Here is a 51,627-nt window from a genome sequence, read left to right on the forward strand (position 1 = left end):
ATCCGCAACGAAAACAGCTTATGCGGCATTCGCCGTGCGCGCCGCACCCACAGCGCGTGGCTTTGGCCGCCGCGTGCGTGGGTTTGCGTGTGCGGTTGACAGTCGTAAGGAAATACATGGAAATCCGGAGAGCCAAGGAAAAAGCTAACAAAACAATAGAATTTAAATGATTTTAATGCGACCATTGAATTTTATTGGAGCCGACGGATGTCGAGGCATTTTGGGCGCCTGGTTATGAGCTACACGGGTGTCATATGAATACCAACCACGCCCGCCCCTGCGCCCTCTCCGCACCATTCGCAGTGACAATAATAATAATTGTCAATTGCAGCAGCTGTCGCACAAGCGGCGCACACGGGCTTCCATTTTTTCATATTCAATTTCAAATGAAATTTTCATGTCACACCACAGCAAACATTCAGACCCCCCCGTGCCGCGCCATTCTGGTGTGAATTTCACGTTAGCTCTTGCCAACTTAATTCGGGGCGAAATCCTCGCATACTTTTCACAGGGTACGCAGCTGCTGTAGTTTTAGCCAGCTCTTGTTGCTGGGGCTTGGATTTTTCTCTGCGGTTGTGTTATTAGCCGGAGCCGAAGATATGTGCGGTGGCTGCTGGAGCCGAGCTGAGCTATTTTGGTATTAGGCTGAGCTCCTTTGCGTCTGAGCTGCTTACATGGTATTTGCATATTAGCCTGTCCATCGCATATTTTGATTAGAAATTGCTTCAGGTTTCCACACGCCACACTCCTCACGCCGCATCCTTCCACATCCTCAAGGTTGTGCCGGGCTTGGCACTCGGCCTTGTTTCGGAATTTCGGCATATGAAATTCATGGATTAATATTTTGGTAGTGCAGGGTAGTCATGGCTGGCATTTAATATTCACTTTCGGCCAACCGGCAGAATGGGAGCACGAAGGTAACGTTTAGTTCATAATAGGGGCTCGCTTAGGTGTTCTGCACGTTTCCACCGGAGATTTCCGATGTTGAACAACTTTAATCAGCATCGAATTCCTGCAATCCTACGTCGTATCAAGTTCGGACTCATTATCGCAACAAAATTAGGTCCACGTATAGTTTTGTGCGCATAATGACAGCCCTGGTATCAGTTTCCCCAGCTTGTTTTCCGTTGTTTCCAATCAATTTTGGTCCCATTTGGGTTCAGCTTTAATTTCATTTTGTGTTTTCGGGCGGATGCCCACGGGGGCAGGCGCCTAACTGCGTCACTTTGAGTGCTGTCAGACAGCAAAGTTCGCATAATGCAAATGCTAATGACATGTGTTCGCAGCCGGGCTCGAGCCGCTGCCCCCAGATCCCCCAAATACACCCCATAGAACCCACAAACAACGGCCATAATAGGCACATAACAACATTATCATTAGCAGGCGCAGGCAGCACATTAAATTGCAATTGTTGTTTAGCCGGGCAGCGGAGGGTGGCACTCTGGACGGGGATGGCATCTGCAATCGGAGTATGTAAGTGCATGTGTCTAATTGATTTCGTTACGTTGGCGACAAGGGCGTCCTTTCGCCAGGACCCGGCACACGCGTCGTATGCGTGATGTTGGTGTTGATGCGGGAGCAAGTGCCGTGTCTACCAGAACGCATTTTAAAGCCGTCTTAAAACATTAGCAGCATGTGTCCCGGCTACCTGGCTTGCTTACCTGATTCACTTTATGTGTTTGCTCACAAATTTCATTTTGATGAAGCCAATGTGTTCGGTCCCCCAGTGAGCTCCAGTGCGGGTGCTCCAATGTGTGTGCCCAGCAGCCGAGAGTTGTTGGCCTTAAACTAGCTCAAAAGCCCGAGCTGAGTGGCTGCTTCGCCTCCACCGCAGTCCCTCCTCACCATGCTGCCTCGTCATTAGCATATGTAGTTGAGGGTCTGGCCCAAACAAGACAGGCAAAAAAGTGTGCAGCACACCACACCCCGCAGCAGGACAACACCATCCTCCTCCTGGCTTGGTTTGAGTTGAGCTGACAGCCGAGCTGTCAAAGCGGATTTTAGAGCACTCGCTGCCAGGTAAACAACAAGAGCCGGGCGGAGTCGCCAGCCCAACGAAACGGGGATGCCCTTAGAATTAGCCTACTGATAAAGTAGCATTTGCCAAGATAGTTATTGGAGGTCTCAGAACATGCAAGTTGATTTATGAATGTTCGAAGCGCAGTTAACTAATTATAATCTGGCTAAAAAATTAAAATAAAATGAAAAAATGTATCTATAAGCTAGATAAATTATTTAATCTGGGTTGTGGAAAACTCTATTACTTAACATGCTGAAATAGTTATATTATTTATGTGAATATTGTTAAACAATTGAAATTAATAGCAGCTACTCTATGTAGCTCTTTGGTAGAATATATTATGGGATTACATGAGAGCGATACATAATGATTCAAACAACCGCAAAACATTAATAAAAGTATTTGAATGTTCTAATAAAATATTCAACCATATTGAGTGGACTTTCTTATATCATAAAGGCTTGGTGATATATAGTTGAAAAACAGAAAGGTATATTTGTAAATATATTCCTGAAGTGGCTATTACTTTCGTCAAATAATTATGTATTTACAGTCATTTCTAACGAAGCTTAATTCTTCGAACCTATGTATGTATTTCACCAAAGAATTAATAAAAACGTAACAAATAGTTAATTAAGAAACTCAAAAAATTATTATGAAAAAAAGACACACATAATATTATTTAAGGCAAGATACTTGCCCAATTCCTTATACCCCTCGAACGTTTTGCAGAGCAAACACCTGTCATGGGTTGAGTGTTGGCCAAAAGGGTTTAACTACGTATCTCACTTGTTTCTGTTTTGTCGTTGTTGCTGCTGTCGGTTTTGTTGTTGCTATTGCTGTGGCGGTTTGCCCTTGGCCAAAAATGCATTGTGTTGGCGTATTCACGTTTGTGCTGCCGCTCTGCGGCTACAATTTTGACAAGCGCCGGCTCGACGAGGCAGGCGAAGGACATCGAGGGACCGAAATGCCTTGTAAACATAGGCGTGCGTATACTTAATTTCACCCAAATGTAGGGCACTAAATTTAGGTGATAAATGCTGCTAGAGCTTGATGAAAGCCGTGACTCTGGAGGTGTTTGCTTAGGACAACCTTAACAGGTGGGGGAAATCATTTTTTCTTGGGTTGTTTCGGGGTTTTTAATTACAAAGGAAGAAAGTCCATTTTCGACATCTTTTCTGCTGGGTTTCCGTCGTCATCTACAAGCAGATGGATATCTGAGTACTGAATCTTATCCAGTTCGGCGTACACGTTCTTGCTGATGCTTAGTTCTGGGTACTTTAAAAGGGTTTTAGGTCTGACTAATAGTGCTGTGCCCTATTAATACTAACCATTTTAGCGACTTTCCAGCATTCCAAGGCCGTTTTGTTTCGGTTCAGTCTTAGGTTAATGGTGGCCAAATATCCCCAGACATCGGGAACAAAGATGTCGATCTCGGTGCAGCGAGACAGAAAGGGAATTGCTTCTTCCAATCGATTTTGCTGTGGGTACCCGTGTGTAGCAGTATTATATCGCACCATATCTTTCATAACTTACGTGGTATAGTGCCAGGCCCTTTCCATAGTTTGCTACAAAGTTCTTGCGTCTTTGACTACAAGGCAAACAGATGTCATAGGCCTTTTCGGCCAACTCGAATTGTCTCCTTTCGAAGGCCAATTGGCCGAGACGCAGGAAGCTAAGCTTGAACAACGATCTGTCACTGGGATCGGTCCCTAAAAACAGTTCCTCGAAATATTTCAGAGCTTCGTCACGGCGTCCTCGGGAATATTCCACATTGCCATTGATGTGCAGTTGGTAACAGCGCTATATTAAAGCTTTTTAGAAACTAATATTCCTCAACCGACTAAAATCGAATCTTACTTTCAACTTTCCTGGCGCACTGTTGTCCGTAGGCATCTTAATAATCCTAAACTTGCTATCAATCTGTCGCTGAAGTATCTTCAGAGTGGTCTTTATAAGATAGACTTCAGCTTCAGAAAAACACTGCTCTATGACGGAAAAAACCATTTCAGCAAAGGCGTAGGCTCCCAAACGAGCGAACAGCTTAAACACTGGATAGAACTGCGTTTTCATCGGGGTGCACGAGCTCCTTAACTCGAAGTCGACTGGCAGGTACAGCTCATAGAGGGAGGTGGGGGTAAAGGCCAGAGTCTTCGAAGAGATTTCAAGCAGATTCTGGAATTTCCAACGCGTAAACTCCATTCCTGGCAAGTAGTCTGCTTCCCTGTAGTAGCAGTACAACAGAATCCATACCTCCGATTCCAACCTGTTCTTATAGGCGAATTGTCGCAAGCTCTCGATCATATTCGTTTTAGCCGTGCCCTGAACTTCTTCGTCTGGGGATCTTAGATCCATCATGTAGTTAATGTAGAGCTGCAAAAGCAATCTGCGCTATTAAAAAAAACGGAGTTCAATTAACTTATCGTTTCTAACCCAGTAACATAACTTTTGAATATTATTATAACCGATTCCACGCGAACTCACGTGAAGTAATGTCCACTCCAATCGCTGGTGCGGGGCTTCGTGAAATACCTAGCAGCCTGTTGGAACTGCAGGGCTTCGACGCTATTGAGCAAGGTAACAAAGTCGAATAAAATGCGGTTCGGGGTGCTGTGGTCGATTTCCTCGAACAAATGAATGGCCAATTCCCTCTGTCCAGATTGGCTGGCCAGACGCACTTCATTCATCAGCCGGGTAAGGCCGTGCTCCCCATAATCCTGCGTGGCACAGTCGAAACTCTTTTTCCAGTTGCAGGCAGTTATTATGCCTTCAACTCGATCCATCAACTCTTTATACATGTGGGTTAGCATTTCCTAATCTCAAAATATATTATTTAAGATATCAACATATTTTTATGAAAACACCCACTCTGAACTCAATGTTCGTTTTCGTTGGCATGCGTACGTTGAAATCGCAGCCGCAAATTTTCAACACCAGATTACAGAGGTTAGCCAGGTGACAGCAGAAAAAGTCCTTCTTATCTCCGATGTCCTGCACACCCCTTTTTACTATGAAGGCGACTGTGTCTGAGATGAGATCATCGAAGGCCCGGTACAGCTCCATACACACATCGACATCGTCCTCGTCCTCCTTGATGAATTCCATATCGAAGCATCGTCGCAGCTTCGCCCTTTTGAGGAGGCTCTCATTGTACTTGTCCAGGGCTTCGTTGCGCTCGCAAATTGGCTGGAAGAAGCAAATTTTGAAGGTGCAGAACATGGGGCCCATTTCCAGGGTAGCTCTCGGTATGCTCTGTTTTACTTCGGGTTCGAAAACAGGCCTTAAGCGGATTGCAAAGCGGCAGTAGTTAACTGAGGAGCATATTAAATTAAATGCTGGAAGTTTGGTAATAAAGCGAATTGCTTACCGCCTGGATAGCCAAAGATGCTCGGATTCAGGACACCCTCGTACAGGGCATTACTGGGTGTCTCCTGGTACAGTTGCAGCAGCAACTCGTAGTCATTGTGAACCACGGCCCGCTCAAGGATCTTTCGCATGTCATCGTTGAGCACGAATCGGTGCAGTGAGTTGTTGATCAAGGCCAAGTCCGTCACAGGATCGATCTTGTGTACCTGAAAGTCGACGTCCTGCTCCCAGAGCAACAGGCGAAACAACTTGGGCAGCTTTATCCTCGAGTTGGTCTCCATTTGGTTGAAGCTAAGGTGCATATTGGGGTGCAGGTCCCTCTTGATATCCTCCCACACGATGCTAGTGTTCTGGTCGCTAATGATCTGCGATATAAATCCCGAGTAGGTGCACAAAGGAATCACCCTGAAGGAGAGGCCGTCTGCCTCCGGCTCTTTCGCACGAAAGGAGACACTTAGGCCCAGGTCGGCAGCTAGGGAGTGCAGTTCCTCTGGAACGTTGTAAAGGGACTCCAGGGTCAGAAAGGCCAAATTGGTGAAGTTGAAGTTTTTCAGGATGGGCAGTATGGAGTACATGTGCCAAACGCTGCAAGTGGTGATTTTATCATGAGCCTTTGCCTGAGAAAAGGTTTGGTACTCCGGGTACAGGAAGATGGTTATGTCGCTGATGAAGCGCCGGCGCTGGAAGAGCTGTAAGAGATCACAATGTCCGCGGGACAACAGTTCCAGTCGCTCCTCCGAAAAGTTACCATCCTCGCCCTCCTCCCCCGCTTCATCGCCGTCGGGATCAGACTTTCTAGGAACATTTTCGCCATTTTCCGAGATCCCTGTATTCGATTGGCTGACTTCCTGCGAAGTCGATGTGCCAACTTTCTTCGATTTCTTTCTTCCTCCCCGGCGACGTCTGGGAATCCTTTGGTAGAGGGAAATCAACAGCGGCTGATCGCTGAACGTGTTCATGTCCTCGATATCGTCCTGCATGACACCCAATGCGAATACCGGCTTCTTTAAATTGAACTCGTGCTGGTATATGATGGTCTGCGTGGTGTAGCGCTCCTGCATCTTCTGCAGCGTGTTCTTCGGATGGTAAAGGTGCAGCTCCAGGGGATGTTCCGTCTTCGGCAGCTTGGTCAACTCCTTCAGCTGGATGTAGAGAAAGACCCGTTGCTGCAGGGTCCTGTTCTCTGGGGGCTTATTCACCTTTTGCACCTCGGACGTCTTGCTTCCGTTGATCTCAATTCCTCCGGTTGACCGCCTCCGCCGGGCATGCCGTGCAGTTCGACGGACGGTATTCCGACCGACAACGCTGCGGCCCTCCATTGTGATTTAAAATATACGTAGGTGTACTAGAAAAAGAGGGGAAAATCTTTAGATGGAGCAAGGGTTGACACTTGAAACAAGGATTTCTTTTTTATTTGGCATATAAATTACTCTGTGTTGTAAAATTGATAAATTGAAACCGGGAAAGTGTGTGTGAAGAATTGCCATCATGCAGCTTGCGGTTTGAGTTTCCAGCAAAATTATCACAGTAAGCAGAAAAATTGATTTCTTTGAAACGAACATTGGAAAGAACTCGAGGAAGCGGTATGAAACAAAGTACTTTATAAAGAAAAAATGGGGTTCTATATCTATTATTTTATTCAATTCAACGTTAAAGTTAAGTTATATAAGAAGACCAAGAATATACCATGAAGATAAGTGTTAACTATATATATATAGACCCTACATCACTGTACCGATTTTCTTTTTAATTGAAAGCTGTAAAACCCTTGAAATTTCTAGATTGTTTTAAATAGTCACGATAAAACTTTTTAAAAGCTTACACTGTAAACTTAATTGATTTGTTAAAATATCGAAAATCACCCTTTGACAAATTAAGAAACATTTAAAATTTCAAAAGTTCTGAAACATGTTTTCCATTAGGCACGGTTCATCAAAATCCTGAAGCTGCCTACACTGGCAGAATGAAAACATTTTAGGAAGTGCATTTTAAACTAGGCTGCTGTATTAAGTGCCGAGGCTTAACCCGCGGATTCGGATGATACAAATTCCCGACGTCCCAAGCTTATTTCGAAATAATGAAATACATCTTAGCTGCACAAAGAGCGTCTGAGATACCTCCTTGAGACTTGAAATGCGTATCCGATTCGCAGACGCGTGGATGTCTGCCTTACTGGAGTTGAGGAGGTTACTTACTCGCCCTCCACGACTCTCAACTGCGTATCTTTTATTCAAAACGAAAAAATGTTTTATGTATTCCGATGCCGACGCCGCGGGATTCTAAACAATAAACACTTCAACAAGTTGGTTGCTCCGCTTTCGTGCACCCTCGCAAATTCCGAACGGTCTGGTCCAAAAATCGTATGCCATTTGGTCTGGAATTGGCTTGCTGTGTGGGTTTTATGAGTCCCAGACACATAAGTTTTATTAGACACGGTGGGGTCGTAAACCATATTTCGGCAGGAGTGTTAAGAGGCAGCTCGAATACTGTATGACAGGTTGAGAATTAAATTCGCCAAGTGTTCGTGGCATCTGCAGATCTAATTTAATCAGACATTGCCAGTGGATTAGGGAATTCTTGAATTTATTCAAAGATAAAAGCATTTCTCTACTGCCAGTTTAACAAATGGCGAAACAATTAAACACAAAACTGTTAGCTGGCAATTAATTAAAGTGGCGGAGACAAAGCCGGGCGTAAATTGATTTAAGTCCGCGAACTAAAAAGAAAACAGGTCAATTTATTTGATTTAATTTTTAGTCTCCCTGCATCTAGGACTTTAAGTTCATAGTTGTCGGGTTTTGTGGCTGTTTTTTGTTTAGTTCTTATTATTTTTAGAGCGACGGTCAAAGTCAGTGGAAATGCATTTTTTAAATTAAACTTTTTCGCAAACTTTTCGCATAAATGTGCGCACACGTAAAGGCAGGCACAAGAACAATAAGAATGAAATGAAATAAAATAAGAGAACAGAAATTACACTTGACCTGTAACTGGCAGGGGAAAAAATACTATATTGCAATTTTATACAAGCCAGGGGCTTTTTCATGGCGTGGATTGCAATGCGTAAACTTATGCCATATACTGCATTTATAACGGGCTCGACGGGCTCCGAATATTATTATTACTTAAATGTGGGTCAGTCGAAATTTGCATAGCGCACTTTTTCGGGCCAGCAGAGTCCTTTTTGCCCCAAGATCGTGTGTGCCAACTCTTTGGCTTTGGCTTCGGCCTCGACTTCGGCAGCATGGCTTCCTGCACTTCTGCAGTTCTTCGTCGTCAAAGGAGGCGAACTTAAAATGCAGCGCTCACAACTTTAATATAACTTAATCCCTTTTGCGGCGCCTGTGTGTGTATCTTACGAATTATGGCGTTAATACCACTGTGTGCTCATGAGTCCGCCGTCCCAGTGTGTGTATGCATGTTTGAGCTCGTGTTACTTTAGCAAGTTGACTTTGGGGATCATCATTAGAGAGGAGTGTGTGTGAGTGTGTGTGAGTGGTTGCCAACATGCAGCTTGCGGCTTGAGTTTCTCCGGCAAAATCCCGATGACGTCAGAGCTTAGCTGCGAAGGCATGGCGCACAGCAAGTTATTTATGGAAATAATGTTAATTATCGCAGTAGGCAGGAAAGTTGATCCCTTTGCAACGAACATTGGAAAGAATTCGGGGAAATCCGAGACATCAAGCATTTATTAGGGCTTTCTAAAGCGGTATAAAAGAGTACTTTATTATAGAAAAATGATGCCCTATATCGAATCTTCTATCCTCTGTTTCCGTCAGTCATTGACTTTAACGAGTATTTCGAATATATTTTTTACTGCACATTTTCTTGAACGGTTTTCTTATGCCACACCAATTTATTTTGTTTCGCACGGCTTGGAAAACCAAAGCAACTTGCGGTATCAAAATTTATTTTAATAATTACGCAAGCCGACAGCTAAGATGTACCTTTCCGTGCCTTGCAAGAAAATAAATTTGAATAAAATTTTGTTCAGAAACGTCTACATAAAAGAGAATACATTTATAAATATTCCGATTCGAGTGCAGATATTTGTCTAACTTTTCCCCTTAAAGCGACTTTGACTTGATTTCCATGCTCACTTGAATGGCCTTTAAATAGTTTTGACTGGCCTTCGATGTTAGGGTATCATCACAAGGGCTGTTAAGACCCTTTAAAAATCAGAAGCAACCCGTTTGCCCACACATGCTCCTCCAGTCCTGAAATCCTGCAGCCGTGCTATACGCCACTACCACGAGCAACCTGAGTGAGTGTCACCAGCAGCACCGCATCGGGAGCCAAATGGGTGGTGCGGGAATCGACTTTCAGTGGCTCACGTATGCTGGAACGATTACAAAATGCTGAAAACGGAATTTGCAAAATGTCACGTCTGACGTTCGTTGGCAACTAAGACGGAAATTTACCACTAAATGACGACCAACCCCCGAAACGAGGTGGCTCCTGCCACTAAAAGACAACCTCAGTGCTCGACGAAGTGAAAAAAGAAACCCAGACGAGCAGCTGCAAATGATGAGCAAGTTATCCCAAAAGAGGAGGTCCCCAAAGGCTTGCGCAGCACCATAAATTGATTAGAGACAATCCCGAAGAGGAGCGCTTACAAATTTACATTTAATTTCATCAACTTTCTCAACACAGCCTCATATGCAAATCGCCCTCAATCGGTGTGGCTCCAGCCGAAGGAATACGGTTTATTGGCATCCGCTGGCTGCATCATGGCATAGCCGTTCCAGCCTCCGGAATCGCCACCCGCATTCGGTTGCAAATTGTAGTTGCCGTAATGGCCATAAGGACTGCCCATGGAAGCCTGGATTAGTTGCCGCTGAAGAATCTGCCCCTGCAGCTGCTGCATATTGGCGATGCTGTTGTACTGCTGCTGCTGAGTTGTGACATGCCCAAAGTTCTGCTGGTTCGGTTTGGTCATGTACGAGGGCGCAGGACATCGCCACCCTGCACGGGCGACACTTTGCTGACAGGCGGGCCGTGGAGCAATGGGTTTGTGGCCCCGTATCTGTGGAGCCTGCGGCGGTACCTGCTGCATTTGCATTTGCATCCGCTGATGCACTGCAGCCTGATGAGCGCCCACGGGCGCCTGCATGGGCACACCGTCGACCAGCACCGGGTACACATTTCCGCCGAAGACGAGGCCGCTTCCGTAGACCACCATCCCATTCGGTGGGACTTGCGGGGGACCGCCTTGCACTGGCTGAACGCCACCCGATTTTTGCAGACTAGTCATATTGACAATGTTACTCTGTTTTTTTTTTTCTAAAATTTCGACACTCGAATTTCAACTACCGGTCACCGAAAAGCCGATCGAAAGACTGTCTAGAGGGAGGAAAGGATCTTGACAGCTTATTCTCCGCCTCTCCCTCACAAACCTTGGAACTGCTAATTAATTTGCCACTTGCAACTTCTGAGCAACAGCTTGAAGCCTGCCTTCCATCACGAATGAAAAGGGCCAAAGGATTTTACACCTTATCAGCACGTACTCTCTGAATTGATACACAGAGATGGGCCCAAGGGAAGACAGGCATTTTTAATTAAGGCCTGAGTGGATCCTGGAGGAGGTAGTCCAGACTGTCAGATAAAAAAAAACAAAGGCAGACAAGAGATTACTCTAAGAGATATAGGCATGTAAGGTAACCAATGGTGTTCATGTGGGCACTCCAATTATGCCTTCCATAATTAGAGAGTGAACTTTTTCAACTGAGTAAGGAGGTAAGGAATTTCCTTGGGTATGCATTGCAGCTCGTGTCAGTTTGTTACAGATGTTTAAAATCAAAAGCCATTCGAAAATCACACAAAACCCCAATTTGGATTACCAACATAAAGACTAAAAAGTCTTTACCTTCCAAAATTAAACCCCAAAATAGTGAGTGATCGTGAGATTTACAATAAAAGATTTGATAATTAGGTATATGTCCCATAGGCAACATGTTTCCCGATGACTTCGACGTTGAGCCCTTTAACCCGTTCAATGTCGGACCGCCCAATAGTGGAGCCCGCTCCGACTTCAAAATCCCCACCTGCGTTACGTATCCGCCTCCGGTGTTTGTGGCCAAGCCCGAGTATGCACAGGAGGAATTGCTTGCCCGGGAGAGTAAGCCCCGGATGGGCTCCACAAAGCTCGGCGAGGTGGCCATTTCCAAAGCCATCAAAGAGGAGATGGCCGTGGCCAAGAAGCAGGCCGCAGCCATCCATGAAAAAGACTGCATTGATGCGGGCGGTGTCTCCAGGACGAAGCTCACCAAGGACTCCCGGTCAAAGGAAGCGGTGGCAAAGGAATCGCTTCGCACTTTAATGCCAGTGAGGTCGAGCCGTCAGGCGAGCGGTGAGGGCAGGGCCAATTTTCAGGTTTCCACTTCGGACTCCAGTGTGGCTTCCAAGGTGAGCAGCGTGCCCAAGCAAAGTCAGGCCAGAATCGAGGCTAAGGCCTCGAAAACCTCCCGAACAAGATCTGCGGTCTCAAACAAGAGCTCATCGAATACTACACTCACTCCGAAGTCCATTTTGAATTCACCGAACCCCTCAGAGACCGTAAAAGTTTCCTTCAGCGCAGGCAAATCAAAGGTATCGAATAAGTCCTCGGAAACGGGTACTCAGCGATCCGTAAAATCGAAAGAGGAGTCGGCCTCGGAAGCCTCTGTAAAACCACAAAAGACAGATTCGGCCTCCCAACAATCCACTAGGGCGGAAAGCCAAGATTCCCAGAAGACCAATTCACAAGACCAACTCGCCTCTGATCTCATCTCCAAGAATGCCAAGACAGCGGCTTCAGAGGCTAAAGTTATATCGAGAACCAACGTATCAAGTGTGCTTCCTGAGTCTAAGGATGGGCCCAGCTATATTCAGTCGGAAAGCGCCTTATCCTACAGGCAGTCCTTGAACCAGCAGGCCGCCGAGCTGGCGGATCGCCTAAATGCCGGAAATGAGAACTGCAGGCGCTACAACTCAGTGGCTCGAAATCACTCGATCACAGTGCCCCAAAAACTTTCTCAAGGGGATCGCATGACTTTCTGGTTCAGCGATGCTGTGCTTTCCTAGAAAGTTATTTATTTAGCGGGGAAATCCACAGACAAGGTTGGCCACCATTGCTTGCTGTCGAGCAGGACAAAAATAAAAACTTAAATTGGCAGTTTTTACTTTCCATTTACAGTTGGCTAACGAGATAGGCAGAGACAACTAACCTGATTTGTGGTGAAACATTTTTTACCGACCAGTGTCATTAATTCAAATGCGCTAAAAATTTGCGGTCAATTGTTCGTTTTAAATGCATTGCTGGCCATAAAATATGCAAAAAAGTGACCTTATTTTTACAAAATAAATGCGCTTTTAAATAAAGTATTGGAATAGCACGCCAAACTGACCAGTCTTAATCAAATAGTATTAACATTTCTGATCATTAAAATATAAAAAACCTGCATTTGAACAATAACTGGTACTTGGAGCTGTTAATAAGTCCCCACTATTAAAATGTCAAAAAAATAAAACAAAATGAATTTATCTTTGTAAATAAAATACCTTAATGGCACTGGGAAAATAGTTTAAGTTTAAAGCCGCCCAAACAAGGACGCCAACCTCTAGCCCACTGTTTGCTGAAAATTAAATTAATGGGGACACTTTGGTGGAGCGTTTTGTTTGGGGTATTGTGGTTAATTTTACTTTATTTATTACAGCGCAGAATGCTAATTGCAGCTGCCAGAGGGGCGGACAACAATGTTAGTTTGTTGCTGGTGGCTGCCTAATCAGCGTCAGCATTTGGCCAGGGGCCGAATCGGAATTGTGGCCCGGAAAACCAAGCCAGGCCCTCTAAAAGGAGCGGTGGCTGGGGTGCGGGTGGGGCGTAACAATTATAATAAATGCCTGTGGCTTACATTTAATTGCATGTCAATTTGTAAGCCGCTGGCCCGACGAGCACACTCGTCCGTAAGTAGGCCACAATAAATGAGGCGAAGGCGAGGCGAGTGCGCGAAATATTTATATGGAAATGCGGGGATTTTTATGCTCGTACTTGTACAATAAAGGAAACAACTGCAATAATGGCCACGGCGCATAAAGTACCAGAAATAACGGCAACAAACAACTTTGCTAGAGTGCAAAAACCAAAACGACAGCCACTACAGCAAAGGGCTTCGAAATGAAACAAAACGCTGAGAGAAAAATATATTTAATACGAAAAGTTTTGCAATAACGGAAATGAAATGGAAATGGACGCGCGCCAATAGACATAAATGCGAGTGAACGTAAGTATATGTGGGTATTCCATTTGTATCTGTGCCTCCATCTGTATCTGTATCTGTGGACCAACAGGATACAAATAGGACACGGCAGCCGGAGCGGCGGCTAAAACAACTGCAAAAACCACAGTCTCAGTGCTGGCCGTGTAAAACAAAAGCGGCATCGCACAATGCAAAAACAAACAGCGAGAACCAACACGGATCTCGAAAGTAAAACTAACAACAATATCCGCAAAAAGCAATTGCACAAAGGCAAAAGTGGCAACGCCATCAGATGCAGCCCACATTGCGCCTATAAAGAGCATAAAATATTAAAAAGGTGGAAATATGCAGGCGGCGGTTCTTTAGAAATATTTCCAAAGTAATTTGCGCGCAGTACGAATTAGTTTGAGAGTTGCGAGCAAAAAGCTTGCATTACTGTCCTCACAAATATTTTCTGATTTGTTTGTGTGAAGCAAACGTATTTCTTGCAAAGTGGTGAAGGATTGTTATAGATTTCATCGCATTGTTTTTCAGCATTCCCTGAGCCTTACCAGTCGGTGTAAGTTTATGAGCATCCTTCTTTTGCAATCCTATGTGTTCGTGTAGATGGGTAAACAATGACACGCCAATTAATTGCTGTTCTCGAAAGGAGTAAGTCAACACACGCTCTCTTGTTAAACACTCCCAAAATGTCGCAGTGCAGATATTAGCAAAAGTACTGCACACACTATTCAACTAAAGGTGCGCTTTAAGAACCGACATGTCTTTTTGTGCTCGGCCCACACTGCGTATGCGTAATAAAATTGAATTGCCGCATCCTTTGGCCCAAGGTCGCCCGAGGCATGGGTTCAATGCAGTAAATAATACTGCCCCGTCCTGGAGTGTGGGTGGGGAGTGAGGTAGGGCGAATGTTTCCCATAAATATAGACATCGATTCGAGACAGCTTGAGACACTAACTGCTGCCTCGGGCTGATTTACTTTTGCCCTAATTATTCACTCAAATTTGATGTGAAGCAAATTTCCCATCGACAGGAGAACGGACCCTGATATTATGTGCCTCAAAGCCCGTAATGAAATTTTCATTTCATGTTTATTTGACAGTTTGCCTGCAGCTTGAAATTAGTTGGCTGCACTTAATAAGCAGTGTGAAGGGCCCCGGATTGAATTTGATTTGGCCAAGTTATTGGTAGGCTACATATGATTTGACTGTGTCCAATTCAACCCACGGCAAGAACTGATTAGGTACTTACAATTATAGAGAGCTAAAAGGCAAGGGTCCCACACGATTTGTGAAATCTGCTGCAGCCCGAAAACTATTTTGTATGGCTCTCGATGTGCACACGTGCACAAATTCGACGTTTACTTATTAAATTTAACATTAAAGCTCCACACGTGTTTTATCGCCTCTATCCGCACATTCAATTAAGCCTAAATGCAGTTGATTAACAAATTCAATTTGCACGCCGCGACGGCGCCTGCGGTCGAGCGTGCATTTTTCGCCGAGGCAGCAAGACTTGCGTAATTATCAGTGAGGCATTAAAACATTTACATTATTATCTGCAGCACTGCGTTAAAATTTAATTTATAATTTGCATAATGACAAATGAAGAGCGCTCTTGGCGACTACAGCGACTACAAATCAGACGGCCAAATGGCAAAAGTGAATTCCGAGAGCGGAGTCAAGTCAGCGGGAAATGATTCATGGTCTCATTGCGGAGCGCCGGCTCTGATTTCGTAGTGAAAGTCAACCGAGTCATTTGTCGTCATAACTTTTGTCATTAAAAGCGGGGCGGCCGCCGAGGAGACTGGGCGGGCCGGCTACGTGCCGGGTGGACAAAGGCGGTTCCTTCAGTCCCAGGCCCAATCCCAGTCCCAGTCGCTCAGTCCTTCGACCCTCCGTCTCCTGTCTGTGTATACATTTTTCATAACATGCTAAACTCATATGGCGGTGCGAGTGTGTGGTTGTCTCAGGACAGCCAAGTCACGTTCCTTAATATGTCTGTGTATGCGGCCGCCTGGATAAGTGTCCCGTTGTTGTGTGGGTGCGAGTCTAACACATTTTTAATTTATTTTCATCCTTCGTCCCTGCACTGTGGTGTGGATTTGGCCACAGCCTCAAGCAGCGGGTTAAGAGCCTTCTTGAACCCTCGAGGGCCGGTCAGGAACAGGCTCAGTCGTAGTCTTAGTACAAAACTGAGTCCTTGAGAACTGTCCCCCCAGAATGGGAACAATGTGTCCATTGGCTTTGTTTTAATGCCTTAGGAGGTGAATTTCAGTCCACTCAAACAAAAAGCTTCAGAAATAAATCTAGCAAAGTGTTTAAAATAAACAGAGAATCCGATTTTTTGAAGAAGTACCCGTAACATCTGACCACTTTTCTGTATTTTTTGCTTTGCGGATAAGAAATTTACAACGCAGTGAAGGAGACGTTTCCGACCCTAAAAAGAATACAGTGGCAGACTAAAGTCTACATGCGACTCCGTTTTTTGCATTATACCCATTCCTACTGATTTTACAAAGTAAACAACAATCTACATTTAATTAATATTTAACTTAAACTTTTTATGTTGCGAACAAACAATTGAAAACTAATAAAAACAAGAAAGGAAGTTAACTTCATAAGAAATAATCAACTTTAGTTACACCATGTGCATTTTTTTAGGACTATTGCTGACTTCAGTGATATTAAAGAAAATTTATTTCATTCTTTTTTCAGACCTTTTTTTTGACATCTTTTTGTAAGAGTAGTCCGATTTTTATTAAATTGAATTTGAAATTCTCAAAAATTTAAAAAATTCCAACTCGGAAGGTTATATGTGAAAAAACATAATTCTATGGCAGCTATATGATAAAGTCGTCCGATTTTAATAAAATTTAATTCGAAACTCAAAACTAATTTAAAAATGTTATTTCCAAGCTTAGAAGGTTGTATGTTAAAAAACACCGAAGATAAAATTTTTTCATATTATTTTACCATTAATTTTTCGATCGTTCCTAAGGCAGCCATATGCGCTGTTATGGGAAAGATTCAGCCCGATAGCTTTAAAACTGAGAGACTAGTTTGCGTAGAAACGGACGGACAGACGGGTATGGCTAGATCGACTCGTCTAGTGACGCTGATCAAGAATATATATATTTTTATGGGGTATATTTATATATATATTTTTTAATTCGAAACTCAAAACTAATTTAAAAATGTTATTTCCAAGCTTAGAAGGTTGTATGTTAAAAAACACCGAAGATAAAATTTTTTCATATTATTTTACCATTAATTTTTCGATCGTTCCTAAGGCAGCCATATGCGCTGTTATGGGAAAGATTCAGCCCGATAGCTTTAAAACTGAGAGACTAGTTTGCGTAGAAACGGACGGACAGACGGGTATGGCTAGATCGACTCGTCTAGTGACGCTGATCAAGAATATATATATTTTTATGGGGTCGAAAAACGTTTCCTTCACTGCGTTGCAAACTTCTGACTGAAATCATAATACCCTCTGCAAGGGTATAACAAGAAAGAACACTTAAGTCGACTCCCTCGACTATCACATTCCCGTTATTCAGCTAAAGGGAGCAACAGAAAAATGTAGATATCTAAACAGCAAATCAATATTGTATAGCGCCACCTACCTGCTGATTAATGTGGATGCCAAACAGATTTAAACGTTTTGGACATTTGTGGGCACTAGAATGGGCGTTGCAAACTTTTTAAAGTCAATCGATAATTAATATAAAGACTAATACATTTAGGTAAAACACAAGTTGTTCAAGCATGAAAACTGTGCGTAATAGTGGGCGTGGCAATATGTATCTCAAACGATAGGTACCGACGAGACAAATACATTTCAGTTAAATCTTTGCTTTGCTTTGCGTTATACATAGTGGGCGTGGCACTTTCCTGAAACCAACTTGCGCTGCGCAGAAAGCTCAGGAATCTCTATGCCAAGTCCAACTCATGTTCTTACGGACAGACGACTCGGCTAGTAATCCTGATCAAGAATATATATAATTTGTAAGGTTGGAAACGCTTCCCTCCGCCTGTTACATACTTTCCGACGAATCTAGTATAGCCCATATAGAGTTCATACTGTCACATAATTTTAGACAAATTTAAAATACCCTTTTACTTTAAAAGTAACTGTTATAAAAGTTACTCAGGTTGGAAAGTTTCAGGACTTTTCAACAATTTTATACAGTCCTCCAGTTTATTAAACGCAAAAGCAATACATTTCGATGCGATGATTTTTTATGCAGAAGGACTGATGCCCATATTTGTCGGTCCTCGTCACGGGACCTCCCAATATCAAAGACCTCTCACCAGCTAGTTTAAGTGACTTCCTCAGAATGGTGGCATCGAAGTGACCATCGCCAGGGGTTGTCTTCAAGCGGACCATAATTTGAGACATTTCATTTCTTCGTCCAGTGTCGCCAAGCGAGGAAAACGCAGCGCGAACTTTTTTAAGCTCCAGGCGCTGACACTGGGGATAGGGCTCAATAAGCTCGTTAATTTTAGCAACTACAAATCGAGCAGCCTCTTGAACAGCACTTCCATAGGTGGGAATCGAGAATAGTTCCTCACAGAGGCAGTAATGAAGCGGAATTGCAGCACTGCGACAGTCTCTGCTCTTTGGAATCGGTAGAAAGAGGCTAATTCCACGACTGTTGGACAAGTTTTGCGTTCGATTTGCTACGTTAATGTCGGTCAGTTGATCAAGATTTATTAAATCCCTAAGGGTTTCGTGCAAATCATATGTCGTGATCAGACTCCGAGAGTTCTGCTCGAGATTGGAAATGGCAAGAGGGAAGCTCTTTGGAAGCCATTCTGGATATATGGCAATAAGAAGAGGTTGCGAAATCTCTTTTTGGCCTTGGGCAGTATTCGGAAATCCTTCCATTCTGAATCCATGATCGGCCAATACAAGAATAAATGTGTGGTTCATAATACCCAGCATCTTCAGGTGCCGCAATATTCTTAAGTAGTCTTCGTCTACCAGCTTGGCATAATTAAAGTGATCGTGGATGCCCTGGGTGTGCCAAAGAAATGAGAAGAAAGGACTACGTTGCAAATGCGTCATTATCTTAAATATAAAGTCGTAATATATGTCCTGATAGAGTCGATGGCCGGAGCACTCAAGGCTATGATCGGTATTATAACTTGTAAATAAATCGATCTCAAGCATTACTGGACGCAAATAGAAATCGGTGGGCTGCTTAAAAAAACCCTTTTTATTATATGTAAAAGTGCCAATGCTTTCGTTATCCTCACAAAATACAGTTGAGTAGCCAGCCGCCTTGAAATCATCCCAAAGGAATTGACATTTGTCGAAACTTGGCCTTCCGGCATAACAAGAAACTTCAAGTTCTGAGAAGAAATGACCGCTTAGCAGAGGGATCAGGTTGGGGTACGAGTTACGGCCGACACGATTGTAGCCCCAAAACTCGGTATGGGGCACATTATCCATAAACTGTGACACTTTGTGAAAGTGTCGTTGATAGTGCATGTGGGATATTGAGTCGAGGCCCAGAATCATGACTGAAAGTCGTGCGGTAGAGGTCGATGTGTTCGATGGCATTGATGGAGGGGGTACGAAAAACAGAACGTCATTAAATATTATCCTGGCCAGGTCAACCCAACACCGGATGCGGATGTTCTGGTGGCCGGCTCCCACCTCAAGGTACCTCAATGGGTCTTTTAGTGTAAAATAATGCGAGGAGACGTACTTGTTTAAGAAGTCGTGAACTCTAATAAATTCCCGATACATACAGGAAACATGTCTCCAGCTCTTGACGCGACAAATTGAAAAAAGTGTAGATTCTGAGATTGTTAGGAGCAAAAAATTCCTACCTCCGATAGTCTCGGCTTTTAAGAACTGCATCCTTGGGCAGACAACTGGTTGGAACGGCTTTATGAAAGCAATAGCTATGTCCGACAAGGGTTTCGTCGCGAGTATGCGACAACCAGTCGTATTAACAAATAATCCCGAGCCTTTGTCGGTTAATATACCATTATATTCCAAGCTATTATCCTTAATCCGGTTCCAATTCATATAAAGGGATAAGAATAAAGAAATCAGAATAATAATCATTAACAAGGTTAGGCGTCGATTGTCTTTTTTTGTGGTTCCTTTACTTTCGACATCTATTGAACGTGTTGTATGCATTTTTGCAATACGTTTCGACAACTGTAAAATATTGACAAAGATTAATAATATTACTTGATCTAAAAACGCATTTAGAGCAAATGCTCTTTACATTTTTTGAGAACTATACTGAACTGTAAAATAAAACTGTAAAAACAAATTCTTAGATTTTATATTATTACCTATCCCTTTTCATCAAAGTGATCTATATCCATTACCCTCTTTCTTGCAGAAGTTAAGCTTATATTCAGTTAACCAAGCCAGTCGGAATAAAATATTGGTCAGAGGAAGTCGTGTTATTCATAGATAGAGTTTAAGTTCCAGAACATTCTAATTTGTAATACCCTACAGTTATGTGAGCGGCAGTCAGATGCAAGTGTTAGGGGTGTTAGACAACGACACAGCTATGGGGTGAAAGGCACTTCCTTGAACTCAAAATATAACCAAAAGTAACTTCGGCAAGCCAAAGTTTTTATACCCTTACAGGTCCTTCCAATGGGAGCATTGTATGAAAAAATATTAATTATTAAAATTAATATCTATTTCAGTTTAATGCCATACCAATACCAACGAAAAAGAAATAGAATGGTCTTTGTATTATTTAAACATGGTAAGATAAAATCTTTCGAGTTTTTTAAAATTTGATTCGAAATACTGAAAAGAAAGGATAGTCACAAGAGTAGATGTTAATATGTCAAAAGAAAACACAATAGTTATGATTTTTTTATATTTTATTCAAAACGGCTAAGGAATAGAGTTGCCCGATCTGTAAATGTATTCTTGCTTACTTATGTAATTTTAAAAACTCTTTTGTTGTACAGAAAACCCTTAAAAATACATTAATTACTACAAACTTGTTACCTTTGTACAATATCAAATATATCAACTTGGCAGGTGTGGATTTTTAAATTCATGAAACTACAATGTCAACACTTCAAGCAACAAATCAGAACGAGTCCAGTCGCACTTATTTTTTTCTCAGTGTAGTAGGAGTGATGGATAAACTTACCGGAAATCTCGTTCACATGCTGTCTGCGGCGTATGTTTTTCTAAGCAAGAACCTCATATTCTATGTATTTATCATTGGACTCCTGGTGACAATTTTCATTCGGCTTTATGTGGTTAAACGCATTCAACGTTTGACAATTGCAATATGGAGGAACCTCTTCAACCTTGAAGATGATCATGAGGACGTACATGAAGACACCGACGACGAAGGATTCGTAAGGGATGACTATCTGTTCAGAGACCTGAATCCGGAGCAAAGTGTTGAACTACACCGGCGCCGTCGTTTTGAGGCAGCAGCTGAGGCACTGGGAAATAAGGCTAATGAGGAATTAATAGGAGGGTCCAATTACGTGCCCAATTCGGGCGAAGGGAAGCTGTGAACTAAACGAACTGATTCGTAGCTGTCGATGCAGAATGATGCCAAATACTTAATATTCATGTATAAAGAAATGTTAAAAATAGGACACACTTGGACGCTTTGACTTCCGTTCCATGACCAAATATCCTGCGGAATCAACAAAATACAGTTCCAGGCCCAGTCGTAATCCTTTGAAATTAATTTGCTGCCATTGCCTTCGTGTCTGGGGTCTTACAATTCCGTTGGCCATTTTAATTGGTTTGCGAGCACATAAGCCGGCCATAAGTCGCCAGGTGTATCTGTAGCAAGGGTAAAAATGGTTATATGTATTTGTTCAGCTGGCCGGGCCAAGACCAGAAAGGGGCAGTTGGCTCACGGCCTGGACAATTGTGGCGAATGGGAGGCGCTTAAGATTAAAAAGCGTCACGGGGACTGAATGCGACGGCAAAACCACAGAGCAAACACAAACACAAATAGAGATGAGAGGGTATGAGAAGGCTTAAAGGGGCTCTAAGGGGCTCGAGTGGGCAGGAGTGGAAAAATAAATATGTAAGTAATAACTATCAGGGTGGTCGAGGGTGCATGAACTTTATGAAGGAGTTTATTTCGAAATAATTAGGTAAAAATTAATTGGAAAAGTAATAAGAGCGTCAAATAATCTTCTCCCTTTGGTCTTATTTGATATTTTTGTATGCTAATAATATAATAAACATTGGTTTTGTACATTTTAGCTATTTATTTGAGATAAAGTAAATGTATCATCCCACTTAATAAACATTGGTTTCGTACATTTTAGCTATTTATTTGAGATAAAGTAAATGTATCATCCCACTTTGCCCTGTGTGCGGTATCAGGCAGTCGACTTAGCTCGCTGAGCTGCCGCCCACATGTCCAAAAGCAAACATTTTAAAGTTCAAAAGAAGGTCCTTAACCTGCAGCCGGGGGCGGATTGCACTTGCGCTCACGTACATTACTCGCAGCTGAGGTTGCCGTAGATGTTGCTGGTTGTTGGTGTTGCAGGCGTAGCTGCTGCTGCCTTTGTGCAGTCGCAACTGCAGCTGCTGTGGGCTGCTAAATGAAGTGAGTGTCAACGCAAATGCAAACAAATGGAAGGAGCGCATAAAGCGAAAAGTAAAAGGCGTCGCAAATCAACAGAGGACTTCCATCAAGGGAGGCGACAGGACCTGCCACGCCCCTTGGCCCCCGGCGACTCTCTATTTCGACTCCAACTCCCCGGCCAGACAAACGGGGTCAGTGCTCCAGGCCAGCACTCGCATTGTTGCTTAGTTTTAATAATATTAATGCACGCTAAAGTGCAAAAACATTTAAATAATTCTCGTTGAGTGCATGCCACAAAAGGCATTTTAATGAAGGTTCTAGAGAAGCAGTGCTATTACTATTCAAGTAATATGCCCTTATAGATTTTAGAGAAGTGCATATTCCGTTCAAGTAAGCCTACGCAAGTGAAATAATAGAGTACTGGCAAGCCGTTAAATGAACATGCTTATGCAATACAAGAAAAACTTCAAGATATCCGTGATGATGTGGCCACTTAAGGAGTTTTTTAAAGCTTCTTAAAAGTTATAAGGCGCTCTCATTCTTGGTTGGCGTCTCCAAACTCTCTTTCACCCCCTAAAAACCAACTTCACCATTTGCATTTGGCTTATATGCATGGGTAATTATTTCTTGCCTTGCATTTTCCATTTCATTAGTTTGCCAGAACCGGACCGCTTTTCATTGTTTGCTGCTTAAATGAAAATTTTAATTAAGAAAGCAAGCAGAACGGAGCGAAGACTTCGAGTTCGATGAGTGGCCGAGGCGAGTGCACATATTTTATGAGCCACCAAAAACTTGGTCAATCCCTGCTCTAGCTCCATGCCTTTCGTTGGGTTTCACAAACTTTATGCATTTTGAGCTCGTCGGAGCGAGAGTTTGCATTCTGTTTTAATTTATTTCCTCTTTTTAAAGCTCATTAAGCGCATTTGCACGCTGCTGTGCGTCGATTAACAATGGAAATAATATAAATTAATCTTATAATGAATTTATATTGAATTAATATTAAATTTAGTTGGCATTATCATGTACGCGCCAAAGTCAAACAGCAGCGAAAACAAAATTGATTAATTCCATCAGGACTTCATGCTGCAACGCTTTGGTGGATTAAAACATTGGCCCATTGTTCGATAAACATCATAAATAAATACGAGAGGCCATAAGCAAATAAATGAGAATATCCATAATTGCAAATTGACAAGCTAAATAATTGCTATGTAACTCGAAAGCTTAAAGCCTCTCAACAAAGGCACCGAACTTTGAATACCTTAGGTATTGCCACAAATATGATTACACGTTGCATTTTTCCATTTATTACTTAAATGTTAAAACAAATATTGCAAATACTTACCTCAATATAAGACTCTTTAACATTTCACTTTAGTGAGTTATTTCAGAAACAATACCATAATTGCATGGTAGATATGAAAACACCTTTCTCTTCCCTTAGCCTTTTGTATACAAATTAATAATAATTGAATTTCATGGCATTGTGCTATTTACATAATAATAAAAATATTTATTTCATTTTCCGATATGTTGACTTTTGTTAAACCTCACTCGCACTCGCATTATTTTATTATTTTGTGTGCTTTTGTCCTCTGCCTTGGCTTATTATGCCATCTATGCGGTGAGTAGCTCGGATACACCCTCACAGATAATCCAAAGCGTCGCGAGCTCGCTTTTCACAATAGTGTGAATATTTAAATTGAATAAATGGCAAATTGCACACTAAAAGGGAGTGCAAGTGGGAGAGGCTCACGTGTCGCCTGGTATTTGCATTTGGCTCGGTTCTGGGACTCTTTTAACGCCAGCAGACGGCTCCTACTAAACCATTTCAAATACCTGCTCCGGTTGCTCTGGCTTATAGTGCATACATCTGTCTTGCGCTCCTTCTCAATGTATTATTTCGCTGCATTCTCTGCACTGAAAGGACCATTCGTGTGGGGGCATAAATGAAAGGATATTCCACGTATTCAGGGGGGGGTTCTAATATTTTGGATGAAAGAAGAGCTTGCATTTGAGTTTACTATCCTCTTTCAAAGAACATTCTCTAGCTAAGCGCGATTTTGGGGATTTGGAATTGATTTATAGATATTTACAAAAATATCCGTATATACAAAAATGCTAGTGTGCTTGTCTATAACTGAAACATTTACTTCATTCTTTTTGTACACGTATATTTTGATGTAAGGACTTAACATATATTTTTTTTTACTTGTGAGTACGGAATTGTTTATATCGTTTTTTTCTCGCTTACTCCACACTTTAAACGATCTTACTAGCGCCTAAGAAACCATTATTTTTGTTGATTTTTTCATAGAAACTTTGGTGGCGACCCTTTAAACGTGTCGTATTCGTTTTCGATTTCGCATTTGTGCCAAGCAAACTCATTCAAGTGGCATTATAAACTAAGTTAAAGCGACAATTTCCCCGTACCTTATTGCTTATTTGTTTGCATTCGCTTGTCGCTGCAAATCGAAGTTCTGTCGTTGCCATGTGCAAACAGCTCCTTATTCCCAGTACTTTTCTCCTGTTTTGATTGTGTTACCTGTAGGGAGAGACCTGAACCAAGGAGAGGAAAACATTTCAACTTGTGTATTAATCATCCCCTAATGTAGTTTGAAAAGAAGAAATGAAATCAGTACCATAACACATAAGTTATCGTTACTTACAAAAAAGATTTGTTTGTACCACATTGGGATTAAACAATTTTAGAAAATTAAAAATAAATTTAAAGTTTGGTAAACCATTTGCACAAAAAATACAATTCGATTTAATCTTGTGTTTTCCTTAGGTTCTGTACGCGAAAACACTTGACTTGGCTTAAGGGTTGAGCCAAGTCTGAGTGGAAGACCGGTGGCACTTTGTCTCAGTCGGCAATTATGAGGCACATTAATCATACGCCACGTTGCCAATAAACTTGTTGAGGACATGAATAAGCGACAGTTCAACGACACCAGTTTCCACTGAGAAAAATTTGTTGAGTGAAACTTTTAAAAGGTAATCTTGTAATTTTTTGTACCAGAACAATACATTTATTTTAATAAATAGTTTTACCCTTGTGATTGTTTTTTGGCATTTGGTAGTGATATGAAGGTGATAGTTCAACAATCACGTGAGTTGAAGAAAGTTAACTTGCGTTTGCCAAATTTATATTTGAAAAGATTAAGTACTTAGTAATTACTAAATCAAAAAAAATGCTTTGAAGTAATGATTTTCTGATAGTGCCTTGATATAGCTGCCTATCGTGAGGACCTTGTCTTGTTGACTCAGCCTTATCCTAATTGCGGTCGGTGTAGGTCGTGCCACGTGAGCAGAGCGCATGCGGCTGCCATTTTCGTGAGATCCGGATGAAGTGCAGCTAATGACATTGTTTGCCCGCGCGATGATGGATCGTCATGGCCAGCTGCCGTGGAGAATCGCCTAATGCCGCACATCGTTCAGTCCAGCCGGAGCCCCACCTGCTGGCCGGCCGTCAATCTGATTTGCTTGGCCAACAATGACACAATGTTGCCGCCAGCCTCTTTTTGGCTGTCCGGAGTCCTGCTACTCCATGCAATATTCCTCTGTCTGTTTGCAGGACCTGTAGACAGCTGTTGCCGCTGCTGCCTGGGACAGGAATGCGTGAATTGCTGCGCCTGGTGCCCGAGAACCAAACCTTCAATTCAAATTTATTAACATGAAGACAAACGAAAAAATATATATATAATATCATATTTCATTCAATGCCAAGTCCCTGGCGTCCAAATAGGTTGGGCTTTGAGTCAGTTAAACTCCTGACAGAGTACTCGTTACTGGTGAAACACACTCTCAAATTGCGACTGTGAGCTTCATAATTCGCATGCAAGACACATCAATTCATTGCCCGAAAAGCAGAAGGCTGACAAAGTGCTTTCCCGATGACCCAGTCCGCCCTCCAGTTTCCCAGTTCTCCGACTGTCGACCGACTGAGTGACGGACTGAGGGGCTTCCTGACAGCCAATAAATGTCACTTTGGCCGTGCTGGTGCATGAATACATCCGTCGCCTGGTGTCTCCCCAAACAGGACCTGGGAACTCTCCGAAGTGGCAGCTTATAAAGTCCTGCTGCGTCGCCCAGATAATTGACAGCGATGTGACGAAGAAATTGAAACAGACAGTTGCCTAGATGTGGATTTAAAGGTAAGCAGCTGCAAACAACTGGCTCGAGTCGAAAGTTTCGAAGTCGGCAGCAGGCAGAAACATCGGATCAATGCGAGGGATATTAGGGAGGACACTTGGCAGACAATGCATGGCCACCAGAAAGTTGGCCAAGTCATCGACATGTGGATGAGCCATGACGAGTAGTCAAATAGCCTCTTCACTTACTCTCTAATTGCCAAAAAAGCTATTTCTGTCGTAGAGCAGAGGTCAGCGAAAGTCAAAAGTCTAGACAGCCGACAAATGTTACTTGCGACCACCATTGAGCTGCTCCAACTGGGGCCATAATCCGCTCCGTCGGGTTGGCCATTATGTGGATATGGATCTGGATGTTGATGTGGATATGGTAAACCGTTTAAGGGTCCAGTAAATCGATTAACTATGCATGCGAATGCCATCGGAAAAGATGAGATATGAAATTAATTCGGTGCACCATAAAACACACGTCAGAAACTCATTTGGCCAGCAGAGCTCCGTGGGATCCGGAGATCCGTGTAAGCGTTAAAGCGCCGACATGACTGCGGACAGGACTCGCTTCAACCGGGGTGAGGATGAGGATGTGATGAAATGGGATGCGGTGCGATGGTTTGGCCATGCAGCAAACCAAATATTAGCTCTACAGCTGCACAGTTTTTCAATTAAATTCGCCGAATGCTCCTTCAATCGTGCATTAAAATGAAAATTTAATCACGGCAGCGATGGTTGCGAAATGAATCGCATTCGCTGAACTGACCCCACGACAGAAGCTGGCGAAGGAAAATGCGAGGCAGCCGCCATGGGACGCATACGTATTGTGAGGAAATATGTAATTAAATTTTCCCCTTCCCGTCATGGCTTCGCTCGGTCACGATGATGGTTTTCATTAAGGCATCAAGGGGTAGCCAAGGTACTCCGCCCGCAACTGGCTACTAAGCAACTGGAATGTTTATGACTAAAGCAGTAACTGGATGAGCTTTTGTTATAGTGACTACTATTGTGCGAGGGTCTTAATTCTTAATACAGAATGCGTGTTTTTTCGCTGATTACTTCTTTTCTTTAGATATTAATGAGAGGTTAAGCTCTTAAATAAGCTTAGCCCAAAAAAGTTCGGAGAAGTTCGAGTGTCCGACCTGCAGTTTTTAAAAAAGAACGAAAGTGTCATTCACTCAGACGTCCGGTGTTATTATTCTGGCCGCAAAGTAAACGACACCGCTACCGCTCTCAGCACGTTTGCTTGCCCCCTTGCTAATGGGTACCAATTAATCGTTTCCATGTGCGATTTTCCTCACGCGCTCGTTCATTATTTTAAAATGCGCATCACAAGTGTTGGATATATATTTGTTTATCGCTGGCACCGACTTGCAGCCCGTTTAAAATGGCTGCGGCAAGACTTTGACCACACGCCCACACATTCGTGCTGGGAAAACGGGAAGAGCGCGCGCACACACGATTTTCCACGCTGATAGAATGAATGGAAATGAATGAATGAGGAATTTCACTTACCCCCATCCACATCCCCATTCGCATCCACATGAACATCCGCATTCATGTCCATGGCTGCAGCTTTCTTATCGCCGCGCTGGGCTGCGAGCTGCATTTATATTTAAATGTATTTAAACGACCGACAATTTGAGAGCGTCGTCGTTGTCAGTGGTCCGGACACCCACTCCCCCTCATTTGCAGTCCGGCCAAGGAGCCGGGAAGGACCCAGGACGACGCAGGATCCGCCTCCAGCTGCAGTCCCATTTGTTTGCGCCCTGCTCGGCTTTGGCTTTCTCTGGGGTTTTCGGCTCCGGCTGCTCGGGCTGAGATAAAAGTAAATATGTGGCACTGGTTGCGGCTTGGCGGTTTCATTTTGGCTCCGCTTCGGTTTTCGGACTCGCTTGTTTTCCGCTGGAAGTGCGTTCTAGCGTAATTTTTAATTTATTCCCGCTCGGCCAGGATCGGCCGCACTTAATTAATATTTCGAAAATATTTACACTTGTTATGGAAACCTAATTTTAAAGCTCACGTTTCACTGGCCACGGCAGCTCGGCTTTCGTTGGAATCTCTCTCAAATAAATATTGTTTTACTGCAAAAAATAAACTTATGGAGAAACTTAAAACTGGGGCTTGGGAAGAATTTCTTTTTACCTCTTTTTGACCCATATTTTGGGTTTAGTTTACCCTCGAAGTGTACGGGACCTATGAAGAATAACACCACATAAGTTGCTCAGATATTTTTTCGGTTCGGTTGGACTGTTCCTAGAGCGCTCTTTTAGTCGAAAGTTTTGCACATTGATAACTAATTTGCTCTTGCAATGGGAAGCAAGTTTCTGGTAACTTTCGACACGTCCTCCAACGCTCTGCTTGCATTTAAAATGTGAATTTAATAATTTCGGGGTTTGGCAGCCAGCGCGAAACTAATTGCCGAATAAATACGAAAAATAGTAAACGCCAAACGCTCCCACGAATATAATTAACTTTCTAAAAAGTAAATAGAATCCCGACTGCAAACTAAAGACAACAGCTGTTAATGAGTGGAGTTGCTGGCAAGTTTGTGCCCCGGCAGCCGCAACTTTCAACAAGAAGTCATTGTTCCCCAGCCGAGTGCAACTACTACTCGTAACCTACGCAGCTGGCGGCACCCCCGCAATCGCTGCCGCCGCCGCTAAGTTAATATTTGCCAAGTTTATGGCAAGTGGAAAAGTTGAGGTTGGAGCCCCGGCTCGAAAGTGGCTGCAAGTGATATGGGTACGGAGTATTGATTTACCGCAGCACAAAGCCAAGTCGGGCTAGACCCACTGACGCTCAAGCCCCGCTGAAGAAACAGACGTCGCGCCACTGTCGCTGTCGCTGGCCATCCCCTTCCCTCGGCTTCCGAGGCCGTCGCCATGTCTGCTGCCACCAGCAAAGGCGGAAACGGAAGCCGGAGCAAGTGAAGCGGACTCCTAGGCACTCGCGGATCGATGTGACGATGCCCTGTCCCAAAGAGAAAAATTAACTTTTTAGCTTGGGATAGCAAGAGCCAACTGTGAAAAGCAAATAAAACTGTAAATAGTATCTCTATTCCTCTACATATTTTAAATTTATTGGAGCATTAAATTGGCTGCAAAAGATGTCCATTTTCTATTAAACTACTAAGGAAAGCTTGATAAAAATTATACAATTCGAAAGATTGTATATTTATGGAAAAACCTATTTTAAGATAACTATTGGGATGGTGTGCCACAATTTTAGACCCATTAGAGACTTCAAAATCTTTAAACAAAATTAAATAAAAACACACAAAGCAAGGCTCAAACAAGGATATAAAAGTATGTTGAACAAATAGGGTTTTAATGTACATATTAAATAAAATGTATATTGCATAAAAATAACTTATATTGCTCACAAAGCTAATATTCCCGAAGCCTTGGAGAGAGTGTATCTCGACCACAACAGCAGCAATCTCGGAACATAACTCGCCGTTTTTAGCCCTCGTCACTGTTGTTTTCCTGACGCTACTCGCAGGCAAATGTTGGACATTTTTACGGTTCGGGAAGTGTCAGCAGAGCTGTTCCTTGAAAAGAAAGAGGGGAAACACTGTCAGTCCGCTCTAAGGCAAACGCTTTATTTATCGTTTCCTAGGGGAGCGAACGAATGCGGATATTTTTAAGACTCCTACCAGAGAACTTAAGAGCAAGTACTGCAATTAGCCACTTTAGTGGAAGAGACGTCATCATTGGTATTATTTTCGCAGAAATGCAGTGCTGTGTCGAGTTTCTCTTATTGGGTTGGACAGCCAAATGGAGTCGGAAACAGTGCACTTTTCTTGGTCACGCCTCAACCAATTTCATTTCGCTCCCCTGGTATTTCTGCAATTTCGCACTGCTGCGGTGCAACAACATACCGTCAGCAATTGGTGCTACGGCTACTGCTGCTTTTATTATCAACATGGAGCGAACGACAAGCAAAATGCCGCAAAACTGTGTGAAACGCTCTGAAATGGGCAATAATGGCATTAGGCAGCGCACAGCAAAAATGTTCAAAAAACACAGACCGAATGAAAATAATCGCAAATCGAATGGAAATATCAGACATATTTCCGATTAGTGTTCTGGTTGGCAAATTTCAATCATCTCTAAATGGTTATCTGTGTTCAAAGTCTTCAACCAAATTATGGAATATGCAACATTTGAAACCACCAATCATGGAAATTGCCAATTTCGAGAAGCTCTCGACCAGATTGAGCGACTTGAGAACTCCATGAAAAGCATTTAAAAATTAAATCGAGAAATTCTAGCAGTTTTAAGCCGGCGTTTGGCAGGAAAACAATGAAACTTGGGGCTCAAGTGCAGCAAAGCTCTTATCGGAAAAGCCGGCAGAGCGGGGGAAAGTGCGGCGAAAGTTTTAAGCGTCTTTGCACGCATACAATTTCTCATGAGCAGCAAATACAATTGCACAATAAAAACGCACAGGACCCAGACAGACTAAGAGTAAGCAGCCGGCTGAGACAGGCGAAAGCCGTGCAAAGGCTTGAAAGGAATTTTAAGAGCTTCCCGGCGGGCAGAGGTTTTTCCTTACATTAACAGCAGAAACCAGTTATCCTTGCGCCTCCAAAAATAAAAGGAGCCGTTGAATTTCAGGCAGAGCCGCTTTCCCATAATGTCTGCCGCGTTCTGCAACTGCAGCAGCTGTCATTCCATTAATGCTTTTATGACGCTTCAAACTGTTGCCGAAATGAGTCCATCGAAATTAAAGGTAAAACGCCGAAACTTTGGCCATTAAAAAGGAGAGCTTTGGAGTGGAAACAATGGAATTGGCGCTCATTTGAGCAACTCTTTCAAATGCCAATTAAACCGGACCCACGGCCATGTCTATCTAATGACGAAAACGCAGAGTGTGGCTGCGGAAAAATACTGTGTTATTTGCTGACCCTTCGTTTGGATCTGCTTCTGTGGTTTCATTTTTTATTGAGTCAACTATAAAACACAGAACGGTAAATAAATTTTAATTTTAGTACTCGCAAATACATTATTTAAAGGATCTGGGCAAAGGAGGGGCGTAAACGAAGCGAAGGACAAAGCCGAGCTAAGCCATAAAAATGTGTATGGCAAATAAATTTTAAGTGAAATACTTGTAAATGAAAACAAATGTAGCTCACATAAAACACAACAAAAGTGAAAAGAAACAAGGGGCGGAGGGCGGAGGGCGGAGGGCAGCGCCGAGGGGTGACAGTGGCTATGGGCCACAAAATTCTATATTACGTATACGCCATGTTCATGTGCAACTGTGTGTAATAAATATTGCAAGGACACACAAATAAGATCGCCAAGGACATTGGGCAATGTTTGTCTTTCCCTGAAAAATTCGCCATAAATTCGGGGCCTGGCATAGGCCCAGCAAAGCGATAAATATCGAAAATCAACTGAAATGCCCAACAATGCTTTTTTCAATTGCGGCCAGAAGCGAGAGAAGGGAAATGCTTTTAATTGATATGCGGCAGGGGCCACCCCGCTCTCTGTGCGCCGAACATAAATGGCCGCTTGTATAATTTATGCTAAAATAAACAGAAATTAATTTCATATTATTTTTGCCTTGCTTGCCGCCGGGCAAATCTAATTCCCATGGACAAACAGAATAATAGAAAAATGCTGAGTAGAGAGCAAAAATCAAAAAATATTTTCACATTATTGCCAGCCTTGAACAACACATTTTTAACAACTTGTGCGTGGAAAGCACGTGAGCTCACAAAATCCCCAAACACTTTTTACGGAATGTAGTTGAATTCAATTAAGCTTCAGCACGCTTCCATGTATCTTTACAACACTTAATTCTTTGCTCTAGTTGCCAATTTGCCCACTTGATGTACACTTAATTTAAACGCACTTATTTCTAATTCGCCATTGACTATCAATTTCATGAACTATTTATGGCCCGACCATCGGCCCGAACAAATTGCAAATTTACATTTCTAATTACGACCACAAACAGTATCGGGTAGGCACTATTAGAAATGTAAATTTGACAAATAAATCCAAAGACAATAAATTGCGAAAAATAATATATAAATACATAAATAAATATTTCATATGCTACGTTGGCATTAACAGCTGTCGTCTTTTATGCGACCGCCACTGCCAATGAATATTCAAATAACAAACTTTAATCAATGCAATTTTTACCCAATCCTCTCAGATATAAATGAATATATCCCCGCTGCTGTGGCCGACCGCAGTCGGACATAAATTCCATTTGTGTGACAGGTGAGTTGAGCCAGGCCAGCCGACCACAAAAGCGACAAAAGCAAACGTTTATCACGACTGTTTTGCAAATGATTTAGAAAAATAAAAAGCAGCAGCTATGGCAGGACACCAAACCGCAACACAAGTTATACCATGAAACTTTGAATTTATCATGGCCACAACCGAAATGTTTTACCATTTTACGTTAGATTATTTTCAATTAGGGCTTGTCATAAGTTCTACGCAGAAGTTGGGCCACGCACAAAATTGTTGAACTTTTTTGGTTGCCAAGTGAGCTGCAGATACACTGCCTTTTTAAGAGCATTAGAGCAAAGAACACATGTGCATGACCAAGTTTTAATCCTTTTTTTGCAGCGGTAGGAATTTCCGACGTATTTAAAGACAGTAAAGTGGTGGAGAACCTAGCCCTAGCCATAGTGGGTTCTATCTCACCTTCAAACCCGGTTTGACCTCCATTCGAGTGCTACACAAAACGGGATTGAGCATCGAGGCCAGACGGAAGAGCTCTAGCCGCAGAGGCAACTGCTCAGATGCCAAATTATAATGGGGAGCGCATTAAGCGACACGTTCCCTTTATCATTTGCATGCTGGTGGCGTAATCACCAGGGAAAACGAGGGAAAGGCGGGAAAATCACAGGACAAGGAGCAGGACCAGGCGCGGTGGCTGTGTGGCTGGAGCAGCGGCAGGATATCCTGTCACGTTTTCAGTTGACTTGACTGCTCCGCGCCGTGGGAGTGTGTGCCGAGTACTTAACCGTTCAAGTTGCTCCGGCTCCGGCTTCGACTCCGACTTCCACTCCACTCCAGCCCCGACTCCGGCTTACTTGCTCTGGGCCACTGTCGTCAATGTCTGCGGCTGTTACTTCGACTGCACAAGGAAAAACAGTACGCTTCGACCAATGCATTGTTATTACTTTGCAACGTTCAACAAGGAACAAGCAACGGCTAAAATATAAACAGCTTAGTTGATCGGATTCTTATTGAAATAGGGACTTGTATTGCATTTAGTGCGAGGAGATTTCTGTGATTCCCCTACATATACAAACAATACACTGGTTTTCTTTAGGTTTTTATGGTTTCACGTTGAATGAAGTTAGCAAATTAAGTTCCATTTCATCAAAGCCTCATTCTTTCAGTGTAAATCCGGCTGGTTGGCTCGGCACCTCGCCTTGTAGTGGTGTGAAAATTAAAGGAATTCCGTTATTATTTTGCCTTTTTCCATTTTCCTCAGCCCCATTGCATGTGCATATTTTGTAGAGCACTTCGTCGCAAATTATGTCGGCGCAGCGCAGCAAATGCTGCATATGCATGTGGCATGGGGCCATGTCACAAGTGCTTAGTAGACTCATGACAGTTTCTTCTGCATAAACAACAACAGCCACCCGCCTCCGTCCTCCATCCTCCCCCCGTGGATGTGGAAGGGGAACTGGATGCAACGTGCAAGTAATTTGCAAAGTAGGAGCTGCAAACGCCGTGTGCTGGTGCAACTTGCAGCTCGGTGGTGCAGCTTGCTGCGCGATGTCTTTTGCTGGCAGCTCATTATGAGGCGGCTTTTGTGCGGCTTTGATATATGATTATGACGCGCTGGCCTGGGAGAACATGAAAGAAGGAGTTCCGCTTCCAGTATGGAAGATTTGAATAAGCTTGTGGTTCTAAACCTCCTGTGGAAGCATCGTACCACAAGCTCCTAACGCCAACAACAGGACTTAAACTTTGTTTTAATATATGTCGTAGGGGTTTCTTTGTCGTAAAATATAATGCATTAAGTGCGAAGGGTGTGTTTTTAAATAATTAGGGATCGAAATAAAGGCGCTTCAAATGATTGGTTTTGTCATTTGTTTCATAGCCAATTGGCTTAAGGTTATAGCATTGATGAGGACAGTTAAATAGGGCAGGATGTAAGTATACTTTTTCTAATTAGGTTTGTGTACTAAGATATTTCTATCTAAAGTCTCACGATGTAATTTGGTATCGAGCGATAACACATTTAAATCCCAATATAACAGCCTATTCCGTTAAACCTTCGTCTTGCCTAATAAATCCTCTTGGGACTGATGCATCAACTGCTCCTGCGTCATGAAGCATTTATAGACAGAGTACAGAGTGATTTGTGGGCATGAAAAGCATTTTTATGGGAAGGTAAAGGATAAAAGCAGTTGGAAGCAGGAAGGGCGGTAGACGGAGACCTGCTGCAGGTTGCAGCCAATCGAAAAATGTCACCAAAAAATTGGAGGACTGAGCCGCGCTAAGCTCTCAAATTCGCCCGTTTTTACCCATTCCCTCTGGGTTTCCGGGCGTCTAGACGGCATTTGTCATGCAGCCAAAGATACATTTGTTTGACTGCGGCCAGGCGACAAATACGGCCAGAATATTTATGCCGAGCCGCAAACTTTAAAGTGCTTAATCCCAATAACCTTTGGCCTCTGCCCCGACATTATTTGCACTCGTTTCTGGGCTAATTATAAGGGAGCCGTGACTAGGCTCATTAGTGGTGCCCTTTGGGTATTGGTAGTTAATTTAAAATCAAAATGGCCGGCCTCTAATCGTAACTGGGGGACGGGTTAAGGTGCAGGTGGCAATAATTGAAAAACTTTCGGCCAACCTACTAATTAAAAGTTTTCGGCCCAGTCATAATCAGGAGGAGCTGGAGCCGGAACAGGAACAGGAACCGAAATGGGATTGGCATGGGAATTGAAGTTTATTAAGACGGCGCTGATGTTCATGACTGGCGCTTATTGAATTAAAACTTTGGGCCTGGCTGTTAACACGATTAGGCCAAGGACACGGGCGTGGCACTGGGTGGTGGTGGCTGACTTATGGCCACCATTTGCGGCAGGACGAGTGCTGGTGGCCACCTCGGTTTGCAACTGAAACCGATGGCAACCGAGCATTTCATTGTCTCTGATGACATTGGGTAACTGCAGCTCAATGCCTAAGCGGCCGGGTGGGATAAGGTCGAAGGACAGAGGACCAAGGACTTCTCCCTTTAATCTCCCGGGGAGAACTTCTTCTGCTGCTGTGGCATGACTGCTAATGAAATTGTGCATTCAATCGAGCGGAACGATGGGAAAAGTCAATAAAATTGATGTAGCATAGAGAGCAAGGCGTTGCCAGAAAATGCACTCAAAGGCTGGGGAGAGGGGACTGGATATCGGGATGTATATATATCTGTTCAGGGGTCGTCCACTGCCAAATGAACTTGCCGGCACAAAATGGAAATTGTTGATGGGGGAATTCGAAATGCAAAAAGCGCACAAAGCCGAACTATTTCGGAATTTCAGCAGTTCGGCAATGCAATTGCAATCAGCAAAAAGTGGAGCAAAATTAAACTAATATTAAGTATGCGACCCGTTTGCCAACGCCCTTTAAAGATAACCGCGGTGTATTTGGAAACGGGAATAAACGTCTAAATTTAACAGGATAGTTGGAAACTGGAAAACGGAATGGAGAAACTAAATAATTTTAAATGCGTAAAACCGCTTTGGTAGAACGAGTTTAACAAAAGAAACACTTTCAATTATTAATGCTAAGCCTGGGCCCTTATTTGTTTCATGAAATATTTAAGGCCATTTGAGCACAGCTCACAATACACAGTGCCGACTCTCTAGCGAATACTTTTGCTTTTTTTCATATCTGGATATTTCTCTATAATTTGAAGGATGGCCAAATAGAAGGCGCCGCGGTGACCCAACTCAACCATGGCTTACACAATCGGCAACGGGAGAAGGCAAGTGCACTTAGCTAATAAATCTTTAATGCTGCCAACATTTTCTGCAATGGCGGGCATTCGTTTCAAGGTTGTCCTTTCAAGTGCCACCAATGGAGGATTTGCCCGCCGAGGAGGCGCAAAGGGGAGCCCTGGGAGCCAGAAGGAGGGCGCGAGTGCTGTCAAAAATCTTTCTTGAATAATTTGTGTGCGATTCGGTGGCAGTTATTTTCTTTTTTCCTCTCGTGCTGCCGCCCTGCTAACCTTCGTCAGTAAGCCAATTATGGTATTAAAAAAAGCGTAAAGATGGAAGGCATTAAGAATGTGCACAGGTCCAGAGAAATGGCAAGATGGCAAGGTCGGGTCACAAGTTGGCCGCCCGTCGCCAGTCGACGGACTGCATTTAAATGTAAATTGAAATTAATTTCCCTGGCAGCAGAAGAGCAAAAAGTGGCCAGCCGGCCTCACCTGACCTGGTTATTTTGATGTGGGCTTCCATTCTTCCCCAGCCAGCTGACGTATTTGATGTTAGGGTAGCAGTATTGACGATTCTGACACTTGGCAGGCATCGAAAGGGGCGTTGAATTCAATTTAAATTTAGTGCACTCGGCGTTCGCCGGCTGGAAAAAGTCAGCTTTACTTCCGACAACGAGCTGGGACAGAAAATCCCCCGGCTTCTAAAGGCTACTTGAAGTTAACTCCAGGATTGCCATTCTAATAACCCTGAGTGCTTTCAACTTTCAAATTGAAAAGTCAACAGAGGGCATTGCAAAATAGCAGGGGTCTGAATGGCGCGACTTAAAATTACAAAAGATTAAAAAGCGAAATATAAATATTTATCTGCGGTGCGGGCTTGAAGTCGACAGGCAGGAATCGGCATGCAAAATAGTGCTAGGATATGGCCAAAGAAAGGCAAAGGATATGGCTGGGCTGAGGCAAGGTGTCCTTTGTGCCCGACGCCCTGAACACTCTGAGCTCATGTAAATCCATTTTAATTAATTCGAGACAAAGGTTATTTCCCAGCATAATAATAAAGCTGGGCCGGGGCGGGGATCCCGGGACGAGTCCCTAAACCCTTAGGTGCGGCCGGATTTCGAAGAGGATTTGCATTCCGTTTCAAGTGGATGACTGAATCTGAACTGTCGCTGCTGTGCCGGCGCTCGACCGAGGAGGCTACAAATTAAAACTGTGCGATTAGAATAAATAGTGACCGAGTCAAACTCGGTCGCTGCTCGATCAAAAATGGCAAATTTTGTTACATCAAATTGAAATGGCAAATGGGATTTGAATATTGATTGCAGCTTAGTCCCGTTGAAATCGGTCTATTTGCATATTGCTTTCTGCACGACACGAACTTTTCCAGCTTGGCAGACGCCTTATCCGCTTTGCCCCGACAATGCTGCCAAATCAGCTTACCGAAATTACAGGCCACTCGGGCGTATGCTCGACGTGCCACGCCCCTTGCTCCGCCCGGACTCTGCCTGTCCCGAAATCTGCACTTGCTTAACTACATTACGCTCGTTGCGCAAATAAAATAAAATTTGAGGCCCGCAAAAGGATACTGCAAAGCCAGGAGGGCAGGCCCGTAAAAGTTTTTGGCAGCTAGAAACTGACTAAACCGATTCGACTCCTCCTCCTCGGGCCAGCTGTGCAGCAATTCGGCCGGGCTCATAACAGTTGGGCTGGATCGGCCATCATTTATGCCTTTGAGCGCATAATTGCCTTTAATTAAGGTGTATTGCAGACTCCTGCCGACCGAGGGTCCAAACAAAAATCCGATATCGGGGCAGGGCCTGCAAATTGCCAGCTTGCAACGCTGCTGCATCGACAGAAATTCCCCAATTCGGGGCAAGTGTCTTTGAGCTGCCATTAAACGCCAATCTGCAAATTGACAGCCTGCTGGTTATCCGAAATGAGCTGCATTGGCAGCCCACCAGAAGGGCTTGGCAATGTAGCCGGCTTTAATTTACTTGTGCCCGGGGGGCTGCCTTAAATATTCAGCGATTAATGCTCAAAGGAAAGTGGAATTAATTATTCGTTTCGGGCGTTTTATTCAACGGAATCCAGATGCACATTGTAAATTCATTTGCTTCAGGTTACCTTCGGCGGGCAACTTTTGCCAAGACAGCTGCGCCCCGTGCATGTGTAAGCGCCTGTCTCCGGGCTAAACACGAGCGGGATAACCAGACACACACGCAGGCCGGCCAGGAGCTTTGTTTGTTAATTAAGAGCCAGAAACAAAGTCATAAAGAAGACAGCAGCATCACAAGTGGTACACGGTGGATACCCAAAGCGGAGCAGAAACAAAAACCAGAAAACGAAAAAGCTTACATCCCGGCTGCCGAAGGATCAACACACTTTCAGAATAAATGAAATAAACAGGGTAACAAAATTTATTACTAATTTTGGCAATTATATGTTTTGTGGTTGCAAAACTTCTCTTTTTATAGAATTTGTATTTATTGCAAGGCAAAAAACTCCACATTCTTAACTATATGCACCAACCTTTAGTAAGTGTGCGAGGGATAACAAATGGTAATCAAAGCCGTGTTGCTACATGAAAGTCGCTGCCAGCCTTGAATATGTAAACACCAAAGGTCCTGCTGAAAACAAAAACTTTCAATCGCTTCCCCCACACACTTTCACTAGTGGTATGCTGATTTATTTTGTAATTTCTGAAAATATTGAAACCACCTCTGCTTTGCGTTTAAAGCGACGATGCTCTCGACTCGCAGCGAATGTCACGTTTTAATGAGGAAATTCGATTTCATTGTCACGCATTTCCAGCTGCATCGCATTCGCCTCGCTCGCCCCAATCGCAATCGCAAAAATTACACATACGCCCCGTGTGCGGCAAACGTGTCTGGGAATCCATTCTGGAGCACATCACTTAAAGTAAAACCGGGCCCGGAACACACGGCTGAATTTATTAATATATGCGCAGCGCGTTTTCCGTGGCCATTGGAGCGAAATGCCGTTCCTGATGGTTTCTGGACATGGACTCGAGCCCCCGAGCCGAGTGTATAATTACGGATGTGCGTGAGTGCGTATCTGTGCCTGCCAAAGAAGCAGTTCCCCTGCGGTAAGCGCAGAGAACAGGACTTGAATTTACAGTCAAAAGTTTTTAAATATAACAACTGTAATATTTGCCTACCAATGTTTTGCTCGTTTTGTTAAAATTTTAGTGTACAATACAATATACAACATAGAAAAGATTCAGTTTTTTACAGTCATTTTGGGTGTCTAAAAGTATGCAGTAAATAAAATATATCTGTCTTTCTAAAATATAATTGCTGCACACTTTTGCTCTCTAAAAAATTTGTATGGTGATGTGCAACACTAAAGTTTATTAATTATAGACATGCTGCCAAGTTTTGTCGGCAAAGACCAATAATTCAGAAAGCTACTCTGGTTCCACGGGTATTTCAAAAAGAATTCCAGGGCATTAAAGAACTTTTAAGCCTTCTGAAAAAAAATCCACTTTCCGCAAATATTTGCCCCTTCTGCCACGACATCTTCCACAAAAGAAGGCATCAGCAGCAGCAGCAGCAGCCGCAGCGCAAATGCATATGCAAATTCGATTTTTTAGCAAAAGCCGCACATTCTCGTATTTGCATGCCTCTGCCGCATGGGGCAGATAGGACCCTCGACCTCTGCCCCTGGCTCTTGCGACTCCTCCTTAGACTTCGCCAGTAAACAGCTTCTTTATCTAACCCGTTCTCGCTCGCTCAGTCGCTGGTTCTGGTGCAATTTTCGGTCTTAAGTAGAGCGGAAAATTAAAAACAAATTTGCCACAAATTTCATGTTTTCACTTTACACTATGTACGTTCCTTTTTGTACGCCTTTACCTGCTGCTTCTCCCTGCAAATTGGATTTTTCAGCTTGACTTTTAAACGATTGTTGATGGTACACACAAACTGCAGCAGCTACAAAGAAATTCAGCATAAACTATACGTTTTCTGCGATAATCACTTAAAGATTACAAATATAACAATAGTAAAGGAGAATCTAGAATATTCTCTTTAAAAGCGTTGGACTAAAATGAGAACAAAATGTATTCGAAGGTAATTTTAATTACCCGTAATGCTATGTATTTCCATCACGCCACTTGAGACCCCCGATCCTTGCGTCCATGTTAGCTTAAAGTAACCTTTCATAAACTTGCAGCCAGCTGCCTCCAAAGCCATCCGAATGGTTCGTGACTGGGGCAGGTTACCTTAAATAGAACCGCTCGGTAGCACGCTCCCTTCGTTGCGCATTCATACAAGGACATTTAAAGCAATTACGCCCCCGAGTATTATTCAACTGCAACCTGCTGACGACGGCTAAGGCTAAGGCAGTGGGCCAAAAAACAAAAGTGTCTGCAGCTCCGCCGCCTACCCTGCCTGCAGCCCCGGTTGGAGATCCGTTTCCACACCCCGGACTGAGTCAGCAGATCGAAAGTCGAGCATGCCGCAGAGGCACCAAAGCGGAAATAACTCGGGCGGCGGGATGCAAAGGGCTGCTGGGAGAGACAATAACATTTAAATGATTTTAATGGCAGCTGTTCGATTTTATTGACTTACGCCCGTCGGGGACGACTCTCTCAGTGCCCTGTCTCCTGCCCGGCTCTGGGGCCATTGTGCGGGAATGTTTTTTGCTAACCGAGAGTAATCAGTGGCCTGGGCTCGAGGTGGTCTCATAATCATAAAAATTATTGTTACTAGCGGGCAAATCTATGTCACTGGGCTGGCTCCCCTGTCTTGCCACTGTCTCCCCGAACTTCCCGCCCAATAGCCCGAGGCCATCGGGATGCGCAGCCAAGCGAGAGTTGCTCGAGTGGAAATGCAATGAAAATATCTGGAAGTCAGGCGAAATGCTTGCGGCGCACGAAGATAATCAAGATTTCACTGCAGCACAATGTTGTCTTTGCGCCTTTTTTCAGCTCAAATATTTACCCTTATGTATGTGTGCTATGGCAGGCAATTTGGCCAGTCCTTGCCGGCAGGGGTCCTCTTTTAAATCGATAAATAAAGCAAAGAGATATTAAATCTGAACTATAAGCTACAGTCTTATTTTTATCTATTTTCCGCAGACGAAAAACACACAATTCCATCTGTCAAAGAGTATTTTCCGTTCCCTTTTATGGCCCCAAAAACAAATATTGATTAAATTATGAGCACACTGAACAGTTTAAAATCATCCAGTTTTTTACGCTGCTACCCAATTGCCTGTCCTGTGAGTTTGATTTAAATAAACAAAAATATTTCCCGTAAATAAATGGGATTTTTTGCACAGGGGTGGGCACTGCATTTGCAGACATTTGTGGCAGAGCCGGCAAAAAATGTGTGGCACACACAAATCCGAATGCCAATGGTTACATTACCATGTGTGCACACACAGTGAGGAAGGTGGTCACAAAAACCTTCTTTACGATGGGCAAATGTGACGTGAAGGGGATTCAGGGGCTTGAGCTAATCATAAAAGCTTAATACCACTACGGTTATGCCCTGTTAATAAATATGTTTTTGTGTAAAATAACAATTGGTGAAGCAATCTGAAATTGCCCTTCTGCGTTCCTATTTAACTCGAAATATAAAATTGTGCAGTGCTATGTTTTATCATTCTACGTATCTGGCATTTTGGCAAGGTTATAGCAACACGAAGTTGTTTATAAATATTTGCAATTGAATGGATAATTTTTTGTTTCAGCCTTCGGTTGGTTTGGCACCTATCTATCAAGGTCCCCACACTTTTGGCTGGAACTTGATTAAGCCCTGCTGCCAGGCTTAGCCCTCCCAAACTGGATGTGCCATACAGCTGGTTACATAAAACGCTCATCGTAATTTCACAGTCAATTTAAAATTAATACGCGCCCGTCAGAACGCAGCCTGTCGCCTTGTAAGATCCGACAAACGTCTTCGCAAATGCAAATTGCATTTTGTCATAATCCCAAATGCAGCGGGGGAGGCCGGGTTGCCCGGATTCGGGTGAGAAGCTTTGGCAGGATAACAGGCGGAGTGGCAGGCTGGCTGCTGGCAAGGATGTCTGGGCTCACATAGGTGCAAACAACTTTCAGCTGGGATAACTGTCTTGGCGCAGGATCCCGTCGTCTTCTCTGCCTCCGTCCAGGATCCCCGGAGGTGCGTGAGGGGAAGTGCCTGTTTGCCCTGTGTCTCTGTGCAATGTAGTGTGCAAAACCTCAGCTGCGTGTCAAAAGCAGCCAGGGAGAAGGGATGGGGAATGACTTTGTTTGCAGTTGAGTTTAATTAAAAACGGATCTAACATTGGGGCTCGGGCTGAGCTCGGGCCTCGCATGGCAGGCTTGTTTGCAAGTTTAATTGAAGCTCAGCGCTTTCTGGCAAACTTGACATCACTACAAATTTTCGGCACACACGAGAAGTTGGCCCATATTTCCGGGGAGCGAAAATTAATTTCATTCAACTTCTAGGGCCACATAATTAATTGAGGGAAATGGTGGTGCAAGGTAGCAGCCAAATCGCACAATAAAAACGCAATTCCCATTTTCGGAATGTTTGGCAAATACCGCTCAAAAGATTCATTTAAATACTGCTAAAGGGCTACCTTCACATGCACTCCACACATGTTTTTATTTCAACAAATTTACAAATTGCTCGTGATTACTTCGGAAATGCATGAAAATAAATTAAATCTGTGCAGCTGTTTACCTTTTCGGGGAGTGCGGCGGCGGTAAATAAGTCAAATTGGTTGGGACTCAGTAATTACGTGAAATGCGTTTCATTACCACATTTGCCGATCGACTCAGAGGTGGTAATTGCCTCGCAATGCAAACAATATTTTCATATTTTTACACCTGCTTGTTTTGCCATTAATATTTGAGAGTGCTTCATAAGGTGCTTTCGGCACAGTGGTTGTTAATTGGCAGTAATGGCTTTTGTGCAACCGATGGCAGGGTATCAAGGTTAGGCCTTCAAAGTGAAAGTGGATTACATTTGCTTAAATGTTCCGAAGTTATGGTCTCTAATGTACCGCTTTATTAGATTTTAGTGTTGCTAAACCGATCAGTAGCACTATCGAAACTATCGGGGGCCTTAAAATTTATAACAAATGTAAACCAGCGTAGGTAGTATCTCTATTTTAAACGTTTATTTGTTTTATTTTGAACCAACTTACAAATTTCGTATTGATTTATTATTGATTTATTAAAGAGGTTTTAAAATTTATAACAAATCAAACCCAACATTGAAAGTATCACCATTTGAGACGTTTATACTCAACATTTAATTTATATTTGTAATAGTTAGACAAACTTTATTCAAGTGCTATGGACTAATCACTTCTTTTTAGTTTCGTTTTTATTTGATTTTTGTTTTTCCTGTATTTTGATTGCTTATCGATGCCAAACCATCGATTATGGCTTGTGGCCCTTATTTTCGGAATATGTATAATTCGAAGGCTTTAAATTTTCAGCAGTGCTGAGCTTAGGTGAGCATTTAACTAGCTCCTTTAACTTCTCCTACTCCTTCATCGAATCAGTCCCTCTAACTCTTGCCAAATCAAACACATTTAACAAGTCATTTAAAACGGAGCCTGCCGCCCACTTAGCTATCCATGCCCCGGAGAGTTGAGTGAGGAAACTCCCCCTGGAAGAGGAGTCCCCACAAGGATCACCCAGAGCCCAGGCCGAAATGGATGGCAGGACACTCAGATGCAGCTCCAACTGCAGCTGCGGCTGGCAAAGCTGGCAAGCAAACACTTTGGCAATTTGACTTTCGGTCAGCAGTGTCAACAGCATCGCACACACTCTGGAGCGAGGGGGCGTGGCAGGAGGACGTCGCCCCAAACCCGGGTACATTCATTAATTTTCGCCACAAATTTTTGCAATTAAAGTTTGCTGTTTGTTTATCTGTTTCGACTGGCATGAAAATCAAGCGCCATGAACACGAAGTCAATAAAACTTTTGGCGCTACTTAATGCGAATTTATAGTGTAAACATAAACACACATAGATGGCGAGTCCTCGAAAGGACATGGACTGCCGCTGCCGCTGCCGCTGCTGCTGTTGACAAAAACGACAAAATTGTGTTACCAACAATTGCATAACAATCATTTCAAGTTTTCCTGCAAAATGGTACAAAAAGTTTTTATTGTTATTATGAAAACTACAACAGCAGCTTTTGCTTTGGCTTTGGCTTTGTGCGAGTGGCCAGGACATTCGGGCTGCGGTGGGGCATGTATATATACGTATATATAGCTGTGTATATAAATGGCCGCACATCCTTTCGCCGGCGCTCATTTTGGCACCCCAAATAGTCGAAAACCGACAGCGGACAACCAGCGACATTCGCATAACTATGCAAAATTGTTGTCATTGTCTTTCGCTTTGTTATGTTTTGTTTAGCTTTTGATTTTGTGCGCTGTGCGCTGTGTGCTGTGTGCTGTGTGCTGTGTGCTGTGTGCTGTGTTGGGTGTGTGTCATGTGACTTAGCTCGGAGGTCGACAGTTGTGGGATCCGCGGTTTCGGGGGAGTGCGTCAATTGCGGTCCGTTTTGCGGCTTCCGTTTGTTACTTGCAATTCCGCTCGCTCTTTGGCCATGGCCGTTTCCATGGCGGATGTCGATGCGGATACAGGATGCGGATGTCTGCCATTCAGCGCGAAAACTTTGCCTGCGGCTCCTTGCGCGTTTACAAGCGTCGACCGCCCGGCGATCTCCATCTGCTGATGATTTTTTAATTGCATATGCTTTCTGGGTCGCGCGGGTCCCTCCCCGAATGTTTTTGTGCGCTTCATTAACGCAGCGCTCATCATTAAATGGCAGTTGACAGCGGACACCGGTCAACCAAAAGCATAGAAAATATTTCAGTGGATTAAGGGCAGCCACGCTTTAAACGGGGTTCGTTCGATTTTAGATTACTTATCATTTAAATTAATTCAACAACAAATGAATTATGAATTGAAAGTGTGCCTAATAAAGCTTTTAGTAATTTTTATATGGTCACAAAGAAATTTATTGTAAATAACTGTTAGCTTTTAAAGTTCTGTGACCTAAATTTTAGGTAAGAATAAAGAATACTAAGTACAAAAGTAGGCTCTGTTGTGTTTCCTTTTTGCCAATTAAAATGTATTCAATAATTTAACCGGGTACAGTAATATAAAAAAGTGTCTTGCAAATTTATGCTATCATTTTGGTTATTAAAGTGCCGGACAAAGCATATACTTTTTAGCCAAATTTATTGTGTTCTCCATAAGAAATTACCAGAAGTTTCCTTATAGTTTAATAATATAATAAAAACAATAATGGAAAATTTAAATTCGGAAATATTTAATTATATGCTTGGCTAGACACCTACCCCTAAAAAATTATTTTATTGAACCTGTCTCAAAGTTATAAGTCCTATTGGCTTAAACTAATTATTATCCCAAAATTGCACTATCTGGTGCATCCCTTTATTCCTGGATTGCGGTGAAGAATGCGCTTTGTAAGCCCCGTGTGCGGCAGTGCACATTACCATCGCAGTTTACGTGCTATTTAGCACGTGCCCATATGGCCTGTGGCTGCTTTTGCGATTCGCTTCTGCTTTGGTTGGTGCTGCGGCTGTCGAAATCCATAATGATAATGAAGATGCGGCTGATGGGGTGCTGAGAGCGATGATTGCGATACTCGGGCTTGCCAAAGGGGCCATAACAGTTCGCTGCACTTTGTGGCCAATCGAAATTGCGTATTTTGAACATTCTCGGCTTAATTATGTGCCCGGCCCCTGAATAAGCAATGCCAAGTTTTTGCATTGCTACCAAAGCGAAGTAGCTGGCTCGGAGCCGAGGGAGGGGGAGTGGGGCTGCGTAGGTGTGCCTGTGCGTATTGAGGCTATGGTGGTCGGAGGTTGGGGTTGGAGATCGGAGGTCGATTGGCCGGGAGTCGAGTCATTGGCATTATGGGAGCAGCTGCCGTTCATTGTGAGTGCGAATTATGCATGCGCCTCAAGCTGACCGCCTGCCAATCTACACAGAGAAAGTAGAGGTACTTCACTGCGAAGAATCTTATTTTATTTCATTATTGGTAGATTTCTTTGATTGTGAAAGCGCAATTATTATGAACGACGCTGTTGAAGTCGTCATTTAAAAGGAACTCATAATAAAGGAATTCAATTGATTGAATCCCGGAATATTTGAAATTTTACAACAAAATACAGAAAGTATACAAACATCAAAAATAAAAGTTGAAATTTCGCAATTCGAAAAAATGGACTAACATAACAATTTTTTGCATAACAGAATAAAAAGTCGGCAAACTCGATTTTAAAAATGCTGGCAAAGACAATAATGAATATAAAAATGTAGAATAATCGATCATTTGTTGCGTAATAAAAAACATTTTACATTTACCTTTTACATTTTTCAGCTTTAAAACCTGGTGCCGATCTAATAAGATTCTTAAACCAATCTTATGGAAAATAGTCAACTGTTACAGGGCACCCCTTGAGAAGGATCTCCTTCTGAATCTCAAGTAGTTTGATTGGACAGGATATACCAAAGAAGCTTTTCTCAAGTGTAAGAGCCAAGTCAGTCAGTTATTGGCTTGGCTGATTGGCCAACTGGTCGGCCACGCAATGCCGGCTGTTGCCAGCGTCATAGTCGTGGCTGTTTAGCGTAATTGAATTACCAATTTTCCGTACGCAGACTCTAATTTATGGTTATTAATGCGACGCTAAGGAGGCATGGTCGTTGACTTCTGGCCCACGCTCCCTCAGAAAACTTGTCTGGCTGCGGGAAAAAGTAAAGGAATTTGTATATCCAGAGGGGGGAAAGCTAAAAATATGTGCAGAAAGTTGAGAAAACTCGAATGCAAGTCAGGTGGGGTCGAAAACGAATGCGAATGCAATCCAAACTTCAAATAACAACAGAAAAAATGCTCGGCGAAAGCAAAACTCGGCACAAAGAGGGAGCTCCAGCGAGTAAAGAGCAAGAAGCAGCCGCAAAAATATTTATAGAAATTCGAAACAACAAAAAAGCGTGCAAAGGAAAGAAATTGAAAGCTCAAAATGCACACAAGCGTAAAAAGCAATAAAAAGAAAGCTGAGGCGAATATTTTCCAGGGATCTTGGTAGAACCTTGAATACCCTAGGAGGTGAAGGGAAAGTTAAAATGTGGGACTGGAGAAACCAGGTTCCCTTCTTCTTCAAGGGTGTGGAAAGTAATAGTTTTCGACTTTGGCAAGTTCCACGAGTAATGAAGAATATTTCAGAGTTCCTCGTGTAGGCATGTACTTTCTTCCGCAGAACGATTGCTGCTAATTGTAGGAGTATTTCCCCGGCCCAACTGATTTCCACGACTAATGAAATACGTTGCCGGCGAACAGCTTGGAAATTTCCAGGAACCCTTTGGGTTTCGTCTTAGTCGAGCAGAACAAAGTCAATGGCAGGCCTTTGCGGCGGCAACCCTAATGGATTCCTTGACATAATTAACCCATGCCGCCTGTTCCTGCGCGCACAACAAGGTCAAGGCGGTGGGGTCGGGAAAGTGTTGATGGTTTTCGGCGAAAGCCAAAGGCAGTGCCGAAAAATATATTTCAGCCGAGTCATGCGTGGCAATTTCCAGTTGCCTCCGCACCGACACACACACAGTATATGTGCTGCAAAGGCAAAAGCAAGAAATCCGATCCGAATCGGACTCAATGACACTTCTCGAGCGTGGCAATTTATGTGCGGGCTAAATATAATTTGCTTTAGCCAAACTTTAAACTATTTGCCGGCGAGGCGAAAGTTGTTGTCGCACATAAATCATTTCCCCAAAGCATTTATGTTATTTATACAATTTTTCCTCACAGCATTTGGAGCTCAGAAATCGCCGGGGAAATGTCGTAATAGTGCCGGCTGCTCCCATAGAAAATCCATAAAGTGCCCGACCACTCGTATCTGTTTCAATTTGCATATCTTTGATTCGCCAGCTATTGTTGGAGCCACTCGGCTGCCCGAGCCACGTCTACATCCACTCAGTTTGGTTGTTCCTGCTGTCAGCACAAGTCTCCAAGGACACACAACACAATGCCACAAAATCTGCCTCGCCTTTTGCTCCTTTTCGGTCCTTGGGTCCAAAGGTCCTGCGGATTCTGCGGGCTCACGCCTGGGGCTCAGGACCCCGGACTAGAGGCTCAAGGCCCTCGGCTTTGCAGCCAATATCGCCACTAATACGGAGAAACCATTCCATTTTACGTTTGACTAATAGAAAGGATTCATTATGAATTATACATGTGCGTTCGCCTATGCGTGTGTCCTAAGCCCAGCCCATAAGCAAGGATATGCCATGCGTGTCCTGGATAAATTTGTTTTCGCCGAACGTGTCCCTGCTGGCGTCGTGGTAATTTTTTAGCCCTGGTCATGGCCCAAGTCCCTGGCTGGCAGTTTGCTGCGGTTAATTTTCAGCGGAGATTTGCTCGGGACTCCGGCTTGATTAGAATTGATGAAGTTGATGCGGCCCAGTGTCAAGGGCTGGGCCCTCTCGATTCCCACTCTCGATTCTCCGCGGTTATTATTTACGATCCCGGCAGCCTGGGCGATTGTATCACCACTTTTGTGACACATACGAGAAGGAGCGGTCGCTTGGGTCAGATAGTTGGTTATTATCTTATATTTTAATTTAAACATGGCTAGAAGGAAGCAAAAAAACCTTATTAAAGCAGGTTGGAAGGAAAATGGAAATGCTTAAAAACGGTGAACCAATTCCATAGTTTCAGAAAAGATATTCCGAGGCTGAGTGTTATTTGTAGCAAATCATTCTTATTTCATTGATATGTGTAGAGTGTGCACGATAAATGAACACTAGCTTGAATTAGTTTTTCTTCCATTTTCCCCAACATTTGCCCCACTTTGGCCGAAAATAGGACCAAACAAACTTAGGTGGCAGCACCTTCAGAAGTGCATTCATAATAGCTTTCGAGATTAATTTTCCAAATTAATTCACCGCCTTATTAAGTCGAGCCATCCATCCAGCTTCAGGTGCCACCCTCTCGCTCTCCTTGACCAAAATCCCCAACCACTTGGTCACGGGGAACATAAATAACCGGGAGACAAGGCACTCGAGTGTGTGCACACAGACACACAGGAAACCAAGGAGCGGAATGCAAAACTATTTTTGATATTAATTGTCGAGGCGACAAAGTTTCGGTCAGAAAGACCAAGACCCCAAAAGCAAATGGGCGGCCATTAATTTCCGGTCAAGTGGCTGATAGACAATCATAATTATTTATTTAGCACACATCAAATTGACCAAATGCACACGTGGTTGTGGCCTGCCGACTGGGCGGACCTCCAGGACCGAGAGGGTTAGTTGTGCGGTTTGCCAAGGTGTTGAAATGTTTACTTTGTTAGAGGCCGGCAACTACTGCGACTCGGAGTTAATGATGCATAACACTTGCGGTTGTCAAAGGCGTCGGGCGGGGTGTGGGCGTGGGCGTGGCCGATGGAACTGGTACGTGTGTGCTTACAGTTTATAGACCATAATTGCAACAATTTTGAGCCCGGCACTGCACTCCCACGCCACTTTGATGCTCGCACACGCTTTTAACGTTCTGATTCATCCTGCAAATGCACTCTAAGAAGGGGCCAGGTGGGCGGGGCGTGGCCGCAGGATGCCGAGCAATTTTAATGTCATGCTGGCAGGCATCCAATCTATATGTTAAAACAAAGCAAGGCTAAAAGGAACCTTCAATTTGCCCAATAGATTGGAAATAATTTATAACAGTTTTGCAATGGCAGCATCGACAAAATGGAAAGGGATAGAGGAGAAAGGAGAAAGATGGGAATCGATGTCTGCAGCGACATAAGGTTCCTTTGTATGTACCGGTATTAAGGTATAAAATCAAAGGGGAACAACTGAATTAATTAAAAAACCAACAATAAAAAGAGTTTTATTAATTTGTTTCTGCTTTTCTTTATTTGTTTAACTTATTGGTAGTTAACACAAATGTGTCGGATCACCTTTCATAAATGAAGAACTGTTTCTCTAATATATAAGCAGTTCGAATTAAAGTCGGTTTTTCAGAAAAATCACGCAAGCTTAAAAAGATCTTAAGATCTTCTCCCCATTTCGGAAATGTTCCCTAAGGCCTAGCAGTCACTCCCATCAGAATTATTGATAATATAAATAATTCCTTGTTTTATCATTTATTAAGCAGGACACAACTATTAACGAACACTGCAATCCGTCGGGAATCAAATTCCACCACACAATGCAATGAAAATATATATTTAAACTTGGCCGCTGGCGCTCATTAAATGCGACTTAATTTCTTTTGCGGACCCTGTCCCCAATATATCATGTCAGCAATCAAGTCACAAAGAGAAAATCTGCTGACAGTTTGCATTCTGCGCCGAGTCCGGACCCCTCTTCCCATCCCTGGGGCCTGGTAATTTCATGCTTGGCAACATTTCGCCAGCTCTTTGAGCTTTTCTTCTTTTTGGGCGGGCGCGATGATTTTTTCATCGCCGGTCAGTCGGAGACAAATTAAAAAGTTTTACGCATCTGACCCACGCTAGAAGTGCGGGGTATTATTAAAACTTTTACAATTTATCAAATATTCTGGGCTATTTTCGGACGCGCTTGTGACGACAATTGTTTACCGGACACATGGCTGTCACATCGCTGTCCGCGGCCTTTGTAATTGCCAGTGAGAGAAGGAAACGCAGAGTTCCCGAAATCAATAGGGAAATTATAAGTACGCGCTTCGACAGTTCATTCTTTATGCATAAACAGAGGAGGAGCAGCTGGCATTTCCGCTCGCCCCAAGTCACCTGCCACTCGCTGGCCCATCAATCTTGGTCTATGATAACGCCTGGGCAGGTAGCTCGTAAATCTCGGCGCTATCTGGCAGCTCCTTGGGCCACCTACTTCTTTTTCTATTTTTTGTTCTACGCGGTTCGGTCCTATTTGCGTAGCTGTCAGCCCGCACATGTGGCCGTGAGTGAGCGATGAAGGGGACGCAACGGCATCAAAGTGGCATCAAATCAATTCCGGGGCGGCCCTCAAGTTTGCCCCGACGAAAGTTCGTCTTCGTCGGGCTTCGATCAAAATATTCATTGGCCGAGCTGGTTACATATTCATATTACCAGGCCACAATGTAACACACTGCCGGGCTTCATGTACTGCCTAAACAAACTACACCAGGGAAAAATTTAGCTTCAAAGATTTGGTAAAGATTTCCCGTATTTGATAAAGCAGGCTTCTTAATGTTGTGAAATACTACCTATTTTAAGTTAATTAAATAGCATATATTTAATATATTAAACGTATTTTTGGTAAAATAATTTTAGTATCTCCTTGTTCGCCGAACAATGTTGTAATATTTATTTATCTTGTAAGCTGAAACATGTATTTGTTTAAACTTTTGCTGTACACTTTTCA

General features: G+C 43.3%; 5 protein-coding genes and 1 long non-coding RNA gene across 6 annotated transcripts; 2 read left to right on the forward strand and 4 right to left on the reverse strand.

Annotated features, from left to right (window-relative positions):
• Positions 1-2,713: 2,713 nt before the first annotated feature.
• LOC108033366 (uncharacterized) lies at positions 2,714-6,770 on the reverse strand. Its single transcript, XM_017107676.3, has 7 exons — positions 5,388-6,770; positions 4,889-5,331; positions 4,505-4,833; positions 3,881-4,406; positions 3,557-3,823; positions 3,352-3,501; positions 2,714-3,298 (listed from the first exon to the last, which is right to left on the reverse strand). Exons 1-7 carry the CDS (start codon positions 6,703-6,705, stop codon positions 3,164-3,166), a joined length of 3,168 nt encoding a protein of 1,055 aa, XP_016963165.1. The 5' UTR covers positions 6,706-6,770; the 3' UTR covers positions 2,714-3,163.
• Positions 6,771-9,990: 3,220 nt separating this feature from the next.
• LOC108033502 (uncharacterized) lies at positions 9,991-10,734 on the reverse strand. The gene has a single exon (XM_017107844.3). It carries the CDS (start codon positions 10,635-10,637, stop codon positions 10,056-10,058), a length of 582 nt encoding a protein of 193 aa, XP_016963333.1. The 5' UTR covers positions 10,638-10,734; the 3' UTR covers positions 9,991-10,055.
• A 383-nt stretch (positions 10,735-11,117) lies between these two features.
• On the forward strand, positions 11,118-12,763 carry LOC108033437 (uncharacterized). The gene is made up of 2 exons (XM_017107762.3): positions 11,118-11,273; positions 11,331-12,763. Exon 2 carries the CDS (start codon positions 11,336-11,338, stop codon positions 12,443-12,445), a length of 1,110 nt encoding a protein of 369 aa, XP_016963251.1. The 5' UTR covers positions 11,118-11,273; positions 11,331-11,335; the 3' UTR covers positions 12,446-12,763.
• A 5,059-nt stretch (positions 12,764-17,822) lies between these two features.
• On the reverse strand, positions 17,823-19,696 carry LOC108033245 (uncharacterized). Its single transcript, XM_017107511.2, has one exon. The coding sequence runs from the start codon at positions 19,663-19,665 to the stop codon at positions 17,827-17,829; it is 1,839 nt and encodes a 612-aa protein (XP_016963000.1). The 5' UTR covers positions 19,666-19,696; the 3' UTR covers positions 17,823-17,826.
• Positions 19,697-20,651: 955 nt separating this feature from the next.
• On the forward strand, positions 20,652-21,311 carry LOC108033547 (uncharacterized). The gene has a single exon (XM_017107893.3). It carries the CDS (start codon positions 20,682-20,684, stop codon positions 21,144-21,146), a length of 465 nt encoding a protein of 154 aa, XP_016963382.2. The 5' UTR covers positions 20,652-20,681; the 3' UTR covers positions 21,147-21,311.
• Positions 21,312-38,301: 16,990 nt separating this feature from the next.
• LOC127010767 (uncharacterized) lies at positions 38,302-39,003 on the reverse strand. The gene is made up of 2 exons (XR_007763550.1): positions 38,776-39,003; positions 38,302-38,627 (listed from the first exon to the last, which is right to left on the reverse strand). It is a non-coding gene; the product is annotated as an uncharacterized LOC127010767 (long non-coding RNA).
• Positions 39,004-51,627: the final 12,624 nt, after the last annotated feature.

Source organism: Drosophila biarmipes, chromosome 2L, assembly GCF_025231255.1.
Source record: "Drosophila biarmipes strain raj3 chromosome 2L, RU_DBia_V1.1, whole genome shotgun sequence".
NCBI classification, from domain to species: Eukaryota; Metazoa; Arthropoda; class Insecta; order Diptera; family Drosophilidae; genus Drosophila; species Drosophila biarmipes.

Bases quoted from the DNA above. Each gene is read 5' to 3' on its own strand.
- LOC108033547 (XM_017107893.3), top strand. From the start codon at position 20,682: ATGTCAACACTTCAAGCAACAAATCAGAACGAGTCCAGTCGCACTTAT.
- LOC108033366 (XM_017107676.3), bottom strand. From the start codon at position 6,705: ATGGAGGGCCGCAGCGTTGTCGGTCGGAATACCGTCCGTCGAACTGCA. The intron at 4,407-4,504 runs GTGAGTTCGCGT...TTAATAGCGCAG, and splicing joins TGGAGTGGACATTACTTCAC to ATTGCTTTTGCAGCTCTACA. The intron at 3,824-3,880 runs GTAAGATTCGAT...GCTTTAATATAG, and splicing joins GTGCGCCAGGAAAGTTGAAA to CGCTGTTACCAACTGCACAT.
- LOC108033245 (XM_017107511.2), bottom strand. From the start codon at position 19,665: ATGAATTGGAACCGGATTAAGGATAATAGCTTGGAATATAATGGTATA.
- LOC108033437 (XM_017107762.3), top strand. From the start codon at position 11,336: ATGTTTCCCGATGACTTCGACGTTGAGCCCTTTAACCCGTTCAATGTC.
- LOC108033502 (XM_017107844.3), bottom strand. From the start codon at position 10,637: ATGACTAGTCTGCAAAAATCGGGTGGCGTTCAGCCAGTGCAAGGCGGT.